Consider the following 55,302-nt stretch of genomic DNA (forward strand, 5'->3'; position numbering starts at 1 on the left):
TACAAAACTATGCGAAACATCAACCAAAATAATGCATAATAATTCCCAAATCCGTTCAAACTTCAAAAAAAAATGTTGTATCTATAATATGATTAGAACTCAAATAGAACGCAATTTCCATAATATAACACACCTTGTCCAACCAAAATCAACCGCATCAATAAAAAATTCATGTCATCTTCAACTTAGCAATGCTAACAGAAATTTTGGACTCTTTGTTAACTCTTTAACTCTCCCATGCACCCAAAATAAAATAATAAAAAAACCCTCTTATCGTTTCCTACTCGTCTCGGCCCCATCTTTGCTTTCGGCTATCACCCCATTACTCCATGATCCTCCCACTTCCCTTCCCCCCCAACCATATGTGAAGCCATATCCATTGCTATGCCTTTGGCAACAATATTGATAGAGATGGTGGATACCAACGAGACTGAAACGAAAAGCTTCCTGACCAAATCATCCCATCTAACCCTGTTGAGTTTGAAAAGCCCAACTCCCACGCCCTACTTAGCCTCCATCCCTCCTACACCACGAGATTTATGTAACCCAATGAGACTGCAATGAAATACTTTATCATGGTTGCCAACAACAACTCTTATTCGAATTTGGCGGGCTTGAGCATGGTAGAGGGCGAGGGAGTAATGGGCAGCATCTTCAAAGGAGGAGGAGGAGGAGCATGCATGGGAAGATCTATGATTTTTCTTTTTGGTTGTAGTTGTTGTTTTTAGGTCTTGGAAAGTCTAGGGGTTAGTTGTGAAAACAAATTTCTATTAGTTTTTCTTAAGTTAGAGATGACATGGGTTTTTAATTGATGTTGTTGACTTTAGTTAGGTCAAGTGTGTTATACCCCCTTAAGATACCTACAAGCAGAGGCCCTCGTTAGTTTCGTACGTGGACATTTAAAAGTATCAAATCTTAGTAGGAATCAAGATGCAAAGCCTCTAAAAACTTCAAGAACTTCAATCTTTAAATACAACGAATATTCAACAAAAAATCATTCAAATCATCCTTATCAATCTCAGATCTCTACTAGAATCAAGCTCAAAATGCCCTCAAGAAATTCAAAAGTTTCTAAATTAGTCAATTCCTTTTCAATTTTTTCTTTTCGAAATTATAATGTTTTGGTAATAGGTTATACTACTAAATGCATAAAAAAGTTTACTCTAATTAATTATTAATATAGTGACAATAGATAGTTAATGTAGATCAAACTCTTTTAATAATAATTTTCTATGAATAATAGTCTATTTTCTAAACTATAAGAAATTTAAAATTCTACTTCATCTAAAATTCTATTGGCAAAAGTTTCAAGTAATTTAAAATAAATTTAATATTAATTTTGATTGTATATCATAATTTTATGTTTTAATATGTAAAATTTATATATTGCACACCACATTCATAAAAAGTGACTCAAATGTATGTATTAATTATATGTGGTAACATTAATGTGTTATATAATGCGACTAACTAATTATTATTACCTTCTCAAAAAAAAAAATTTATTATTAGTTCAGTTCTTATTTTTTTGGTTTATTTACATATATCTTTTTAAGTAAACCGTGCAATGCACCAACCTTTATCTAGTTATTATAAATAAGAAAGAGAAGTAAAATCCTGAGTCTAGAGTTCTGTAATTTATTGAGCCATGTTCGTTGGGCTTGCATAGGCCTAAAGTGCGCCCATATTTGCACCGTAATAGTAAAACCTTAACATAGAGTTCACTGCATGTGGTATATAAAAACACTCCCCTAAACAGAGAAAACATTTTGTCAAAAAAAAAAAAAAAAAAAATAGGCTCGATAATCCACCTTATGATATTTTTTTTAAAAAAAAGGATAAAACTTAGGTGTAATACCTTAGGTATTGTTCATTATATTCCCCTCTTAAGATTCAACTATATAACTTCATAGAAACAGTACCTAAGTACTATATCTAAATCTTGTCAAAAAAAAAAAATCCTTATAGCAATGGCATTGGTCTCCCTGTATGGGAACAATTTTGGAAGGAAACTCAATAAACACCCCCATCAACTTTCCTATTACTTATCTATTTTGGGAGAAATAATAAATAAATAAATGAAATTTAGAGTAGGAAATTTGATGTAGTTGTTTGAACCGTGGTTAATTAATTTTTTTTTTTTTTTTAAAAAAAGGGTAGATTCTTATTTTAAAATAGTAGAACGTTTTTTGTGGTACCTAAATGATACACACCTACAGCTACATGTCATGGGATGGGAGGTCATGGAGATGGTGCTGGTCCTTTGTGAACATGGAAAGAAACAGTTTACTTGGTGACTCTTTGGCAAATTGTGTGTAAAATGCAATGATATGTTGTGTTTCAAAGTTTCACTTTGATATCTACAAATACAATTTTGTGGCTTTGCCCATTCATATGCTAATCTTTTTGAGTGATTTTTGTCTCTAAATTATACTACTATGGAACAAAATTTCTATAGTGAATTTTTCATTTAAAAAAAAATTAAAAAAAAACTGATGTTTGTTGAGGGAGAAACCAGGCTATGAATGCTCTAGTGGTGGCTAGCTTTTTGGGTTAGAGGTCCGAAGATGGAACCAGGCCACAACATATCTTGACTCAAGCCTAGTGGCCCGTATGGCCCACCCACAGCTATGATTGGTGCACAGTATGTGGTGGAATCTTGACATAATTGCGAGCGGTGGAATAAAAATAGGTGAGTTTATATAAAAGTGATATGTAGTCGGTCACAATATATCACATAAAATAACTCATAAAACATTTGGTAAAGGTTGTGGTCCTAAAATAACTCTTGGTTAATTTGATAATATCATTTGAAATGGCTTAAGAAAAAATTCTAACAACATCTATACTATACCATATAAAAAAAAATTAAAAAAAAAAAAAAAACACCCTTGTTTAATCTAGACTCAGTTGAGACTCCTTGTAACTGTTTATAAAGCCCAAATTAATTTAATATTTGCTTAATGTGGGACTTTGTACATATCCACATAACACACTCTTAACTAATTCAATATCCAGTCAATCTAAGATACAACAAGAAACCTCTCACTCACTGAAATTGGTTTGCATTTGGCCAAAGACAAGTTTTGGTATGAATTTAAAAAATGATCAGCTCATATAAATTCAATTTTAGGAGTGTCAACTTTCCTAAGAGTTGATGCTCTCTTATGTTAATAGAATATAATTGACTTTTCAAACTTGAGGAAAATTAATCTTTAATTTTATCAATTTAATTTCTTTTGTCTTAAGTAGCATGGGCTCGATGAGGTTCTCAAAGGAATCCACACATTTTACAAGATTCCACCCAAAGGCATTATTTTAATTAACTTTGCTCTTTGAACAATATTACAAATGATTTGCATTTCTTATTGCATACTAAAGTTATGGACACTATGGCCAAAGGCCTTATAGCTGAATTGGCACCTCCCCGTATACAAAGTGCTTGGGGGTCTAGGGGAAAGGGTTCGACCTACAGGGTTAGCAGCATGTTGTAATTATATCTCAAAAAAAAAAAAAAAAAGTTATGGACACTATGCTTTGCTGATGAAATTGATCACCTCATATGTTCCGAAAATAAAAACACAAGAACATGATTTGATTGTTATAGTCGCTTTTATTAGTTTAAATTTTAAAGAGGATTCTCCTTGCTATTACTTTTTGGCTTTTATTATACTTTTATAGAAGCTATTATATTCAGCTGTAGCGACCATGCTTGCTAAATCTGGTGCAAATATTTCAAATATGTAATAGAAATTATCATATACAAGGTACTTTCTCCTATTCTTTTCTTTTTCTTTTCATTTTTCATTTTTACTTTTTAAAATTCAGTGCACATGTCAGGTCTTAGTGATATTGATAATTGCTAAATATTGTCTTAGTTCATACTCTTTTAAGAGCATACCCAACCGCTTATGCCAAAAAAATAAAATAAAAATGCATTGTCTCACCAAAAGGCCATTTGATTTATTTTACATTACTACTCTTACAACAGACCTTACATCACACTCTTTATTTTACAATACACCATATTAAATATATATATATATATATATATATATATATATTACACTTAACATAGGTCATGCGTGTTTGAGTGACAGAAAAAGAATAAAAAAGGATTATGCGTGTTTGAGAGAGAGATTGAGTAAGGGAGAAAGAATAAAAAAAAAAAGGAAAAGAAAGAATGCATAGGCTATATAGTATCATCAAAAAATACATGATACTATAACAATGTTTAAAACTTGCTACAAGAATGCGAGACCACTTATGTAAGGCTCCTTTTTTCTTTTTCTTTTTTCTTTTTTTTTTAATGAAAATCCTTACGTACTTTGCATTTCACCCAATTTTAAAGGACCAGATAAGAAGGCTCTAATATTCTCTTTATTAAACTATTATTATATACTGGTAAGTGTGAAATTGTCGTGTGTTGAAGATTTCAATTTAAAATTCTAATCATCTATCATTCTATACCAAACGCATAAATCAATTTGGTTCAAATCAAATAGATGAAAATCCAGATGATTATCTAGGAAAAAATAATTATTGATATGTTGCATTTGTCATGTCCTTATGGACATTTTTGAATATGCACTATTGGCATAAAGTATTGCATTTATATCTTTTTATCCTTACAGACATGTCAATATTTTTTTAAGATTACCACACACATCCTTGGTGCGATAGTCACTCCACAAGTATAAGTGTTTGTGAGGTGTGGGGGGCAAGGATGGGGTTCAAGTCTTCAGGAGTGAGTTTTACACACATATACACTTAGATTAGGCTAAAGTAGAAATTTTATCTTGTATAAAATATATATAAATATATATATATATATATATATATATATATATATTTATATATTAAGATTGAAGCATTTCTTGAAAAGCCAAAGTGCTTGGATTCTTGACTCATAGAAGTGGGGATGTTTGAGGGACTTTCGATTCTTGATCGTGTAAGGCTTCATTGTCCATAAGATGTAACTAAAAGTATATGGGTTTAAATAGAAATAATGATTGTAGAAGGTGTAGAGGTTTATGCTTTTCTTGCAAGATATTCACACAATATAAATTTAATTGTTCATGCCTATTTAACTTAAGTGTACTTTCTCCTTTGATTTTAACTTGGCTCTTTATCAATGTTGATTCTTTGTCGTTTTTTAGGGATATGCCTTCGATTCCCCCCCCCCCCCCCCCCCCTTCCCCCTAAAAAAAAGATATAAATCTTTTCATTCTTGGTCAATTTTGAATGTTATTTGGATGAAGTTAAGCATCAGGGGAGTAGACCTCATTTTAGTTCATGTGGCTCTTAATGAACTTAGTGTAAGACAATGAGTTAAAAGGTCTAAGTTTACATGTGCTAAAGAAGAAATTTATGCAATCTTCCTTAGAAGGTGGAGCATTCAAACAGTGACGCTATAAAACTTTAAAGATTGAAAATTCCATTCCTATTTTCTAGCTAGAAGAAACTTTGCTTTTTTAATTAATAATAAAGTATAGTTTTAAGGCATGTACATGCTTATATTTGGCAAGTTTCTATGTTAAAGTACAAAATGTTTTCTGTATGACGAAAATTTGAAAGTTTATTGGGGCATCCAAATATATGAGTTTTGGAATCACTTTTCAACCATTGTGGATTTAGTTTGTTAAATGACTGCATATTGCAAAAGGTATATTCATATTAACTTGGGAAACTTACAAAAAATAACATAGTGTCGCCAAATTTGAATTTTGCACTAACTGTAGTCCTAGAAAAATTTGTTAATTTTGAGCTTTAATAAGATTTGATCAAACATTGAAATGTGGAGGATAGTGGTACTTTTTTTTAATGCTGATTTCTTTAATTTCTTAGAGATTGTAAATATACATCTCATTACCCTTCTACAATTCATGATAAAACACTACACAATAAATGATACCCAAATTTGGAATAAAAACATGGCTAGAGACTAAGGTTTAGTTTGAATTTAGTTTTACTAGCAAACTTCGCAAATTAACTATTATGTTAAGTTCAAATGTTGTGGACTTGTGAGTTTTGTAAAGATTGTGATTAACTGTGGGTGTTTGGGATATGTATTTTTGTTTTAGAATTAAAAAGAAAGAAAAAGACACATTCTATATCAACTTTTATTCTACAATATTCCTCAAAAGTTATTTTCTTATTTCTCATTAATTATAATGAATATGTGTGTGCAACTTATAATTGTTGCTTCTTATGATGAACTCATTACTAACAAAATTTTATAATAATTACACTATATAATATATGTACAGCATTTTTCAAAGCCATCTTACATAAAACATTACAATATTATTTGTGTAACGCACATGCAACTTACTAGTTATTATTAATGATAGAAACTTGGATTTTGATATATTTTTTTAATTAATATTATTAATGATAGAAACTTGGATTTTGAGATTTAGTTTATATTTATTGTTTGGTTTATTTTGGTATTTTTGCATCACGTGTCCTAATTTATTTATTTTTAGGGAGTTTTTTTCTTAATTTTGGAGCCAATTGTGAAACCACATTATAAATATTCATCCAAGTGAATTATTAATTACAAAACCCAAAGAGTCTAGAATTAATGAACTGTAAAAAAAAAGAAAAAAAAGTGCTTCACAAAATAAAAAATTAAGAGTTCATAAAATATTTTTATAAAAAAAAATATGGACAATTTTCATTTTCTACCTAATAATATTCTTACTTGATTTTCTAAAGAAATAAAAGAATGATATATCAATAGTATTTAAATTATAAATATATGAATTATACTATGCATCTTAATGTATATCCTTTTAAGTATATTCATGCATATGCATGAAGTTACAAGCTAGTTATTTATAAAACAATGGATTTAAATAATTAAATGAAAGCCTAATGTGGGGAAATGTCAAAACCCAATCTTATTTTTATAAACAATATGACATCCTAAAGGTTTTAATTCATATAGCAAATAACCCTCTATAACCATTTATATCAATTCCAATTCAGTCAACATCCATATTTTTTGCAAATTAAATTATCATTTGGAATAACATTAAGAGAAATGCTATGTCCACAACATTTTCACAACAAATTCTAAGTGGTAGGTTATTACTAGTTGTTATTGTTTGGGCACAAAAGTAATTTTAGTGTTAGGTTCAAATTTGAACTAATAACAACTAATCATCCATAATTTGTTGTGAAATGTTGTGGTTGTTGCACGTCTCATACATTAATGCATACTAACTAGATTTGTTATATGAGCTTCTCAAAAAAAAAAAAAAAAAAAGATTTGTTATATGATGGAAATAATAATAATTTTAGGGGGCTAAGTGTTATTATTGAAAATTGGAAGTAGTTCCTCAATGAAAGTTAGTGTAATTTACAATTTTTTTTTTTAAATTTTTTGCTTTTATTTTCTTGATAAGTAACATTTTGTTTTTGGTTTTATAAGGCCTAACAAAATCACAACACCTTAATGGTTGAGCTGGATTAGAAATTTCTTAATCTAGATTGACCGAAATGAAAAATACTCCAAACTAACTCAACTTGACCTATGCATACCACTACCTTATTATATCTCTATCTTTATCTTACCTAATTACCGATGACAAAATATGATAGTGAATGGGGTAAATTACGAAAATCACTATTTCAGTTTCATGGAATGACACTCTTCCAAACTTTACTTTTCATAAGATGTTAACATATCATGTTTATTTTTCATTTACCAAATTTAAAATCCCAAATCAATCCTATATATATAGCACATATCGTTTCTTTTATAATAAAAACTTCATAAACATTAATATAAACATATACATATACATTAAATTTTTTATATGCTAAATTGAAATTACACTATCTAACTTTAATTTTAATACCACTCCAAACGCAATTGAGATTTTGAATAGAGTAATGCTATAGTCACAAACTATTTCACAACATTTTTATAAATTGTTGATGTGGACAGCTTTTTATTAGTTTTGAACTAGGCCCACCATTAACATCATCTTTTTATAAAAAGAAATAATGGAGTAGTCAACCTTAACATTGAATGAGAAATAACTGTCATTACTGAAGAGTCCCCAATAATGGACATGATCCGTAGGACGTCGGTAGTAATTATGCAAGTCCAAGTCCCTAATATCTCAATTATAAGACCTGCAATGATCAAACCAATGACATTCAAAATCAAAAAATTATTTTTTAGATCTTTTTTTTTTTTTTTTTTGAGTTTGTCAATTTCAAAGTCATCAAGGCAATGGCCATGCCACTGAGGATGGTCATTACCACCATCACTAGAGAGTCCCCAATAATAGACGTTATCCATAGGATGTCGTCAGTAATTATGCAAGTCCAAGTCCCTAAAATCTCGATTATAAGATTTGCAATGATCGAACCAATGACATTCAAAATCACAATCTTCTTTTTGAGTTTATCAATTTCAAAGTCATTAGGGCAATGGCCATGCCACTGTGGATGGCCATTACCACCATCATTGTGCCTTTTATAATTTTTTTTTTTTCATATAGAAATGATCAAATTCAAGTGAAGAGAAGAAATATTTTTTTATTTGTTTTTCTCTCTTCGTATAAAATTAGTAGTGGAAAATTATATACATAATAGATATATTTATGTGTCTTTTTTTTAATTTATTTATTCTTGACTCTCTTGTTAATGATATCAATCCAAGGCCATTAACTTTGAACCAAAAACAAAAAACACAAAATGTCCCATCTTACTAAAAATTAGTAATTGAGGTTCTTAATTACCCATTTTAACTGTCATACATACATACACACACGAATTTGACCCATTATATATAATAGATATATTTAAATTTTTAGCTTTATTCAATTCCATTATGAAAAATATAAAGTGACAAAAGAACTCTATCAATCCAAATTCAAGCAATATTATCACTAGCCAACATGATTCAAAGATTATGTGTAGTAATGAATTGAATAATATAACCCTTCTTCTACCCTTATAGATCATATAAATATTAATAATATAACTTGAAATAGTTGTTCTTCAATCTATTGCAAAGTTATCCATAGTTGTAGAGTCAAATAATAATTTTAATCACACTAGAACTAATTTGAATAATTACTGTTCGCAAAGCGTTATGGTTTGCAAGTGATTAATCATTACAATTTGAAGGTGAGCTAACAAATTGTAGGTAATATATTATTTTTTATAAAAGATTTATACACATAACCTAATCTAATCTATAATATTTATAAAACCGAAAACATTTGACTTTGGGTTGACCTCAAAATATCTTGTCATATAAGATTTTATGTGCTCACAATTTTACATGTAAATATTTTGATGGGATAGCGAAAAATTAGTTTACCTCCAATTCGTCCAAAAGTATCATCCAGGACCTAGAGAGCAAGCAAGATTAGAAATCACCCAAGGATGAGAAAGATGTTCATGGACGAGAATATCGCTCATGAACAATGAAATCTTCCATGGACAATAACAAGGTCGTCCATGGACGATGATCAGACGTCCAAGAACGACCAAATCGTCCAAACAATGGATGGATGAACGTGCAACACTTAGGAAATTCTCGACACCTTGGAATGGTTACCAAACCCATGATTATCGCCATAAATTCCTTGAATACTTAACTTCCGTTAGTGGTTGCAACTTCTGTAGCCGTTGAGGAAGTTATGTCCGGACTCATTGGCTTCCACGAATCTTGGGGAAGTTACTAGGTTAATAACTGTTCCAAGGTTCTCTATATAAAGGACCGATCTGAATCAAACAGAGGTAAGTACATTCTGACATTTTACTCCTAAAAACTTGGAACTCCATTCTTGTGAGAAACTAACTTAGCCATCGGAGGGTGTTTGGCCGGTCTTCTCCGATCCCCTTTTGATTGCATGTTCATCTTTGTTGGCCTTCCACAACCACTAGTAGCCCACCGAAGCTGGAGCATTCAACCTACTGATTCTCAGCAACATCATATTTAATATATATATTTCAATTAGATTTAAATTTTATTTTATATTTGAACTCTCAATTAAATGATAAAATAAATAGTTCAATGTATAAATACAATCATAATAAATATCTATTAATATATATATATATATAAAATAGCTTTACATAAAATAACAATAACAATAAATTCCATAATTATCAAATTTCAAATTTATATACAAAATAAAATTCATAGAGAGAAAACCAAAATTTTCATAAGATATTTAAATAAATACTTTATAAACATAAACATAAACATTTACATATTCTTATACATATATAGATTACAATTTTTTGTAGGCTAAACTAAAATTACATACTCTAATTTTGCCTAATTTTCAATATAGTTTTGTAACTTTAATTTCTTCAAATTCTATCTATTCAATTATTTTTTATTGTTCTTTCCTCTCTACATAGTGTTCCTTTTTATAATAATAATAATAATAATAATAATAATTCTTCGATAGTTTGGTGAGGAGAGATTTAATAGTATGCCTTATTTTAAAAAACTCAGTTTTTTCAACTTTGTTTTGATATGAAATATTTGACAAATTTGAAAGAGAATTTTCCATATTATCATGATAGTAAAATTGGGAAACTTTTTCTTTTCCCACATGAAGTTCTTATAAGATAAAACTTAATTATTAGATAAATGAAAACTTAATAAATTCACAATCATGTAATTTTTAACTAACCTAGCCACCTAATCATTTTCTAAATTTTTTGAGTCACAGCTTGGAATAAATTACATGGAACAAAATTATTAATTGGGAATTTGGGATTAATATATACTGGACTCCTTATTGAATTCAATCAATCCTATATTGCTTTAAAATTAATTGAAATTTTTTGTTAAAAAAATATTAATAGGAGTTATTTTTCAACAAATGTTTAATTTTTAAAAAATTAAAAAGTGCATATTTCCACATATATAATATCAGTTACCATTCATTATCATGGCATATATCTTTAAAATTGTCAAAAATACATCTTAACCATGAACTAATCTTTGTAACTTTGCCTATTTCAACACAAATAGAAAGAATCCTTAAATATAACCATTATAAAATGATGGACTCAAGAGTTATCGAGATTATAAGCAAATGATGTAAATATAGGGTTAGGCTAGAATGATTGAATTAGTGGACGAATAGCCTTCTTATAGAAAGAGGAAGGAATGGGATTTTTTTTAACCATAATTTTAAATCTTATTAAATTGAGATAATCTATTTACATCTATATCTATAAAATATAAAACATGAAGACATTTGACTTTTTGTTGGCATTCTCATGGCAAAACAAATGAAGTGTTTGGTGCATAAATTTGCGAATGAGAAATTTTCAATTCATAAAACTCAATCATCCCTAAAGTGTTTGGAATGTTAATTGGGTTTCCTAGTTGAAAAAGGAAATATTAATTTAGGTTTCCTTGGTGTGGAAAGAAAGACTATTCTTTGATGAGGAGAAAAGTTTATTCTTTACTAAAGAAGTAATGTATTCCTTGTGCAAGAAGGAATAGGAAAAGAAGTTTTATAAATAGACAATGCTTTGGCCGAAGGGTCCTCCCTATGGGGAGAGAAAATAAAGAATGTGAAACCAAGAGAGAGAAAATAGATTTTTATTTGGGAGATAGCTAAAGGAGAGAGCAAATTGCTGCTTCCTTTGAGATAGCTAAAGGATTAATTATTAATTCAGTTTTTATTTTTTTGGTTTATTTATATATATCTTTTTAAGTAAACCTTACAATGCACCAACCTTTATCTAGTTATAAATAAGAAAGAGAAGTAAAATCCTTAGCCTAGAGTTCTGTGATTTATTGAGCCATGTTCGTTGGGCTTACATAGGCCTAAAGTGCGCCCATATTTGCACCGTATCAGTAAAACCTTAACATAGAGTTCACTGCATGTGGTATATAAAAATACTCTCCTAAACAAAGAAAACATTCTGTCAAATAAAAAAAAAAAAAAATAGCCTCGATAATCCACCTTATGATATTAAAAAAAAAATGATAAAACTTAGGTGCAGTACCTTAGGTATTGTTCCTTGGATTCCTCTCTTAAGATTCAACCATATGACTTCTAAGGAACAGCACCTAAGTACTATACATAAATCTTGCCAAAAAAAATTCTTTATAGCAACGGCATTGATCTCCCTGTATAGGAACAATTTTGGAAGGAAACTCAATAAACACCCCCATCAACTTTCCTATTTCTTATCTATTTTGGGAGAAATAATAAATAAATAAATGAAATTTAGAATAGGAAATTTGATGTAGTTGTTTGAACCGTGGTTAATTAAAATTTATATTAAAAAAAAAATGTAGATTCTTATTTTCAAATAGTAGAACGTTTTTTGTGGTACCTAAATGATACAGACCTACATGTCATGGGATGGTAGTTCATGGAGATGGTGCTGGTCCTTTGTGAACATGGAAAGAAACAGTTTACTCGGTGACTCTTTGGCAAATTGTGTGTAAAATGCAATGAGATGTTGTGTTTCAAAGTTTCACTTTGATATCTGCAAATACCATTTTGTGGCTTTGCTCATTCATATGCCAATCTTTTTGAGTGATTTTTGTCTCTAAATTATACAACTATAGAACAAAATTTCTATAGTGAAATTTTCATTTATAAAAATTTTAAAAAAAATTAAAAATTGAAAAAAAATTAAAAAAATTTAGGTTTGTTGAGGGAGGAACAAGGCTATGAATGCTCTAGTGGTGGCTAGCTTTTTGGGTTAGAGGTCGAAGATGGAACCAGGCCACAACACATCTTGACTCAAGCCTAGTGGCCCGTATGGCCAACCCACAGCTATGATTGGTGCACAGTATGTGAAAAATCTAGGAATAGAACATTTAATAGAACAACTTTGTTACAATGTTGACATAATTGTGAGTGGTGGAATAAAAGCTGGTGAGTTTATATGAAAGTGATATGCAATCGATCACAATATATCACATAAAACAATTCATAAAATATTTTGTAAAGGTTGTGATCCTGAAATAACTCTTGGTTAATATGATAATATCATTTAAAATGGTTTAAGAAAAAATTCTAACAACATCTATACTATACCATAAAAAATAAAAATAAATAAAAAACACTCTTGTTTAATCTGGACTCAATTAAGGCCCCTTATAACTGTTTTTAAAGCCCAAATCAATTTAATATTTGCTTAGTGTGGGACTTTGTACATATCCACATAACACACTCTTAACTAATTCAATATCCAGTCAATCTAACATACAACAAGAAACCTCTTTCTTACATAATTCTTTCCTTTAATTTCCATTCATCATTTTCTTTTTAAATTACTTGATAATTTCTTTGAGTTTTGCTAGATTCAACCCCATATCCCATTTCGACTTGCACACCGAGTTGCAATAGTGATTGAGCTAGCGACCAGTTAGGAAGGGAGGCAATGATTCGATGCCATAATCTTTGCCTTCTTCCTTTGTTGTCATGATTTTTCTTAGTTTCGCTATTGATTACGTGTTTTCGTGTGTTTTGATTTGTTTCTTCTGCATTTTGTTGCTTGCTTTGGCTTAAGAATCCTTTTAGTACCACATAAAGTGGCACAGAAAAAGTCACAACTCGCCCATGTGGCGAATTATGGTTGGTGGAGGGGTGATGGTAGGACACCCCTCTACCAACCACAACTCACCACGTGGGCGAGTTGTGGCTTTTTCTGTGCCACTTTATGTGGCACAAGACTTTTCCGTAGCTTAAACATATACATTACACACAAAATCATGTAATGTAGAAGTTTGGACTAGTTAAAATTGCCATTGCTTCGTTTTCTAAGGTCTCTACCTAAAGTAGCGTATGCCCTTTTTTTTTCTTGTTTTTTTTTGAGAAAGGTGTATATGCCTAATTTGATAGACGAATGTTACTTTGCACCAGTATATATACACTAGATTCAGGGGCAGAACTAGAATTTTATGAATGGAGTCAAAATAATAATAAATATAAAATTGAACCAATTTAATAGTGTCTACAATAATTATAAAGGGTTTGAGGGGCTAACCATATTTCTTTAGAAAGTTTAAGGTAAATTTAAGATGTAAAAATATAATATTTAAAAAGTTTGAGGGGGCTAACCATATATTTTTTGAAAATTTTAGGAAAATTTAAGGGTAATTTTATAAAATTGAAAAAGTTTGGGGGGCTACGGCCCCACCCTTTTTAGTGGGTCCGCCCCTGACTAGATTATAGTGCCATTTGCCGGAAATCTTGAAAGTCAAAATCCAGACTTTCTTTGTCTGCTCTCACATGTTCTTGTGTCTAGCCCTCATCTTTGAATAAGACCAGCTACCTTACTTCTTCTTTTTTTGATAACCACCAGCTAGCTTACTTCAATACTTAATGTATGCTACTTTAGAAAGAAAAGTCTTTCCTTTTGATTTTTCTTTCCTTTTGACCACTTGATTTCCTCATTAGTCATGATTGTTGGTGGTTGTTTTCGCCGCAGATTTTCTACAAGCTTGATTCGGCCTAGCTCAATTTTTATGTGGGCCCAATTCATATATTATAATTTATTTTATTCTTTCAATTATTATCTAAGGCCATGTAACATAACTGAAGAATTTGAGAGAGTGATTTGGAGGGATGAATTGACTCTTTTTGAACCTTTTGCATGAGTCTAAGTTATGCATGTTACTAAATAAGTTAGGAACACTTGCAGCACCTAAAGCTCATGTAAATGGTCAGGTACTCGAAATTTTCACCCAAATAAAAACCTATAGCCCTTGTTATACGTGACTAAAAGTTTCAAACACCCTATTTTAGGCCCCTAAAACTAAGCTAGCTCCTTGGCCAACTTTTGATGCGTTCTGCCACAAAGGGCAACACCCTTTGGGGTTGAATACTTGAATTAGATGGGAATGTGTAGCCAAGTCAAATTTTGTCAATGAGTTTCCTCATTCATGACTAAAGCAACTCCTCCATTTACGTAAGCTAAAGTATATCTAAGATTTTCCACTTGTTTAACAACATAGGGGTCAATAGGTTCACTCCATATGCCAAAAGGCCCAAAACCAGTCCCTAAGGACATCCTAAGCTAGATTTAAAACGCCCCAGTCAGATCAAAAACAAAAGAGCCATGTTTTGCCTCGAAAATCTCATACAACCATGAAGGAGAAACACGATTTTGAGGCCTAAGGATGAAAATAGTGGTATCAAGGAGTCTTTTTTCTCTAACTCACCACCTCTCTCAAATTCCTTTTTTTGTTTGTTAGTGAAAAGCTATTTCAAAACTAGTGTACCATGCATATTTTCTATCTCTTTGTTGTTTGCACTTTGATTTTGTCCTTGTGATGTACCACTGGCCGCTACTCATTAAAAACTGGAATTTTGGGTTTCATTCTATCAATGTAATCACACATATAAGAATCCAAGGGGAATTTGGAGCTTGTTCTAGCGATTCGGCCTTTACACAAAAGCGTCCCCGACATTTTGGAAAATCCACAAAGGAGTCACACAGCTAAAACAAGATAAATCATGCCTCTAAAGTTGAAGAATAAAAAAATATGTGGTGTTTCTTCAGCCAACTCATTCTGTACCCATCCTAACCCATTCTAATCTGTACCATAAAAGTGAGAAAACCCTAGGAGAGTAGATTGAGACTCAGGAGAGCAAGAAAATCATTGTTCCTTTAAGAGAGAGAAAACTCATTCATTCCGTAAGAGAATCCATTGTTTTCTTTTCTCTTTCCCTCTCACTATGTTCATATCTTAAGAGAAGATTTTCCAAACACTCCATATTACCTTCTAAATGATATCCTTTGAGTGATTGGTGCAAGAAATCTTAGGAGAAGCTACACCACAAATCCAGGAGGCCTTGGTGACTTACCATTGGTCGCTTAATGCATAGACTTCTATATTAAGTGAAGAAAGGACTCTGAAAAGTCGGTTGCTGTTGAAGCTTGAAGGGCTCAAGTTCTAGGGGAGGTTTAGGCTTAGAGGTAATTTGTTTAGGAGTCCGTTTCTAATTAATGTTCCCCTGAATTTTATTAGGTTGCAAAGGATGTTGAACTGTGATATTTTTTCTTTGATCTCACTTATTCATGGGGGGAAAAAGAATATGCACTCCAACTGGATAAAATAGACAGCTCTAGATGATGAAAATTGTAAGCAATTAAAAAGCAAGACATTTCATAGAAAGTAAAATTAAGTATAGGACTAACCTTAGCCTCTCTACTAACCCAAGGATGCTAATCAGGAGTAGTAGGCCTAATCAAAAATTTTCTGCATAGATATTATGTAATTCATTTTATTTTAATCAATAAACCACAAATGTTCATGTATAGAATAAACTTGAGTGACTTTGATATTCGTTAGTAATGCTTCTTCCTTTCAGTGCATTGCTATGCAGATATATTTGTTTAAACATTTTTACATTGAGAATAACTCTATCTAGACTTCAAATTACCAATTTCAAACACTTGTAGCATCCTAATACGGAACAAAAGTAGGAAGGAAATCTTATTGGGGATTAACAGACTGAAAGGTAAAGTACAATGATCTTAAGGCCCTACATTTTGCTTGATGTTATCATCATCAACTTTCATAGATTTCAGCTTATCTTGCTGATGGGCCATATCATAAGTTGCATGGAGACCAAAGAATACATAGTATAGTAGCATTACAATGCTGCATATTCCGAACCTGAAAAATGACTTAGAACCCAAAGATCCCATGAGAAAGATATTTGTTGCAATTGACAATGATGGAAACCAAGGGACAAGTGGAACCCCCCAAACTTTTGGAGTCCTTTGTTGAGGCACAAACAATGAAATTCCTACGGTACCCAAGAACCAAATAGGAACAGTAATGGTGTATCCAACCCAACCATTAGGCATTAGTCCCCAATAAGCTGCAGTTGCCATTGAGGAGGCAATAATCATCAGCAAGAAGATAACTAGCTTTATAAGGTTAACTTTTGAAGTGACTTCTTTGACATAATATCTCCTCACAAGAAGTGCAACAGCCATCATCATAAAGATAAAGAGTGTACTTACAGATAACAAGCCTGCCAAGACATCCAAACTCGAAAATAAAGCAATACAAGCAGCTAGAATGGTAATCAATAATGTAGCATTTATCGGAGTTCCTGTCTTTGGATGGACAAGAGCAAACCATGGCGGAATCATGTGTGCTCTTGCAATGTGAGTAATATATCGTGCCTGTCCTAATGCTCCTACCAAAAGAACAGTGGTCATTCCCTTTAGAGCACCAAGAGCTACCAAATACTTAGCCCATTTCATTCCCACGCTCTGAAATGCTACAGAGTATGCTGCATTCCGGTCTATGTCTGAAGATTTCTGCATCATAGCTAATGCAAGTGCCATCAAGCAATATATCACTGTGATGATTGACATTGATCCAAGCAATCCAAGTGGTATGTCTCTGGCTGGATCTTTGGTTTCTTCGGCCATGGTAGCGATATTGTCAAAACCACCATAAGCAAAGTAGACAATTGCAGCAGCTTGAAAGATTCCTTTAGCTCCATTAGGCAAAAAGGGTGTCAAATTAGAGGTTTTAGCATGAGCAAATCCTGCAATTATCACAAATACAATTACTACAGTGTTAATTGCAGATGCTATCCAATTGAAGTAAGAGGTTTTCCTTGTGCTGATCATTGCAATTGTTGCAGAAATTGCCAAAACAGCAACAGCAATTGGGTCCAGGAGATTATAACCATCGGTGAGGCTCGTTTGAATGCGCAATGAATTAGGTTGGCGATTTAGTAGAGTGGTGAAGTAAGAAGTCCATGCTCTAGCAACAGCTGCAGTTCCAACAATACTTTCAAGAAGTATATTTCCTGCTGTTATGAAAGCTGCGAAGTCACCTAATTCAATCCTTAAGTATGCAAATGACCCTCCTGCTACTGGAATTTCAACTGCAAATTCTGTGTAGCAAAAAACAGACAACATTGCTGAAACACCGGAAGCAACATAGGACAAAACAATTGCTGGTCCAGCATGGTCATGAGCCTCTTGGCCAGTAAGCACAAAGATGCCAGCTCCAATGACTGAGCCAAATCCAAACCAGGTGAGATCCCACCAGGTAAGGCATCGTTTCATATCATTTTCGCTTTGTTTTCGAAGCTCTCCAATCTCCTCGGCATCATTTGATCGGCTGATGAGACGGTCCTTGAATCGATGACGTGTTTGTAATAGTGCAAATCCATAGGTGCCCCAGTTTTGAAAGGATTCTTCCGGGAAGAAATCCTGTTTTTTCCATCTCCAATAACTTCTTGGTTGAACATCATCACCCACTTCTCCCATGGAACCCAATTTAATGTTTGCCCTATATTGTTTGCCAATACTAAAGTGTAGGGTTGGTGCTATTATATAAGCTTCAATAAATGGCTCACCAAGTGTGGTTTTATTTGTGAGGAAAGACGTCTGCCATAGGAGAAGTTATTCTGTGTTTCCGTTGCATGTTTCTTCTCCCTCACATGAGGGTGGACCCCACACGGGAGAAGAAACATGCAACGGAGACAAGGTAGATTTTTTCCTGCTATCCTATAGATACTTTCTTCAATAATTGATAATGAATATATGGTTGTGCTGCCCCATGTGGAATGGTAGAGTTGAAATTGAGAATCCTGACATCTTGTTTTCTACATTGTGGTGGGTACTGAAGTTAAAGGGTTGAGACAAAGAGTCGGCAGATAAGATGCGCGTCTTTTGGAAAAAACGGTAATTGGAGTTTGGTTGTGTTCCAATGTCCTTCTCGATCAGAGGACAAAAAGATTCGAACTTTTTCTCCTCAAATCAAGTAGAAAGCAACAGGAGGGTCAAATTTAAAATAAGGTAAATAGTATTTTGACTCCTAAACTTTTATCAAAAATTTGTTTTTTGTCCTAAATTTTAAAAAGTTATTTTTTTCATCACTAAACTTTGTAAATAGTATTTTCAATAGTTTAGAGACAAAAATATGGATGAAAAAGAACTTTTTTCAATAGTTTAAGAGATGAAAAACAAACTTTTTGTACAATTTAAGGACATAGATAAAACATTTTCAATAGTTTAGGAACAAAAGATGAACTTTTTAATACTCTCTCCGTCCCAATTTGCTTGTCCTGTTTCAAAAATCAAACTTTTTAAGGGAATATCATTTATTGTATTGTCTGCCTTAAAAAAATGTATAAGTTTTCAAAACTTCCCTTAAATAAATTTATCAAAAAATAGGAATATTAATTAAATCTTAAATTACAGGCACAAAAATCTGCTGCTTACCAGTATAAGCATTTTTGAAATTACACAACACAAATTGTAACTTATCCTCTTAATCAAATTTGAAAAATCTAAAACTACCACAATACAAAAACTATTGGGTATTGGCTCCAAGCAATTTTGGATTACTTCAAATACAAATTAGAGTTCATCTTTTTAATCAATATTGATTTTTTTAAATCTTTATTGGTTATCTTTTCAAATGGTTTTGGAAATAAAGTAGGGACATAATAGAAACATTAGCAAATTACTGACTTCTAATTTTAGAAACAGGACAATATTTTGGGACATCTCAAAATAGAATAGAGGACAAACAAACTATGACGGATGGAGTAGTTTAGGGACAAAAAAATGAATTTCTTAAAATTTAAGAATGAAAAACAAATATTTGATAAAGTTTAGGAACCATCCCAAAATGGAATAAAGAACAAACAATCTGGGACAGAATGAATAGTTTAGGGACAAAAAATGAATTTCTTAAAATTTAAGAATGAAAAACAAATATTTAATAAAGTTTAAGAACCAAAATAGTATTTTACACTTTAAAATATGAAGCAGGCACAAACCCCTAATGGGTATTGGAGTTTAAGTATCTCTTATTAGACTAGAATAATCAATTGATCAAAAGGTTCCCCACAAGATAACAAAAAAGGTAACATGTGTGATCTGTTGGGTGTTGTGTGCGGGGCTCTCACGCTATTCATAACCAACAAAGCCTTATCCATCACAAGATAACTCTACTGCGGACACCCACATGCTTGTTGATAAGTCAAGGCTCAAGAGTCAAGACCCGGGGGGGTGGGGTGAGGGTAACATCAAAATGGGGCCCTTGCAAAGATTTAACCCAGTAAAATTCAAAGATGATTTTATTTGTTTGAATGATTCTATTTGTATGAAACAATGCAGATCAAAGTCATGCAATTCTCCAATAAGAACAGCTTCCTTGCTTGTGAATACATCTTTGCAAACAAATCAACCTAGCAAGCCTTTATTTCAATGCTCTATGGTATAATGACTAGAATAAAAAGAGTCGTTGGTGTTAGTAGAAAAATAAGAGTAATTCTTAGGTACTCCCGGAGCACGGAGAATGATACTCCCTCCTCTCACATTCATGGTGGGGTCCGCTCATTAAATTCATGGTGGGATCCACCATGAATGTGAGAAGAGGGAGCACCATTTCACTATACTGAAATACAAACAAAGAAAGCATCATTTAACAATGATAAAACTGAATTATTACTTCCTTGATTGATTTAGGAGAAAATTCAAAGACCATAAATGTCAACACAAAACTTGCTTTTTCCACCAACCAGAAACTATTCTTGTTATCCAATCTCAGGATTCGTATAACATTTATAGACCTCTTATTTTGCAAACAAGTTGATCAGCAATCCAAGCAAGACCATGTGGAGTTTTGGTGTATGATCTCAGGCTGACAGTGACCAAAACGTCATCCTTCATCGTAACTCTTATGTTAAGCCCAAGGACCCAAAGGATTAGGTTCGAGTGTAACTCAGGTTTAGCCTAAACTAGTACATTGTTGCAAACTGTGTTTCAAAAAAATAAAAATGGGTATAAAGTATCATCTCCAGGATTTCCAAGCCTTGCACATTTTGTTAGAAAGATATCTAACAGCAGTAACAGCACCAACTGTCAGTAGACCGGAGACAGCCTGCCTTGTACTTGAAACCATGACTGTTCGCCTCAGAACCTTTTGCATGCATTTTGCAGCCTCTTCTCTTGAGCCAATCAAAACCTCACTTATGATTCGACCTTCAATTTTATTGTAAAAAAATGTTACTATCAATTCAACATTGGCATTAGTTGAAACTATTGTCTAATTAAGTCTAGCATGGTGATACAATTGCCTGTCACCAGACATCCAGAAGTACGCTTCAAAATGAATTGTCAAAATCAAGTTTTTCCAACTACAATTGAGTGCACAAAGTTGGGATGGGTGCAGATGTCTAGTAAAAACACAATAGACAAGTTGAAGCTCATACCAGATTCAGTAAGCTTCTTCTTCTCTCCCAGCTTCATTCCCATTTGGCTTCTGACCATTGGAGGAAGAGAATTAACAAGAGAGCGAGCTACTGATAAGCCACAATCCTGTTATAAGAGGTAAAAAAGTATTTTGATTTCTTTTTATAAGTAAAAATAATTTTATTCAAAAGAAAAGATAGTTCAAATACACAATGTTTATTTAAACTTTGGAACCAACTTGGAAATAACAATGTCTTGCTAAATTTTTTTTCTTTTGCTTTTTATTAAACGAAAATCCTAATGATAAATGAATTCTAAAAGAACAAGACATTTACTTTAGGAATTTGACATTGAGCAAAAGATAAATCATTAAGTATGCCATCAAGAAGTTTCTGACAACCCGAACTTTATACAAGGAAGTACAGATTTTACTATCAGCTCAAATTTAAACTGTTACATAGAGGAGATGAAAGGCAGAAAAATCATAAACTCCAAGTATCAATATATCCAATAGTATCAGCTTTGCAGAATGAAAAAACCTGAGCTATGTATTAAAGTAAATGGTATCTAAACACATAATTAACTAATTCTTATGTCAGTATTGCTTGCCTTGCAGAAAGAAAACCCTGATTTATATATTTAAAGTAAATGTAATCTAAACAAATATTCAACTAATTCTTATATCAGTATTGCTTGCCTGATGATGACTACATCAAATAAAGGAAGTAGAAATTTTTATGCTAAACTTTACAAGTATTCTTCATGAATTAGTTTAAGGCCACATACATATTTGATTCATTAACAGAAGATGAGGTTAGAATGTTGAGGTCTTTCACCATTTGAGCTAGAGTTCATTGGCTAGAAAGTTGAGGTCCTTCTAGAATAGAACATAGAAACTGAAGACATATTAAATCAGCTTTGATTTGAGAGCTCGAGGATCTAAACAAACCTGAGAAATATTTTTTTGGTGACTTCCAGATGATGCAAGTCTCAGAAACTCTTTAGCCTCATACTCTTCAAGAAATGGCTTATACTTTAACTGGAATAAATCAAACTGCCCTTGTACAATCTTCTTCACCTGGGGCAAGTTATATGAAAGAACAATTGAACTTTAGTAAAAGCAATGTATGTTCAGCAATTGGTCCTCTTTCGTCAATGAAATGTCATAAAAGATGTAACTTTCAGTAATATCCCCAATATAAAAATAGAGAATAAAAAGGACATCCAAAAAGCAGTTGCAACAGCAAATCATGTAATGAAGTGGAGGTAAACTACTAGAGCTTAAGAAATCTTCCAGTAATTAGATTTGAGTAATATGCCTTCCACAGGCATATCTTGGTTGTATAAGCCATATTGGGGCAGAGCTAATTGCTAATTGTAGTCCATAAATTTAGCCAATTGCTAATTGCTAAATGTCTTACAAATCAGTGCAACATATAATTAAATAATTTCAATAGATCCATCAGTTTATGTACATAAGTGTATGTACCAGGTAAGCATTAAGCGTGTTAATGACATAAAAGGCAGGAAGCCATTTCCCTTTAGAGATTTGAGCTGTCAAGCTTTACCTTATTTCTGTCCTCTGCAAAAAGCATACGCAAATCACCCATATATGAGAGACTGCATATTTTGGCATATAGATCTTCCTGCATGAACATATAATTACTAGTGAATCTAATTAATCTAATAATTATAAAAATGATCAAGCATTGCTGTATTAGAGAATAAAGCAAACCTCAGTGAATTTTGGTGGCAAAAGGAGGAGGGCCGCAGAAATTGCAGCCCTCAAATTAGCAGAGTTTACATTTTCTATATCCAGATTATCCACAAGTATCTGAACCTGTATGAAAATTTTGAAACTTCCTTGAGAATTGAGATTAAGTAACAAAGAAAAAGTGAAAAACGAAGAAGTAACCATGTTAGTGATCACAGGTCACAAATACAGGAAAACACAATGCAGAGAGGGTTTGAGATAGCTATTAGCGAGCAAAGTTTGAGTAGCAGAAACATTACGGTAAATAAGCAGAAGAACAAAGAATCCAACTAATTTGATCATACTATAAACAATAAATTAGTCAATATCTATATATTTCCATATTTTATGTAAAATAATATATTTTTGCTTTCCATCTCCACTGTTATAAACTCTAAATGCATAAGAGAAAGGGGTCGGAGCAAAAGAAATACCCATTCCTTTTCTTTACAAACTCCCAAACATAGCACAACGAATTGATTTTCCCAGGGGCAGAACTAGGATTTCAAGCTAGGGAGGCCGAAGTATAAGAAGAAAAAAATCCAAATAAGTATCCATATAATACTTACAAACTATCAACCAAGATCAATACACAAAATCATTATTTCTTAATACATTAAGATGTAATCATTACCAACAAAAACAAAAAAATACAAAATAATATTATTTCTTAAGAGCATCAACTGTTGCAAAAAAAATTTATTTTCACAGACCAAAACTTACTGTCGCTATTTTAATATAACATTTGAAATGTCTCATACAGTAGTGTTTTTGATATTTGATGTTCTAAATACTAAATTTTTACCATTTAGAACACCTAATGCTAGTACCCTAATATTGGGTTGATTGATATTTTTTATTTTTTATTTAAAAATTTTGTTTTTGTTAAGTTTTTGAGTTGGGTAGTTGCTAGTTGGGCTAGACTAATTAAAAGGGAGGGAGTTTAAGTTTTGGAAGAGTGAGGCACAACTCTAGAAATAATATATATATAATCATTAAAAAAATTCTTTTTTTTTTTTTTCTTTGGGCTAGGGGGGCCCAAATTTTTTTTTTTTCCTTTTTTTTCTTTGGGCCAGGGGGGCCCGGGCCCCCTTGGCCCCCCCAGTGGGTCTGTCCCTGGATTTTCCTTTCCTATTGGTCACTAGAATACCTTGAAAATTATAAAGTAATGGATATATATTCATTGATTTTCATCATAACTTTTTAAAATAAGCATTTATATTTAAAGCAGAGGTAGGTATGGTTTGAGAAGTAATCAACTCCCCCACACTTCTTACTGTCCAAAACTTACAATCACTAAGCAGATTTGATTAAACATATAATTGTCGCTTTCATGTCACTGCCAAAAATCAAAATGAAGTTCATTTAGAACATTGTGAGGATAATTGTTAGAAACAAAAAACCACATTGTCTCAATATTTCAGTGTTTTAAAAAACCTGATTAGAGAAAAGCTCATATTATTTTCTTAAGTTATATTTTGATAAAATTGGAAACAAATGACTGAAACATCAAAACCATAATTGTTTTTGGCCCATTATGACATATGAATGCACCAAAAAATTTCAACAGGTGGACCAACCCTATATGGAACTTTAATTTCAATTCATTACTTGTTTTAATACATTAAATTTGTCCAAGGCAAGACCATACATCCATTGCCTGTCATCCATTTATTAGTCCATATTACTTGACCAGTAGTCAGCCTCAATTTTCTAAGAATAATGTGAATAAGAATATTAGTGATCTATGAAGAGGAAGACCAGTGTTCTGGGCCTTACAATGATTTGTTGAGTAAGAGAAAACCTCTTTCAAGCAACCACACTACACCAAGGCATGGGGTATTGCTGCAGCAGTGGCAAAAAGAAATTTCCTATCAGTAGAAGTGGATCTATTTGATGTAATCCTAGCCAAGGGAGGGCAGAGTTTTGCAAGGACTTTCACAAGAAAATATAGCAACTCAAACAGTTCTGCAAAGTTTGTAAAGTTAACAATCAATTTGCTAGCAAGTAAAATTATTTTTACTAAAAAGGGCTTGTAGTAAAAACAAACTAATTAAGTATTCAATGAAAAAGAACAAGCATGATCGTTGCAAAAGAACTCTCAAATACTGAAACTTTTACAATTTATTCTTGGTTCAGAAAAAATTAATTTCACATTTTGTGTTGTGTTCTCTTAATATGGCATATAATGACAGGAATTAATTATCCAATGAAAAGGAACAAGCATGATCAGTGCAAAAGAACTCTCAAATGCTAGACCCTTAACAAATCGTTCTTACTTCTTCTGAAAAAATTGAGATCACATTTTTTGATCTGTTCTCAAAGAAAAGTAGATAACATGTATTGGCACAATGGTAGCAGAGATGGATACAATATACAGACACATCATAAAAACATTTGGTAGAAAAGTTCCTTTCAGCAATATATATTTTTTTCCTTTTGGTACTCTTCCCAGGCGAAGAAATGTAGACACATAAGAATAAATGTTCTTAAAGCACTAATAGGGAGGACATACTGGTTTTTGTAAACGACCACTCAAGTAGAACCTCTCCCAATTCAGTACGTCTTGAACCAAATCATGCATCCGAACAACCCCATATTTGAACATCTGTTGGAATTTATAAATGTGAACGTTACATGCCAAATGAGGACATAGAACAAAATATTAATGCACATAAAATTCTAACATGTGGAGTAAAAGTTCACACAAAGTGACAGACACAGCTGATGAGCTTAAGTATCAGATGTTCATACCTTATCATTCCAAGTAACAAAAGGATTAAAGTAGACTCCTACCCCAATTTCATCTGCAATTTCAGTAATCTTACGCGTCGAAGAAATATATAGCATCAGATATAACAAAAACAAAACAAGACATGAGCAAAATGAGGCATATTGATTTTTTTTGTAAAACCAGAAAGAGAGAGCCATACCAGTTTTGCCCCACCAAGGTGTGCCATCCATGAAGCATAGTGATTTTTGTTCATTTTTAGATTCTTGGTTGCAAAATGAGGAAAATTAAATTTCTATCAGAAATTATAACATTCTCCACTTGGGAATTTCAAAAAAGGGATCAATTCAAAACCTACCTGAGAATGCCATTGCTCGGGATTTGATACACCAAGAATGTAATCTACCATAGTTGACTACAATGCCATTATTCAATTTCAAAGCAAAATTTAAAAAAAAAAAATGCTTAAACTTGTAAAGTGTAATATTAATAAGGAAAAAAGAACAATAAATAAATAAAATTTTAAATAAAATGAAACCTTTTCACGATTATTTGGATGTAGAGCTGAGCCATAGACACAGCAGAAGTCTACAGGAGGAAGAACTTTCAGAAAACTTTGAAGCTCAGCTCTGTCCCCGGTTTCCATAATAACACTAGCAATTACATAAAAAAATTAAGCAAGTAAGCACTAACCAGCCCATCTGAATGGAGTTATTCACACTAAAGTGAAAACTTTAAGTGGGTTTCTCGTTACAAACAATTATGCATTCATAAAACAAAGTAACATACACAACAAAACACATGCACAAAAGCACATTATAATGCATATTTCATAGAGGAATTTCATCAAACAGGTGAACTGCAACTGAAAAGCTTGTAAAGAATTGTAGCAAATAGAAAGCCAACAGAGCAAATTTTATTTAAAATTGCAAATAAATAGAAATCCAGTAGGTCAAACAAAAGTCATTTCATATATTATAGCCTTTACATAAAATTTATGCTAATAAACAACATCAATATACGCTTATGCAACATGCACAGAGTTGACAAACCAAACTCCTACGTCAATATACGTTTAGTTTTTCAAGTTGAATAGGTGGGCGTCTGGCATGAATCAATCAATCTGGTCGCAGCAGTCGCCACCGCGGCGGTCAGGCATTCACTGAAGGTGCCCACCCATCACAGCTGGTCGCCGCCTCCTTCTTTCTTCTTGCTTGTGTTTCCTGGGGCGTGAGGTTTTTTATTTTTTTTTTAACTAGACGTGATTTTTTTTCTTGGCATGATTTTTATTTTTTAATAAATTTGGGTGATTGATTTTTTTTTTTTTTTTTTTTTTTTGCTTGTTTGTGACTTTTTTTTGTTTTGATTGAGCATCATTTTTTAACAAAAGTAAATTTATACAAATTTATTTTTTTCCATCCCTCGACTTTTCCACTCCCAACCAAACAAAAATGAGGGAAATTAAAATATTTTCTATCCTCCCACTTTTCCATCCTCCCTCCATTTTCCATTCTCCCACTTTTCCACCCCTCCCACTTTTCGAGAAATTATAAGATCTACATGGTAGACAAATGATGCGGTCCACCATTTTACTAAAAAACTTCCACTTGTTTAAAATTGTTAGTTAGAAAACTTTTTTAAATAGAAAGTAATTACTGACTCAGCAATTTTAAACAAGTGGAAGTTTTTTAGTGAAATAGTGGACAAATGACGTGGTCCACCAGAGGACTCTATAATTTCTCCCACTTTTCCACCCCTCCAACCCGAACCCTTCAAGTTTCAACTCATTTTTGTGTTATTTTCAATGATCCTTCACGTGACTAGCTGCCTAGAATTTAAAATGGAATGCTAAATTTCAGTCTTTTAAAAGTTGGCTTCTAAGATGTGCATTGTCAAGTTGAGGAGTTTTTTCCACCCAACCTACCATGGTGGGTTAAAAAAATTCAACCCAACCTAATGCATCATAGGAGTTCAACCCAACCCACATAGATCGGGTTGGACCCATAGATTGGATAGTAGTAGTTGTTGTTGTTGTTAAATTGAGCATTAGAATAACACCACCATGAATAAGAACAAATTTAAAACCAAACAAACACAAACTATATGAGAAGAACTTATAGTTTGGGTTTTATTTAGGAAGAGGGGCAAAAAAGTAAATAACAAAATTATATAATATTTTTTTTAAATTTTTTTAAATTTAAAAATATATTAAATGTAAGTGGGTCGGGTCGAGTTAGGCGGATTTATATATCTCATAATCCAAACCCAACCTAACCTACTTTAAAAAAAAAAAAAAAAAATCATGACCCAACCCTTGAAAACCAAACCAACCTGGTTGGATTGGGTCAAAACGGTTTTAACAGGTTAGCAGGTTTCGCTGCACACCCCTGGTTTCTCCCTTAATAGAACTATCATGTAGTTTTTCTTTCTTTTTTTAACTTATGCCTCACTTTGGTTTTTTTTTTTTTTTTTTAATATCCATATTACTCTTATTATATTCTAAAAAATCAATTGTTAATTTGTTAAAATTATTAAAGTGATATTTGAGGATTAAAGATTAACATATTAATTGATACATGGACTTATAATTTTAAGATTACTAATTTATATGATACATACATACATATATATATATATATATGAACAAACCGAAATAAACCAGTACCGAAATATCCCGTTCCAATGAACAAACCTAAACAAATTCTAAAACGGCATTCATAACATTAATAATTACCATAATTACCAAATTTTATATTTAGAGAAAAAATGAAACAGAGAAAAGACCATATTTTTAAACTTTAGCTTGCCCTAAACAAGTTATTGATTAGTAAATAAATAAATCAAATACCAAAAGATAATTTTTGAGAAACAATACCAAAAGATAATTAAGTATAAAAATTCCATTTTAACCATAAAGTAATTCTATGATTAGAAAGCTTTCATTTAAATAACCACAAACCGTTGAAGTTTATCAAGGCATCAAGTCAATAGACTCAATACAAGAAAAGGGTCACTCGATGGATTAGTAATAGTAACCAAAATACACAATTTCAAAAACCAAAATAACAAAAAGTAAAAATTACATGACTAAAATGATAATTGATTAAACTTAAATTGTGAAATTTATATATTTTCCTTTTTTTTTTTAATGATTGTAATATTTTATATATATATATATATATATATATATATATTGGTATTAAAATATTATCTTTTATCTATACTATTAATAACAGGATTCCTTGTTTGAGTTTCAACATTTGCATACTAAAATACCCTCACACAAATTCTTAAATTCTCTAAAATACCTCTATCTTTTAGTTAAATAATTTTAAATTAAAAAACACAAACTGGTTAAAAAAGTAATTTATTGTTCATAAGTTTTAGTCTTTTTACTTTATTTTCTCCATTCAGTCTAAAACTTAGGACACTCTCTATCTCATTTTTAAACATTATTCCATGTTACCTTACCTCTTTCTTTAAAAAAAAAAAAATACACACAGTTATTTATATATCACTTTTAATTTAAATATTATAACACCAATCTAAAAAAAAATTATTGTACGTGCAAAGCGCGAATTATGAATCTAGTTTTAAATAGTTAGCCAGAGTTTTTGATGATGGCTAAAAGTAATTTTAATAGTAGGTTGAAATTAGAACCAATAACAACTAATCACTTTTAATTTGTTGTGGGATAAAGTTTAACTACAAAATTAGTAGTAGTTTAAGGTTACAACCTTACTCAATATATTTTTATTAAAGGCAAATTTTGACAAATCTACCATTGAATTACATTTTCTTCTTATATCCTTCGTGCTTGCAAAATTTTTAAAAAATTAAAGATCAATAATTATGTCATCAATAAATTATTTAAATTGCAAGTTTTTGTAGTTTAAAATTATGCATAAAATATAAGCTTATAAATCATATACTAATTAATATCCGATTGGCACAAAATTTAACATATGTATTAAGAGCGTAAAGAACATGTAATCCAACTGTTAAATTTTCAAAATATGTAATAATGTTAATAATATTAAGTAAGGTTGTAGCTTTTGGCTACAACCAACTTTGTAGCTAAACTTTGTCCTTTGTTGTGAAAGTGTTGTGCATGTAACACTTTTCTTTAACAAATCCTCAAATGAGTAATATTCTTTTTTTCTTCTTCTTTTTAAGTGATAGGGAATTTTTTAACTAAAAAATTCTCTAACTCCTTTTGCCCTTCGGGATAAAAATATCCTTCAGGTTTGAATCATCCTTCGGGATGAGGATGCCCTTCAAGTTTGAGATCCCCTTTCAGGTCTGATGCCAACGAGGGCACCTTTCATTTCTTTCGTTAGGTATGACATCACCCATCGAACTATTTAATATTGACGGAGGATTACACTTAGTCCCACACCATTTGCGTTTACTCCACTTATGCATCCCTATATGGAAAGAACTTGCACACCCCTTCCAAAGATCCTTCTACATATTCGTACACCCCCCTCCCCCCCAGTATAGGAAGAAAAGCCCCTAAGATCTCGAAACATTAACTCCATATCTTCCTTATAAGGAAAGATCTTATGTTCATGGGATCTTAGTCAGCTCTACATCGCTATATAAGCACCGAGTCTCCTATTCTCTAAGATATGTATAATTTCCTAACTTTTATACTTTTGAGTTATTGGAGATTCTTCTTTCACTGACTTAACCTTCGGAGGGTCTTTGGCCGGCACCCCACCTATGCTCTTTGTTAGTTCTTCATCTCTTGTTCTTTAGGTACCCTAATTGGCACACGTGTGGACGATTAACTCATTGCGATTTTTGTGTATTATCTTTAAGGAACGTAAACAAATCTCTGACATTTACTAAACAAAAAACCCAAAATGTGAAAAAAAAAAATCCCAAGTATTCAAACTCTCAAGTACTTCAAAATCTCTCTCTCTCTCTCTCTCTCTCTCTCTCTCTCTCTCTCTCTCTCTCTCTCTCTCTCTCTCTCTCTCTCTCTCTCTCTCTCTCTCTCTCTCTCTCTCTCTCTCTCTCTCTCTCTCTCTCGTGTGTGTGTGTGTGTGTGTGTGTGTGTGTGTGTGTGTGTGTGTGTGTGTGTGTGTGTGTGTGTGTGTGTGTGTATTCAAACTCTCAAGTACTTCAAAATCTCTCTCTCTCTCTCTCTCTCTCTCTCTCTCTCTCTCTCTCTCTCTGTGTGTGTGTGTGTGTGTGTGTGTGTGTGTGTGTGTGTGTGTGTGATTACAAGTTTCAAGGTATTTTTGTGAGGTAAATGTTAACAAACACCGTGCGGTGCTTGTTAAGGTTGGACTAATGTAGGTCCCATTTAATAAAAAAATTCATAAATGAAAAAAAAAAAAAAGGGCATAAAACTAGCCTCATAACCTCTTTTTTTTTTTTTTTTTTTTTCTATGAAGCTGGCATCACAACCTATAAAGCTGCAAAAATAATAATAATAATAATAATAATAATAAATAAAATAAAATAAAAAAGACTAAACTGTATACTGTTTTGTTAAGTGTGTATAGTGATGTACAACTTGCATTTTATGAATAGAGTGTGCCACTTTTATATGTTTTGCTTTTTGGTGATGCTATGTATGAATATATTTGCTTAACAACTTGCATATTTGTTAGATTTTAGACCCCTGGAAAACTCAAATTGGTTAACCTAATATAATAGCCAAGCTGTTACTTAGGTCAATTAAGCAGACCTAGGTTAAACAATAATAAATCATATCATACACAACAAAAAAGTAAATAACACAATGATATAATGATTTACAAAAACCAATGAAATAGTTTAGTTTCAAGGTAAAAATCGAGGGAAGATTTAACCTAAACAATCCACAAGGCAACAATTCACTAATAGAATGGAAGTTTTTACAATAGACTTAACCCTAAATCTACTGCTACCTTATGAATATGTTGCACACAAATGCTCATGTTTGTGATTTTGAGAACCCCACTCAAAGGTTTAGATCATCAATTGTGGTTGATTTCATGTAGCAACTTTAGATCTACTAGTTCTAATGATACGTAGATTGATTTTCGGTAATGACTTTGAAAATAGTAGGCATAGAACCTTTAGATCTCAAAAGAGAAGCTCCAAAGTCTTTTTAAAAACTTGTCTTAAGGTTTCCTTTAAATACTTAGTGAAATAGATCTGAAATCCTAATCAATTGATGGGCTTGATGGGCTGTTGGGCTTTAATTAAATTCTACAAATTCATGTCTCGATCGACTGAACCTAGCATGTTTCGAAATTCCTGAACTTGCAGCTTCCTTTTTCTTGTGATTTGACTTAAACACCTTGAGCATTGTCTAATATACCTTATAGACTTAGTAATCTATACCTAGACAAGTTTATGCTTACAGTTTGACAATTATTCTAACTGTTAGCTAACACTAACACTAACACTTTTAACAATTGGTCTAATATACACTTGGCTAAGAAACAACTTGGCTAATATATTAGCTTAAACAAACTATGTTTTCCAGTGGTCTAAAATCTAATAATATTATTTTATTTTATATTTATAAATTAGTTTTGATAATCAACCAAAGCTCCACTACCAACTTGATAAGATAGATTCCTAATGCTCCTTGACAAGTCAAAATGGCTCTAGGGTTAAGACAAAAAAAACAAGACAAGTGATAAACAATCCAACTATCCCAGATAACATGAATATAGGCCTACGGCCCCAAAATAATAAAAAAGTAGGCTCAAAGCCTAGATGGAATAAAAATAGACCTAAGACTTAGATGGAGAGAACATAAGCCTAAGGCCTCTAGATAATATAAGGATGGGCTTAAGACCCAAACAAAGAACATGACGTAGTTAAAGCCCAAGAAAAATAAGGATGGGCTAAGGCCCAAACAAAAAATAAGGTGGGCCTAAAAGCCCCTAGACAAACAAGTATGGGTGTAAGGTCCCACGGCAAAACAAGATGGGCCTAAGCCCCTAAAAAAGACAAGGATGGGCCTGAGGCCCAATCATAGAACAATGATAGACCTAATTCCCCTAAACAAAAACAAAGATGGCCTAAGGCCCTACGATAAGACAAGATGAGTCTAACACCTCAAGACAAACAGAGATGGGCCTAAGGCCCAGACATAGAACTAAATGATCCTAAAACCCCTTAGATGAAGGACAAAAAATAGACTTAATGTCCCTAAACAAGGTATATATAAGATTTAGGTCTCAAACAAAACTAAAAAACAAGATGGGCACAAGGCCCCATGACAAAACTAGAAATGAAAGACTTGAATCATCAAACAACTTGAGTTATTAAAAATAAAAAATGGGTCAACATCATCTCCTTCAAGCACCTTATTACACTTGATCATATGCCTTACTCATACCTGTCCCATCTCTTACTTTTCATGTAATTTAAGACTTCAAAAACCGTCAAGAATATAATATTAGTGATTAGATGTCAACACAAAGACACTTTGGGCTAAACTAATTATAACTTTCTATATATGGTGAAATTTCCTTTGGAGTGGGTTATCTAGAGTGAGTTTTTCTTTTAAAAAGTCTTGAACTTTTCCTAGATGGGTTTTTCTTTTAAAGAGTTTTTTAAAACTTTTCCAAATTGACAACCAATTTATATTTTGAGGAACAAATATAAGTGAAACTGAAAGCAACACATTCTTCTTAGTTCTTACCCTTCCCCTTGTCCCAGTGCCTTTGTCCAGAGAACTAAATTATATGGGCTGAATGATGAAACCTGCAATTGCCATATCTTTGTGCAGGATATGTGGTTTCCTAACATAGAATCCTTTATCTTTGAGCTCTTATAAATATATATTAAAAAAAAAAAAAAAAAAAAAAAACCTTTATCTTTGAGCAATAAAGTAAAAATTGAAGACACAAAATAAGGATATATAAAAGAGTCGCCAAAATGTTCCGAGTCTTAACACAAAAAACAAGCTTAAGGGTTTTGCAAGTAACTCTGGACTCAACAGGCTTATGTCGAGAACAGATTGGCGACTTTTTCGCTAGGATGCATATCATGTATATCACAGCTCCTGAGAGACTGATCTCCTTATGTGTTGGGGTGAGCAATAGGTTTCAGTAAAAGCTCAAAACTTCCTACAGTTCTCAAGCATACTAGTACTGATCTTGTAGGTTTAAACTGCAGCACACAAAGGGCATTGCAGAATGCAAATTGGATTGCATAAAGATACATTTCTCATGATCTGATTAATAATGTAATAAATAGTAGGAAACATTACTGAGAAATCATCAACTTGAGACTGATGAAGTTATGCAATCGCTAATGATTTGCCTATTACATCCCCCCGTCTATAATGTTTTGATCACAAAAGTCTAGAAGACCAACTTAATTTTATGCTTAAGATTTTAATCTAGACAAGATCCGCTCGATAAAACTTGTCCGTGTTTCCTCAACGCTTAAATGAGTAGCCTTCCCAATCAAAAACAAAGATCCAATGACCTCATATTTTTGAAGCCGTTTATGGTCTCTCACATGTTGGGCTTGATTGACAGTCTTGTGTTTGGAGACTACTTGCCAAGGCTCATTGATACCTCTTCACCAATATAAAGCGTACAAACTCATTTCTTTTATTTTTTTATTCGTTTTTTGTTGAGAAGCATTCAAACTTATTTCAATCAAACAGTTATAAGATAATAGCATACTACTTAGTTGATGGAGATTAAAAGCAAAACGCTACGAAGTGTAGAAAACATAAAATCTTTCGTCTTTTATGATTGAGCTCATTATATAACTTTGCAACTGGTGTTAGCTTCTCCCCCATCAAACACCCCCCCCCCCCCCCCCCCCCCCCAAAAAAAATTGATAGTAGTGTGTGAAAACATGCTACAGAAACAAAATTTAGGGGGCACACCAGCTGAAAAATATTTGTCACTAAACTCTAAACTACATGATGGGGAAGAACTTGAACGTGCACGTCATGAATGGAAGAGGCAGATGACTCTCAGCAAGTTGAATTTTCTGAAGTAAGCAAATCTTTTACTGCCATCAAGTCTGGAAGCACAATGGCACCAGATTGCCTCCACTCCTTAGCATCTGGTGTCTTGAATCTGTCTAATAGTAATGCATGCATCCCCACACTCTTCGCTGGCAAATAGTCTTTGCGCATGCTGTCCCCAATGTGCAAGGTTTCTTCTGGTGCAATATTTCCAGCCCTCTCCAGGGCAACCTCATAAATCCTTGGGTCAGGTTTCTCTATACCTTCAATACCAGAGAAGACACCAAAGTCCCATTCAGATCCCTGAAAAAACATCGGGCTTGACACCATCAGCATTTCTTGTCTATGGCATGCGCATACATGTAAGAATTCAAAGCACTTCATCAAAATGTAAGAGAATAGAAACACAGAGAGACATTATAAATATCTGCATACAAATGCATATATTGGAAATAAAAAGTTAAAGCCTCTTCACCAAAATTTCTGAGACTCCTTGAAGTGATGTGCAGTGGTATTAATATAAATCAAGGGAACCAAATGATTTTAGAGTATTGACGCGAGAATATATCAGCCATTCTATCATATATTATGTGGTTTGTGTGTGTATGCACGCGCAAAAATGTGTGGTTTTACAGTATCATCCCTATGTGTGTGTGCGCGCGCACATGTGCACATCCGTATGTATAGTTTGAAATATTACCAGTTAGTAGATTTTCATTCCAATGCTAAATACAATTAGGTCTCTCACCTTAGGAATTTGGGAACCGGAATGCCAAAATAGAATACTTTATTTACCTTGTTCAAATTCAAGGCTGGAAGAATTACATCCTGATACCGGTACTCCGCATTACTAACAATCCCAACTTTAAGCCCTTGCTCATGCACCCACCTGAGAAATGGTTGGGAGTCTGGAAAGATCGAATAAGGAGCAGATGAACCAAATGATGCGTAAATGCGTTTGAAAATTTTCTCAAATGTCTCCTCATCATATTCATATCCAGCCTGTTGGCAAAACATGATTCCCATTATAATTTTCTAACAAGGAAAATATAGAGAAGTGCATATTTAGGTAATTTGTGAGCCAAAAACTACTTCTTTTACACTCAGCATCATCATTGTCACCACATTACATCAGGTTAAGGAGGGTTAATTACCAATAAAAGTTGTCAAAAATCTGAACCATTAAATTCCACATGCCTTCTTTGGAATAATGTATGTACCAGCATACCATGATGTGCAAGCAATCATTACTACAATAAAAAGCCAAGTCTATAGATACACTGGCTGTGTGCCTGTGTCGGATTTTCTTACCCTGACAAAGGAGTCTCTTACACAAGTCTTCCACCAAATAATGTTGGGCATTTTTGCTGCATGCCCAAAACAAGGATATGTGCTGGCCATGTCTTTATATGCCAGTTTGAAGCCCTCATGCATACGTTTGTAGTCAGGGCATGGCAGCCCAACAGATTTGGCGGCCATGCAATAGTAGTCACCCAGTTGCCCCTTGTAAGCTATCAAGGTACCAGTAACATCCAAAGTGATACAACGCAATTTTGACAACATTGACATTGTAGCAGCAGCTTTGAAGCAAATTCTAAAAATATAACGATCAAAAAAATTGTCTTTTAATGAGCTTTCAGTGTAGCACTTATTGCAAATGGTATGAAGGAAGACCAGTGCTATGGATCAAGCAACTCCTTCAGTAGTTTCAAGAATCCCTGCAACATTTAACCATTTAGGTATGCAAGTCAGTAAAAACTTTACAGTAAATCTCTATTTTTTAATTGATTAAGTTGTTCTGCATCAGTGACAAATTATATAAGAGGTGAAGCCTTCTCCATCAAATCATTGGATCTTGGTAAACATGCACTTTCTTTCCAAAATCTTTTATTTTTATTTTTTATGGTTCTTCTAGTATCAGTAATATTAATGTGAAAGTCCTTTTTACCCAAGTAGCTCAATGATTCCAAATGGAAAGATATAGTGAGAGAAAAATATGGGTTGTACTCAATTCTCCTACTCCTACGCTAATTATATTCACTATCTTTTAATCTCAAATGATACAACTTAAACTGAAAATAACCTTGGACTATATAAATAGTTTAGTTTCAACCTTCTAGTCCAATCTCCTACATAAAAGCAGTGACCCCTGGGGTGGGGCTGCTTTCAGTTCCTCAACATTGGTCCTTACAGGATGCATCAATGTGGTTAATCGCTTTCTTTCACCAACTTCTTATTTCAGCACCCTGTTTCTGACACTAATTAGAGTTCCTTTATTTTTATCACCACTGACCTTTGCTTGTTAGTTTCTTCACTACCTACTATTTAGAAGATGTATTGAATCTATATATTTTTCCAATAATAGTCCCCAGACTTGTAAATAATCAACCATTTTGAAATAAAATAATTTTTCTTGTTATAAAGGAATAAAAATAAAATTACATTGTTGGTCATGACAAATTTTTATATTTAGCACAATAAGTAATTTCACTTACTGAAGACATATTCATATATAACAGTTCCAAGACAGGGATAAAACCAACACATGTAAGCCAGCAACACTAATTCGCTTGTACCCTTTTATAAGCACAGATAAGTCTAGTTTACCAAAGAATAAGATTGTCATCTTGCCCAATCATCTATGAAACCCTTCATTTTCAACTTAGCTAATTAGGGAAATCAATACCAAGCAAAAGCAGAAATTTTAAAAACTATGTGGTTCTATAATGTACTTATGAGTTATGACTATGTAACCCATATTAATCAAAAAGAATAATGCAATGAACAAGGCGGCCCTCAGGTTAGAATTCTATATCAAACTCTCATCGACCTCATAAAACATGCTTTGCTAATCTTTTCAAAGAGTCTCGGATAAGATCCTTGTGCTAAAAGGTTGTACCCAATGAACAAGGCAGGCACTCAGCCTTATGCTGCGCGCCCCCCCCCCCCCCCCCCCCCCTCTTCTATAGATTATTAAAGATAGGCTTAACAGAAAAGAAAGAAGTTACTACCCCATCTAGGCAATTGTCAAACAAAGTTTCTGCAACGCTCTGCTTTAGTAGCAGCATCCTAAAACTTAATTTTAAAAATAAAAATAAAAATAAAAAAATTGAATACCTTTCTGATCAATAATACAAAAAATGCAGGTATACTAATTACAAAATTATATCCCACGAAGGAACTACAAATCTTCAACTTGAATCTTGGAATGACAAAAGCCAACCTATCACAATTTTATAGATAACCTCATTAAATTGTGATGCTTTTTTCCGTTCTATGATTAATTTGACTCTCATCAATACCAAGACTAGTAAACTTTTGTGACATCCAAGTCACCATAACCAATCTGTTGAGTACCAAAATAGCACACACATAACATCTTTCAAACTTCAACAAATCTAAATCAAATAAATTAAACAGAACCATCATTCCCATCTTCAAAGAAAACCCAAATCATCCAATAGTATCAAAAAATCAATAAAATATCAACAAAGTTTCAGACTTTTCTAAACAATGTAGTCTATGTAGATACCAAAGTTCACTTCTTAGTTCTTAGCCGGGTTTGCCAACAACGATAACAGTATTCTAGTACCCCAAAATAAAAGGCACACTATTACAGAGAAACAAAAGGCTAAGAACAATCAGTTCAGATCCAAATTCCATAGCATTTCAAAGAAAGAACGAAATATCACTGACAGAAATGAGATAAGAGAAGAGAAAGAGAGCGAGAGAGAGAGAAATGTGACTGTAAGATCAGAAAGTGGGTGACTTTAGCTCAAACAAACGCTGTAACACATAAATTTCAAGAGCATGAGAACTTGAATTTGATTGAGAAAAAAGAGATTTTGAGACATACCCAGATGCTGAAATGGACTGGAATCTGAGTGGCTTTGGTGAAATCTCAGGTTTTTGGAAGTTAGCTTCACCTGCACACACTCATGTGGTCCAAAGTGAAAGGCTTTATTATTAACATTAAATAGAACAAAAAAGAGAGAGAAACGTTTCGACAAAACAACGATGAGTGTTTTCCTTCATTCCCACGTCTGGGAAAACAAAAACAGCAGCAGTTTGTTTGTTTGACTTCTTTTCATTATATTATGGGCAGTCCATAGATTTTGAGTGTTTTTTTTTTTTTTTTTTTTTTTTTACTTTTTTTAGTTCTTATTTTTTTCGGCTTTTCTTTAACTTCCTAATCTTTTTTTATAATTGCCAACTTAGATCCTTGGTGTATTTTTATTTTTTTAAAATAAAAGTAAAAGTAAAAGCTAAATTTATATTTTACTATTTTAGGGTCTATTTGGTAAGTATTTTCAATTTTGTATTTTCAAAACTTGTTTTGGCAATATTTTTGGAATTTTGTTTTCCACCCACCCCAGACCAACATCCTTTTATCATAATAAATAAATAATTCAATCAAACATACTTGGCAGAGTTAGGATTTTAGTTTAGGAGAGTAAGATTAAAAAAAATTATAAGCAAAACTAATTTAAAATATATTGATTAATATTAATAACAAAAAAATAGTTAATCAAAGTAGTCTGTTCTTTATTCCATATCATTAACATAAACTAGAGCTCGTGCTTAGAGGCTCTTCTATTTTTTTGGTAAAGATTAATAATTTGTATTTATTATAATTTGGGATTTCTACTTTTTCCAATCACAAAAAAAAAAAAAAAAAAATGTGGGGTGAGTTTTGTAGATTGGAGGAGTTTTAAAACTAACAAAAGAGTGATCCTATTTTGTAGGGAGTTAGTGAGTAGAAGTAGGAATTTAAATCAACGTAAAAGTAGGAGTTTATTAGAAGTATGAAGGCATTTCAACGTAAAAGTAGGAATTTATTATTTTTGTCAATTTACAATTTTAACTCCATTTTTAAGTTTTAGGTAGGGTTTTTTTTTCAGTAAAAAAAAAACTAAATTTCTTTTGCCAATTTACTATTTTAACCCCATTTTTAAGTAGTTGGTTAATTAATTTAGAGGTATTTTTGACAAAAAAAAATAATAACTAACTTTCTGAATCCTCTTAATATATACAGATAAACAAAAATAATCACTTCATATTTAATAAAAAGTAAAAGATTAATCTAAAGGCATAAATTTTAAACATCAAATATGATTCTTTTAAATAAATTAATAAAATCAATTAACGTTAAAATGTTAAAAGTATTGTAAATTAATACCTGCAAAGCTATTTAGGATTCAGCTCATTTGAAATCTATTTGGTAGAATACTCTAGGAAATCTAGAGGATCTGAATCTAACTATATATCATATATGCACCCCATTGCCTTAATTGCAACTCTATTTCTCTAGTCTTCTAAGTTCTAAGTATTTAAATTTTGGGTCTATAGCAAAAATCCATAATTTAAAATCATGAAAAATTCAAAAGATAAATAAAAAAAAAATTATGGGTTTTTCTTAGATATAGTATGTGAGTTGTGTTTTGTTATTTTTATTTTTATTATTATTATTATTATTATAGGACACATTGATTTAAGCCTTTAAACTATTTCTTTTTTAGCCTTGAATTTTTTTTTTTTTTAGAATGAAATAACTTGGATTTGAGTGTCGTAATAAAGTAAAAAAATAAAAAAAATTTGTGATAAGCCAAAAAGAAAAAAATCTCCTGAAATACGATTGGTATAGTTGAGACTTGAGAAGGGTGAAATTGGATTGGGACGAGGCACAAATCATGAAATACAATTGGTATTGTTTGGACCTTTTCAGTAGGGAGTAACTTTTTTCCTTATTTTAGGTGTTAGTAGCGGGTGTTTCCTTTAAATTAGGGGTTTTTGTTATGTGTTAAATTAGGGAGTAACTTGAGATTTTTTAGGAGTTAGGGGCAATTGCCCCCTTGGTAGACATGGAAACATTCCATTCAAATCGGGTTAATCAGGTTACAAGTCAAAACATGTCAGGTCAAAACGAGTCATTTTAAACATGTTAAAAACAGGCCAAGATAATCGGATTGGGAGTTGAGTCAGGTCAACCCGTATATTTTCATATGAAAAAATAATAGTAAAAAAATAAATGTCAATTTTTTAGAGAAAATGAATCAAATTAATTGCACCTAATACCTTTTGTGTTTTTTTCGTCAAGTGGGCACCTACTATTATTAGAATATTTATGTTCTATTATACATGTAAAAAAAAAAAAAAAACCCAAAAAATATAAAACTTTCCATATCCTTCTAATTCTGACAGTTTTGAGTATGACTAAAATTCTTTACAGTCATGATAACAAAATCTTCAATGTTAATAACTCAAAACTAAAATGCTTATGGTTCATATAAAAAAAATGCTTATAATTACATGTAGGGACTGGGTTTGAGCCCTTCTTCTGTTAGGTGAGTGGACTCAAGTCCAACTAGCCCAATACAATAAATTTATAGAGAATGGATTTAAGAACTAGGCCTTAGTGAGGGTTACAACAACTAGACATGGTTATGAGTGGGTTGAATAACAAGGACTTAGGCTAAAGTATGAAATTCTATCCTCGAGCATTTCTTCCGAGGAAATTGTTTTTATTTTTTCTTCAGTGCTTAGTTACAAAGGTTTCCAAGATCATGCAAATTGCTCCCGTCTTCTCCTTTTAAATCCGGATCCCTTTTTCTGAAGGATTTCTCACATTATATATATCCCCTTCCAGTCGATCTTGGCCCTCCATCTGTTAATCATGCAGGTCACTACTCGAGTGCTTGTCCCATCAGCCACCTTCCCAAACCTTCTGTGAGTTACAGCAACCAAGACCGCACTGTTCAGGGGTCATTTCCTCATTAATGCGGCCAGAACGTTAGTTGTGGGCATTTAATGCGGAGGTGACAGTTTCTCCTTGAATTGTTCCTACACCATGCTCCTATGGCTGTCCTACAGTACTTGTCCTTTTTCTTAGGACGCTTTGGGAGGCTGCCGTCGATGGCGTGCCGTTCTTCCCTTCTAGGATCTGGGTTGGCCGAGGACAGGATTGTCCTCGGCGATGTTTCTGGGCCATTTGGCTTTCTTCATTCGTCCTTGGCCATTTCTTCCTCTTTGGCGTGGGCCTTGGGCTTAGTATAAAGTGGGCCGGGGTTGTCAAATTCTTTGACCCCACAATAGCCCCTCAAAATCCTGCTGTCCGGCTCCTCGGACGGAGAGGAGGATTTTGGTGTCCTCGGGCCTTTATCATGGCTTGCCAAGTCTTGTCCTCCATCAGTGCCAAAGCCTTTTCGCTTGTCCAAGGCATGTTCCTGGTGCTTCGGTATACGGAGCACGCCCTCATTAAATTCTGGCAGCTCTGTGCTCCCCACGTTCAACGGTGTGATGGTAATCTAACGGTGGGGATTTTTTTAACTTTATGGGCAGGAAAACCCACATGGTTATTTTTAATTGGAGGTATAAATACCCGTTTGAACCAATTTGTCTCTTTACTTTTGCACTCAAGAGTTCTTGCGCACATATCCTGAGTTCAGTCAAATCTCCAGCCAAACTCACGTCTCTTTTCAGCATAAAAAGCCTGTCCGAGGAGCTTCTCCTCATTTCTGTAAGTTTTCTTTTCTCTCTAACTCCTCTCTTTCTTTCGTCCTTCCCTAAGTCTTTTAGCCGTTTCTAAGGATGAGTCCGAAGAGGCGATGGAAAAATTCGTCGCCGATTATAGGATACCCCGTAATGTAGGTTTGAGATACTGTGAAGAAGGGGAGTGGCATTTTAGGAGGCAAGAGGGTGAAGTAGTGATTCCCATAATCGCCTTCATAGAAGGTGGTGTGAGAATCCCTATGGGGCCGGTGATGAGGGACTACCTTAGGCATTTCCGATTAGCTCCCACCTAGTGCGCCGCCAACGTGTTTAGGATCCTGGGTTGTGTGGACGCCTTAAACGAGAAACTGGGGTTGAGGTTAACCCATTACGATGTAAACTGGTGCTACAACCTCCAACACCTAAGGGGTAAATCCTATTATATGAAGACGAGGGATGATAAGGTTCGGCTTATTCAGTGCCTCCCTGAGTCCAGCAAGGGGTTAAATAAGGACTTTCTCATCGTGTCTGGGGAATGGCACGACGGCCTTCCTTGTCCAACAGAGGAGGGGGAACCAGGCGGGGTATTCAGAGTGGGAGAGGGTTAATTTTTTGTGTTGTCATAGTTTGCATTGTTCGGTGGCTAATATGAATAGGCTTTCTTTTTTTGGCAGATCCACACGCCTTTGAATGACACTTTCACTTAGTCAACCGGGAAGATTTGGAAACCATCCTTAAGGCGGAGGTATTTGTGAACGAAGCTGACAACCAAGTCAGAGCCGCTCACAAGATTCTCGGATACGATCCCATCCAGAAATCTTTTGCGGCTTCGAAGTACGTGATCAGAGCTAGAGATCCTCGGCTTCATAGAATCATTGTAGCGGAACACGGGTTCTTGCTTCCCGAAGGATCTCCTGTCCCCGAAGGCGTCCCGTTGGCAGGCCCTTCTTCATCCCATCAAGCAGCGGAGGCCGAGGGTGATTTGGATCCGTCCGAGGACGAATTTTGTGTATTTGACCAAGTTAGTCTATCCGAGGATCCTTTTGGTGATTTGGGCGACCCCAGTTTGACTGAAGCGGATCTCCTATCAGTAGGGACTTCTTCTCAGGCTGAAATGGGTTTTAAAAGGAAACCTCCAACCAGCTTGTTCGACCTAATTGAAGGCCAGTCGGGGAAGGATGCGCCGGGGAAGCCATAATCCAAGCCTCCTCCTCCTCCACCCAAATCTCAGCCTGCTCATACCAGGTCATCTTCCACCCAATCGTAGCCTTCATCTCCTCAATCCAAACTTCCTCCTCCTTCTCAGTCAACTCTGCCTCCTCGGCCCTAGCCCGCCGATCCAAAAAGGAAGAGGGCTTCCAAAGGCAAAGAGCTCATGGATGGGGGGATGTCTCACTCCTCTTGGGAGGAAGATGAAGCCTTACGAGCTTCAAAACAATTGAAAATCGGGCACCAGGGCTAGGAGAAAGAAGTCGCCCCACAATCCGAGCCCTAGGCCTGGCTTCCTGCCCCAATGCTCCACGGGGAGCCTTTGATGGACAACGCCTCCCTCAAGGACTTCCGAGGGGGTGAAGGCACCTATGTGGCCAATGCGTTGGAAAGGTCCTTGCTACTTCCCGTCGATATGGCCAAGCTGGGGAATTTGAGGAGGCAAGAGTTCTTTTTCAGCATCAAGAGGTATTTGGGCAAGGTAAGATTTCTAACACTTGTGGCTCCGTTGATTTTTGTTCCTTGGTTTCCAACTTACCGTGTGCTTGTTTCGATTGGCAGGCTGTCCAGGCCACTTATAGGTTAGAAGAGGCAGCTAACGAGTAGAGCAGGACCCTGGAGCTCGAGCGTGACAAGCGCTTGGATGCTACTCGAACCCTTAAAAACTCCGAGGCCGATCTCTTGAAAGTAAGGGAGGAGTTGAAAGAGATGACAAAGGCCAAAGATAGCGCTGAATCAGGCCTAGCTAGTGCTCAAAAATAGGCCAAGAACTAGACGAGGCGCCTACTCGAAGCAGAGGATCAATTGAAGATTGCCAAAGAGCAAATCACTAATTTAAAGAAGAAACTGGCCGAGGTAGAGGGGGCCAAGAACGTCGCGGAGTGGGCCCGAGATGAAGCCTTGAGGGCCAAGGCAGAGGCGTAATTCGCCAGGACGGAGACTGAGAGCTTCAAAGAAAAAGCCGAGGAGGAGGCTTATGACTTGAGAGTGGCTGAGACCCAGGCCACTCTCAAGGCTCAAGTACCTGGAGTATGCAGGCTCTACTGTTCCCAGGTTTGGAATGAAGCCCTTAAATAAGTTGGGGTTGAGGCTTCATCTGACCTGTGGAAGGTGGAGAATGTATACTACCCTCCGGCCATCCGGGAAACTGCCCCTGCTAGCTCCGAGGCTGAAATTGCTCCTGGGGAGGCTGAGACTGCTCGACCTGAAGCTGCTCTGGCCATAACCGCCCCTAATAAGCCAGCCGAAGAGGGTGAGCTTCCTAGGGCGACATAAACACATGAAAACCTGAACCCTGAAGCGCCCCAAAAGACCGCAGAGTCTACAGTTGATGCTCAGGCCACTCATGCCGAGGAGCCAGCTCTCTCCATTCAGCCCCCCCAGACCGTTCCCCCGAGTGAGGGCTCCAAGGGTCCTGAGGTCGTTTCTACTCAGCTCTCCAAGGAAGGGGTCAAGATAAAGCTGAAGAAATAGGCCATCCCGGCTAGCTTTTGTTTTAGTTTTGCCTCCCTTTTTTATGAAAGGTATGAACTTCCCCTTTTTGTAATTCCCCTTTTTTATGAAATGTATGGAATGTATGAAAATCATTGTAATCAGGCCTTTAGATTAAATGTATGAAATTCCTTTTTTTTTTTTTTTTTTTACATTATGTGTTTATTGTTATTATTGTTATTGTTATTAGTGTGAATCTTGTGTCTCATGAGTTGGTTATCCTAATGGGTAAAAATGGTTATGTACATATCACATTTGAAATTAGACATTTAAATTCTAACTCACTGACATTAAGGGGACACTTAGTTTGCATTTGCTCATATTTTTAAGGGGTGGGGACCGAGTAGGTGATCCGAGGTACCGAGCGTATACTTAGGCTATATTCGTAACTTACATGAATGCTTGATCCTGCCAATTTCTTCAAAGGTTGTGGTCCGAGGATCCGCCCAACATTTAGGTTCTACCTGCCACCTAAGCTCTTACTGGAAGTAGTCAGTTTCCCCAGAGGTTTGAGTCCGAGGACTATGCAAGACCTTGGTTCTGTCTAGTACTTAGATCTTTCTTAAAGTAACTAGTTTCCCCATAGGTTTGAGTCCGAGGGCCATGCAAGACCTTGGTTCTGTCTAGTACTTAGATTTTTCTTGAAGTAACTAGTTTCCCCATAAATTTGAGTCCGAGGACCATGCAAGACCTTGGTTCTGTCTAGTACTTAGATTTTTCTTAAAGTAACTAGTTTCCCCATAGGTTTGAGTCCGAGGACCATGCAAGACCTTGGTTCTGTCTAGTACTTAGATGGTCGCCAAGATACAAGACATATAATCATAATGGACTTAAAATTTGAATTAGAGAAATGCTTTTGTTAATAATAATACATTCTCAGGTTATTTACATTCCATGGACGAGGTACAGCTTTTTCATCTAAGTCTTCTAAGTAGTATGCACCTATTCCTGCTACTGAAGTAATTCGATATGGTCATTCCCAATTGGGTCCCAGCTTTCCCCGAGATGGGTTCTTGGCGGCACCCACAACTTTCCTCAACACCAGGTCCCCTGGTGCTAGTGGTCTCAGCTTTATATTGGCATCATATCCCTGCTTGAGCTTCTGGTGGTAATAGGCCGACTGGATCACTGCCTTTTCTCTTCGTTCATCGATCAGATCTAGGCTCTTCCCTAGTAGTTCATCATTACTGCTTGGAGTGAAGGAGCTCATCCTCAGTGTTGGGAAGCTTGCCTCTAGAGGGATAACGACCTCGGCACCATAGGTCATGGCAAAAGGTGTCTCCCCTGTTGACCGCCGTGGTGTAATCCAGTAAGTCCATAAGACGTGCGGCAGCTCTTCCACCCATCTTCCCTTGGCGTCATCCAGTCTCTTCTTAAGGCGTCATCCAATCTCTTCTTAAGCCCGTTGATTATGACCTTGTTGACAGCCTCGGCCTGTCCATTTCCTTGAGGATAAGCTGGAGTTGAGTACCTGTTAGTGATCCCCAGTTCGCAACAGTATCTTCTGAAGGCTTTGCTGTCAAATTGGAGTCCATTATCTGAAATGAAGGTATGAGGGACCCCGAATCGTGTAACAATGTTTCTCCAAATGAATTTCTTAGCATCCACATCTCTAATGTTGGCCAATGGCTCAGCTTCGACCCATTTGGTGAAGTAATTTGTGCCGACTAACAGATATCTCTTATTTCCTGTTGCCTTGGGGAAAGGGCCTATAATATCCAGGCCTCACTGGGCGAATGGCCATGGATTGGACAAAGGGTTGAGGACCCCTCCTGACTGCTGAATATTTGGGGCAAACCTTTGGCACTGGTCACACTTCTTAGCATATTCTAGGGCTTCCTTCTACATCCCCGGCCACCAATATCCCTAGGTAATGGCTCGGTGCGACAGAGATTTTCCTCTTGTGTGACTCCCACAGATCCCTTCGTGCAGCTCTTCAAGCAGTAATTCTGATGCTTCAGGGTGAACACACAGTAAATATGGCCCAAAATAGGAGCACTTATACAATTTGTGGTCCTCGGTCAACCAGAACCGAGGGGCGTTTCTTCGTATTTTTTCAGCCTCTGACTTCTCTTCGGGCAGGATATCATCTTTGAGGAACCTCACTATAGAGTCCATCCAGCTAGGACCCACCCTAACCTCATGGATATGGATCATGCCTTTTGCAACCTCCTTTGCTCTATCCAGATGCTCGACAAGAATAATTTGAAGCAGACCCCCTGCCGAAGAGGTAGCAAGCGTGGCCAATGAATCTGCGTGAGTGTTTCCACTTCTGGAGACGTGTGACAGGTTGAAAAGATCGAAGTCTGACTGCAAGCGTTTGACCTGGCTTAAGTACTCTTGCATCCTCGCATCTCTGGCTTCCAACTCTCCCTTTACTTGGCCTACTACTAGTCTCGAGTCCGAGAACATCTCTATTGTTTTTCCTCCCATTTTCTGCACCATGGCCATTCCTTGTAACAAGGCCTCATATTCAACTTCATTATTCGTGGCCGAGAACCCAAGTCTCAGGAATTTCTCTATGGTAGTATTCTCAGAAGATATTAGGACTAGCCCCACTCCGGACCCTATTTGATTTGCTGTGCCGTCAACGTACACCTTCCAACATGGGAGTCCTGGCGTAGAGATTACCCCAACCGATTTTCCATCCATGTTGCGCTCCTCTGCTACTATTTCCCCTGGTGGTTCAGCAAATTCGGCCACCAAGTCAGTTAGGACCTGGCCCTTTATGGAGGTCCAAGGCATGTACTTAATGTCAAAAGCTCCCAGAATTGTGCTCCATATGGCAATCCTTCCAGTGTAATCAGCGGTCCGAAGTACGGACTTCAAGGATAGTTAGGTTAGAACAACCACTGTGTGGGCTTGGAAATAATGGGGAAGCTTTCGCGTAGCATGGACCACAACTAGTATGGCTTTCTCCAAGGGTAAGTATCTGACCTCAACTTTATGCAGCGACTTGCTCACGTAATAGACTGGCTTTTGAAGGCCATTGTCATCCTGTATTAGCTCCAAGCTCACAACATGAAGGGCCACATCTATATTTGCGTATAGGACTTCATCAGCCTCAAGACTGGACACGATAGGTGGCCGGGATAGGTATTCCTTGAGTTGCTGGAAGGCCACGATACAGTCCTCGGACCATTCAAATCCTTTCCACTTGTTGATCAAGAGATAGAATGGTCTGCATCTATCTGCCGACCTGGAAATGAATCAATCCAGGGCTGCGATCATTCCGGTAAGCTTTTGGACCTCCTTGGCGTTTTGCGATGGTTTTAAATCATTAATAGCCTTGATCTGGTCAGGGTTAACCTTAATTCCCCTATAAGTAACCATGTAGCCTAAAAATTTGCCTGATCCCACGCCAAATGAGCATTTGGAAGCATTTAGGCGCAGCTTGTGCTTCCTTAAGACATCAAAGGTGCTGCCGAGGTCTCCTAAATGCTCGGACACCACTTTACTCTTCACCAACATATCATCAACATAGATTTCGATGCTCTTGCCCAACTACGGCTCGAACATTCTTGTCATTATCCTTTGATAAGTGGACCCTGCGTTCTTCAGACCGAACGTCATTACCTTGTAGTGGTAGTTCCCAGTAGATGTCACGAAGGCTGTCTTCTCCTGATCCTCCAGGGCTAGTGGTATTTGATGATAGCCTTGAAAGGCATCTAAGAAGCTCATCCGAGGATGGCCTGCTGTTGCGTCCACCAGCTAGTCTATCCGAGGCATGGGGAACGGGTCTTTTGGGCATGCTTTATTTAGGTCCATGAAGTCTATACAAACCCGCCATTTTCCACTTTTCTTCTTGACCACCACGGTGTTGGCCAAACATTCGGGGTAAAAAACCTCTTTGATAGCCCCTGCACGCTTAAGCTTCGCCACTTCGTCCTTAATCGCATCGGCGTGCTCTCTTAATGGGCGATGGGGTGGCTACTTCTTGGGAGTGATGGACGGGTTGACATTGAGATGGTGACAGATGAAGGCTGGATCAATCCCGGGAGCATCACAGGCATCCCATGCAAATACGTCAATATTTCTTTTGAGAAACTCAATCAGCTCCTCCTTCTCCTGAGGAGGCAGCTGAGCCCCTGCCCGAAAGAACTTCTCCGGGTCACCACCAATAACCACCTCCTCTAGATCTTCGTATTTCGCCTTCTCGGCAACTGTATCAGGAGGCGTCACCAGGGCCCTTGATTGCTATAAATTCTTTTCAGCAGAGGCCGAGAACTTTGCATCGAGCCGATGTGAGATGGCGGCCACCACACATTGCCTTGTCATGGATTGGCAACCACGGATTTCGAGAACCTGGTCCCCTGATGGGAATTTCACCTTCTGATGCAATGAGGAGGCAACAACCTTTAAGGTATGGAGCCAAGGCCTACCGACGATGGCTGTATAGGGAGAGTAGGTGTCCACCACGATAAAGTTCACCTCCACTATCTCTGGGCTGATTTGGATGGGTAGCCTAATCATGCCCTTTGGAATGACAAACTTCCCGTTGAAGCTCATCAAAGGAGAGTTATAGGGCATCAAATCTTCCGGTTTTAACCTCAGCCCCTTGTAGAGGTCAGGGTACATAACCTCGGCCCCACTGCCACCATCCACCATCACTCTTTTCACATCGTAATCCCCGATTCTGAGAGTGATCAGCAGCGTATTGTCATGGGGCTAGGTGGTTCCGATCTTGTCTTCTTCTGAAAAACTTAAGATTGGATGAAAATTCTTTCTAGCCCTCTTCGGCTTTAGCTGGGACTCCTCGGTAGGCCGCTGAGCCACAGATAACACTCGTGAAGGGCGCGTGCCTGTTCTTCCTGGCGCGGCCAAGATCACATTGATCGTCCCTACGGATAGCCTTAGGGCAGTATCTCCCTGGGGTTCCTGATGGGTTTGGCCTTGATGACCACTGGGATGATACAGAAGGTGCTTCAGCTTTCCTTCTCGGACTAGTTGGTCCAGATAGTTCCAGAGGTTCCTGCAGTTTTCCATGGTATGTCCTTGATCCTGGTGGTATTGGCAATAAAAGTTCTAATTGCGCCTCGTGGATTCTCCCCCCATCTTATTCGGCCACTTAAAGTATGGCTCGTTCTTGATTTTCTCCAACACCTGATGTACTGGTTCTCGGAATACAGTATTGACAGTCTGTGTGTTGGTTACTTTGGACTACCCTACGAAATCTCTCCTCGGGCGGTTGCTGTTATATCGGTCTGACCTGAAATCCCCCCTCTCTTGAGGGATAACCTTCTCTTTTCCTTTACCTTGCAACTGGTCTTCCTCTACCCGTTTATACTTATCGATCCGATCTTTCAGTTGGCGCACACTGGTGGCGGGCTTGCCAGTCAGAGACTTCCTCAAGCCGTGCTCGGCTGGGAGACTATTTTTGAAGGTGTTGATGGTGACATCGTCAAAATTGTCATCCATTTCATTATACATCTCCCAATATCTGTCTGAGTAGGCCTTTAGAGTTTCTCCTTCATGCATGGATAACGACAATACAACACTTAAGGGCCGAGGAGCTCTGCTGTTTGTAACGAAATGGGAGCCAAATGCTTGGGTTAGCTGCCTATACGAATCTATGGAATTCGTCTTTAAGCCATTGAACCACCTCATCGCCATTGGTCCTAAGCTAGATGGGAAAACCTTGCACATCAGCGCCTCGTTTTTAGAATGGATAGCCATCCTTTGGTTAAACTGGCTCACATGCTCCACGGGGTCTGTTTTGCCGTTATAAATGGCGAAGGTTGGCTGCTGGAATCGTCGAGGAAGTGTAGCCCCTTCTATGTGGCGTGTGAAAGGTGATTTGGAGAGTTGATCTAGTGCCCTGCTCATGGCATCGTTTCCCAAGCCCCTAAGAGATGGGCTTTTACGTTCACGCCTCCGGTAGTGCTCTTCTTCGCGAGAGAAAGTTTTGCTTGGAGGAGTTCTCGATTTTTGCCTATAGTCATCATCACTTTCATCATCGGAGGGCATGTTAGGCCTAGAATGAGATCGCCTTCGTTGTGCATGGCGCAGCTTTCTCTTTAAATCGTCTATCTCTCGTTGCATGGCCTGCTTATCATTCTGTCTCTGGGATACATGACTCCTAACTTCTTCTGGTTGTATGGCCCGGTTGTTATTTTGTCTTTGGAGCACGTGACTGCCCACACGAGAGCGGCTTCTGTTGGTTTGAGTTAGGGGTGTCAATTCGGGTTAGCGTGTCGGGTTCGTGACGTGTCGAGGTAGGGGTATTCGACTGAACGGCTTAACCCTAACCCGACCCATTTAATAATCGTGTCATGATCCTTCAACCCTAACCCGACCTGTTAATAAGGCGGGTTGACCTGACCTAACCCATTTGACACGCTTAATAAACGAGTCATGTTGGGTTGACATAAATGTAATACAACCCATTTCAACCTGCATAATATTAAATATAACATCCATCTAGAAATAATTTTTTTTACATCCCAAAAAGTAGTGCATACACTTCAAGTCTTCAACCCACATTCAAAATAATATAGTTTAACAAAAATATAACATTCATCTAGAAATAAGTTCTTTACACTCCAAAAGAAGTGTATACACTTCAACCCAAATTCAAAATAACAAAGTTTAACAAAAATAAAATAACATAGTTCAACAAAAATATAATATTCTTGGAACTCACCAAATGCTAAGTATCAATATTGAAAGAATTTGAGCAAATAGTAGACTAATCCTAACTATGACCATGATTATCATCCATAGATTCTTTGTTGATGTCCAAATTCGTAACATCTTCCACAAGCTCATCCAATTTCATTTGTGTAAGTTCTATGCCAAAAAAAAAAAGTATTAGTAGTTCTAGGGTCTGTAAAGTTTCAATGTCCAATTATATCCCTTGTAAATTTCTGTAATTACTTACTTTTCTTTTTAAATTTAAAATATATGTTGGATATAAAAGGTATTTGAAAAATCTAAAATAAAATAAATATTTATTTGTTATACGAGTTAAACGGGTTATGTTAAGTGGGTTATTTCAGGTTGACATAAATAAATTGGCGTGTCAAACGTGTCTATTGCAGGTTACGCGGGTTGACCCGCTTATGACACGTTTCTTATCGTGTTGCTTTTGGGTTGACCCGTTTATGACCCAAATCCATTAAGGCCCAACCCTAACCCGAAAAAACCTGTGTCGGGTTCGTGTCGTGTTCGCGGGTTGGGTCGGACATTGACACCCCTAGTTTGAGTGGTGTGCACACTTCCCTCTCGAATCCTTCCATTCTTTTCATTTCGGTCACGCTTAGGGTTGGGAAAGTTACCCTGTTGTTGGGATCTAGCCGCTTCAGGCTGATGGGAGCCTGCCTGATGAGGGCCTGATCTTACCATGCTTGATTACTGCCCTTACCAACACACAAGTTCTTCCCACAGATGGCGCCAATTGTAGGGACTGGGTTTGAGCACTTCTTCTGTTAGGTGAGTAGACTCAAGCCCAACTAGCCCAATACAATAAATTTATAGAGAATGGGTTTAAGAACTAGGCCTTAGTGAGGGTTACAACAACTAGACATGGTTATGAGTGGGTTGAATAACAAGGGCTTAGGCTAAAGTATGAAATTCTGTCCTCGGGCATTTCTTCCGAGGAAATTGTTGTTCTTATTCTTTCTTCAGTGCTTGGTTACAAAGGTTTCCAAGATCATGCAAATTGCTCCCGTCTTCTCCTTTTAAATCCGGATCCCTTTTTCTAGAGGATTTCTCACATTATATATATCCCCTTCCAATCGATCTTGGCCCTCCATCTGTTGATCATGCAGGTCACTACTCGAGTGCTTGTCCCATCAGCCACCTTCCCAAACCTTCTGTGAGTTGTAGCAACCAAGACCGCATTGTTCATGGGTCATTTCCTCATTAATGCGGCCAAAACGTTAGTTGTGGGCATTTAATGCGGAGGTGACAGCTTCTTCTTGAACTGTTCCTACACTATGCTCCCATGGCTGTCCTACGGTACTTGTCCTTTTTCTTGGGACGCTCTGGGAGGCTGCCATCGATGGCGTGCCGTTCTTCCCTTCTAGGATATGGGTTGGCCGAGGATAGGATTGTCCTCGGCGATGTTTCTGGGCCATTTGGGCTTTCTTCATTCGTCCTCGGCCATTTCTTCCTCTTCGGCGTGGGCCTTGGGCTTAGTATAAAGTGGACCGATGTTGTCAAATTCTTTGACCCCACATTACAATTTTACAACTTAAGAGAGGGTTAGATCTTATGAAGCACTAAAAAGTATATATTTTAAGCTTACACACTTTGATTCAAAGTTCACTAATGATATCATTCCCTTAGAAGAAAAAATAAATAAATAACTAAATGTCATGAACCATATCAAATTACTAGGCTTCTTAAGTACATCTATTCATGTTGCATTTAATATAATAATATAGTTAGATTATTTTGAAAGATAAACTAAATAATAAAAAAAAAATTAAAAATAAACATAACATATTAAGTAAAAAGGAAAAAAGAAAATATTTTATGAGGATTATAGTTCAATCTACCCAACGTTGGTAGTAGATTCAGCACTAGAAATATTCATAATTGCCTTTAGAAAGATAATCTTTTGGGCTTTTCTTTTACTTTAGTTTGGTTTTGTGTTAGTTAGATTTAGTGTTAGTAACTTAGCATTAGTATTTAACTCTACTACTAGGTATTTAACTTAGTGTTAGACGTATAGTTGTAGATGTTTTCGCCTTTTTTGTTTTTTTCTTTTCAATTAACTCTTTTTTTTAAATAAATGGGGTTATGGCCTCTGCCACTGGTGGCTACTAAATGGCCAGGCCGTAATGGTGCAATGTTTTTTGTGCCTTTATGTTGATACACTTAACACCTTGGTATGTAGTCCAAAAATTTTTTAAGAAAAAAAAAGTTTAAAATATGGGTTGGGTCGCGGATTAGTCGGGTTGGCCCGTAAAAAGCGAGTGGGTCACGAGTTGGGCCTTTTTTATTCCGAAAAAAAAAAAAAAATTTCGAATTCGAGTTGTTTTGCCATGTGTACCCCTTGGCTCCACCTCTACCCATTTCCATATAGGTCCATCATCTGCAAAACCAAATCCACCAAATCAATCAAATACCCCAAATGCACCAAATCATGTATAAAGGATGACAATTTCTAGCCTAATTGAGAGAGAGAGAGAGCGAGAGAGAGAGAGAACAAAAAAAAAGGGAAAAAATATTATTATATCAATACAATAATGTTAGAAAACAAAAATAGAGGAGAAAAATACAAGTCTTTGGGTGTTTTAGAAAGGCCAAAGTTTGACTACAACTCCCATAAAAAAAAAAAAGGAAGGTTTAACATGCCTATATATTTTGAAAATTTAATCGTTAAATTATATGTTTTTTATGTTTTTAACATGCGTGTCAAATTTTATGTCAACCGAATATTATTTACAATTTAACCTATAAACTTATTTTTTATGCATAGTTTTAGATTACAAAAATTTAAAATTTAAACATTTGATTGATGACATGGCTATTGATCTTTGATCTTGTGGAATTTTTGCAAGAATGAAGGATATAAGAAGAATATGTAATCCAATGGTGAATTTGTCAAAATTTATATCCAATAAAATGATATTGGGTGGAGCTGTAGCATTAGCTACAAACTAATTTATAACTAAACTTTGTCTTTTTAGAAAATTAATTTGCATAAATTGGGAATTGTTTTCTTAGAATAAGGTGCCAAAAAAAGAAAAAGAAAAAAAAAAAGAAAAAGAGATAACTGTCCTAGAAACTGGTTACAAAGCAAGTTCTAGGACTTTTGAAATAACATTTGAGCTTGGTTCAATATTTTGACAATCTAAACACTATTAATTCCAGAAAAATAAAATCTTAACCATGAAATAGACGAAATAGAGAAGAATTGAAATGGAAAGGGATTTTGTTCCGTTCAACACATGTGAACAGGAGTTGACATTTAGATAATAATAATAATAATAATAATAATAATAAGTTATACTTGTTCAAATTCAACATCTTTCTTTTAGTGGGAGATAAAATTAGAAACTATGAGATCTAAAGGTCCAAGGCACATATTTTATTTTATTTTTTATGCATGATTCTTGCAGGTAAAGTAATGTAATCAAGAATGATATATAAGTTTACTAACATTCAAAATTTAATGGGAGTTACCATTATATACTCTTAGTGCGATGGTCACTTTACAAGTATAAGTGATAGTAGGGTGTGGGGGGCAAAAGCCGAGATTTAAGTCTCTAGAAGGGAGCTTCACATACATATTCACTTAGATTAAACTAGAGTATGATTTTTATTTTATATAAAAAAAATAAAAATAAAAATAACAGGAGTTAAGATGGCATTTTACTATTAGTATGCATTAAAAGTTGCGTTAATGATCAATGTATTATATGAAAGTAATATTACTTTCATCATAACTTATCAACTTCATAAGTTGTAAAACAATTATAAAGTTTTATATTAAGAAATCTCTAACATTGCTCAATCAAGAATTACCTAATA

At 35.2% G+C, this 55,302-nt stretch overlaps 3 protein-coding genes across 5 annotated transcripts; all 3 read right to left on the reverse strand.

The window, feature by feature from the left end:
* Positions 1-16,439: 16,439 nt before the first annotated feature.
* LOC126705438 (cationic amino acid transporter 5) lies at positions 16,440-18,508 on the reverse strand. Its single transcript, XM_050404459.1, has one exon. The coding sequence runs from the start codon at positions 18,265-18,267 to the stop codon at positions 16,504-16,506; it is 1,764 nt and encodes a 587-aa protein (XP_050260416.1). The 5' UTR covers positions 18,268-18,508; the 3' UTR covers positions 16,440-16,503.
* A 1,925-nt stretch (positions 18,509-20,433) lies between these two features.
* On the reverse strand, positions 20,434-26,951 carry LOC126705439 (uncharacterized). 3 transcript variants are annotated; one of them, XM_050404461.1, is made up of 11 exons: positions 26,752-26,951; positions 26,227-26,341; positions 26,047-26,103; positions 25,891-25,953; positions 25,712-25,780; positions 25,473-25,565; positions 22,940-23,044; positions 22,773-22,850; positions 22,154-22,282; positions 21,225-21,330; positions 20,434-20,994 (listed from the first exon to the last, which is right to left on the reverse strand). In XM_050404461.1, the coding sequence occupies exons 2-11, from the start codon at positions 26,332-26,334 to the stop codon at positions 20,804-20,806; spliced, it is 999 nt and encodes a 332-aa protein (XP_050260418.1). In that variant the 5' UTR covers positions 26,335-26,341; positions 26,752-26,951; the 3' UTR covers positions 20,434-20,803. The 3 variants fall into 3 exon arrangements, with proteins under 3 accessions (XP_050260418.1, XP_050260417.1, XP_050260419.1); XM_050404460.1 differs by having other exon boundaries at positions 26,762-26,943; XM_050404462.1 differs by lacking the exon at positions 26,752-26,951 and having other exon boundaries at positions 25,712-25,764.
* Positions 26,952-34,378: 7,427 nt separating this feature from the next.
* Positions 34,379-38,679, reverse strand: LOC126705635 (uncharacterized). The gene is made up of 4 exons (XM_050404739.1): positions 38,489-38,679; positions 35,944-36,350; positions 35,428-35,634; positions 34,379-34,935 (listed from the first exon to the last, which is right to left on the reverse strand). Exons 2-4 carry the CDS (start codon positions 36,199-36,201, stop codon positions 34,639-34,641), a joined length of 762 nt encoding a protein of 253 aa, XP_050260696.1. The 5' UTR covers positions 36,202-36,350; positions 38,489-38,679; the 3' UTR covers positions 34,379-34,638.
* Between the last annotated feature and the right edge of the window lie 16,623 nt (positions 38,680-55,302).

The sequence above is a fragment of the Quercus robur genome, chromosome 11 (assembly GCF_932294415.1).
Source record: "Quercus robur chromosome 11, dhQueRobu3.1, whole genome shotgun sequence".
Classification (NCBI taxonomy): Eukaryota; Viridiplantae; Streptophyta; class Magnoliopsida; order Fagales; family Fagaceae; genus Quercus; species Quercus robur.

Excerpts from the sequence above, each read along its gene's own strand:
- LOC126705438 (XM_050404459.1), bottom strand. The coding sequence starts at position 18,267 with ATGGGAGAAGTGGGTGATGATGTTCAACCAAGAAGTTATTGGAGATGG.
- LOC126705635 (XM_050404739.1), bottom strand. The coding sequence starts at position 36,201 with ATGTCAATGTTGTCAAAATTGCGTTGTATCACTTTGGATGTTACTGGT. Across the intron at positions 35,635-35,943 it reads TAAGAGACTCCTTTGTCAGG|GCTGGATATGAATATGATGA; the intron begins GTAAGAAAATCC and ends TTTTGCCAACAG. Across the intron at positions 34,936-35,427 it reads CAGCCTTGAATTTGAACAAG|GGATCTGAATGGGACTTTGG; the intron begins GTAAATAAAGTA and ends ATGTTTTTTCAG.
- LOC126705439 (XM_050404461.1), bottom strand. The coding sequence starts at position 26,334 with ATGGAAACCGGGGACAGAGCTGAGCTTCAAAGTTTTCTGAAAGTTCTT. Across the intron at positions 25,781-25,890 it reads ACCTTGGTGGGGCAAAACTG|ATTACTGAAATTGCAGATGA; the intron begins GTATGGCTCTCT and ends TCGACGCGTAAG. Across the intron at positions 22,851-22,939 it reads TGCCACCAAAATTCACTGAG|GAAGATCTATATGCCAAAAT; the intron begins GTTTGCTTTATT and ends ATGTTCATGCAG.